Source organism: Ranitomeya variabilis, chromosome 6, assembly GCF_051348905.1.
Source record: "Ranitomeya variabilis isolate aRanVar5 chromosome 6, aRanVar5.hap1, whole genome shotgun sequence".
Lineage (NCBI taxonomy): Eukaryota > Metazoa > Chordata > Amphibia > Anura > Dendrobatidae > Ranitomeya > Ranitomeya variabilis.
The window spans coordinates 519,869,262-519,941,350 of NC_135237.1; the positions used below are offsets into that span (position 1 = coordinate 519,869,262).

The 72,089-nt window shown below is 45.8% G+C and overlaps 1 long non-coding RNA gene across 1 annotated transcript; it reads left to right on the plus strand.

The window, feature by feature from the left end:
• The first annotated feature begins 11,615 nt into the window (after positions 1-11,615).
• LOC143781483 (uncharacterized) lies at positions 11,616-54,516 on the plus strand. The gene is made up of 3 exons (XR_013216736.1): positions 11,616-11,875; positions 16,586-16,802; positions 54,458-54,516. It is a non-coding gene; the product is annotated as an uncharacterized LOC143781483 (long non-coding RNA).
• The last annotated feature ends 17,573 nt before the right edge of the window (positions 54,517-72,089 follow it).

Consider the following 72,089-nt stretch of genomic DNA (forward strand, 5'->3'; position numbering starts at 1 on the left):
GGTTATGCTTCTATTGTGGTGACTCTGCTCATGTTATATCAGCATGCTCTAAACGTACAAGGAAGGTTGACAAGTCTATTTCAATTGGCACTTTACAGTCTAAATTTATTCTGTCTGTAACCTTGATTTGTTCATTATCAGTTATTACCGTGGATGCCTATGTGGACTCTGGCGCCGCTCTGAGTCTTATGGATTGGTCCTTTGCCAGGCGCTGTGGGTTTGATTTAGAGCCTCTGGAAATCCCTATACCTCTGAAAGGTATTGATTCTACGCCTTTGGCTTGTAATAAACCACAATTCTGGACGCAAGTGACTATGCGTATGACTCCAGACCATCAGGAGGTGATTCGCTTCCTTGTGTTGTACAATTTGCATGATGTTTTGGTGCTTGGATTACCATGGTTACAATCTCATAACCCAGTCCTTGACTGGAAAACAATGTCTGTGTTAAACTGGGGATGTCGGGGGGCTCATGGGGACATACCTTTGGTTTCCATTTCGTCATCTATTCCCTCTGAGATTCTGGCATTTTTGTCTGATTATCGTGATATTTTTGAGGAGCCTAAAATTGGTTCACTCCCTCCCCACAGAGATTGTGATTGCGCCATAGATCTGATTCCTGGCAGTAAATTTCCAAAGGGTCGTTTGTTTAACTTATCTGTACCTGAACATGTTGCTATGCGAGAGTATATTAAGGAGTCCCTGGAAAAGGGACATATTCGTCCTTCTTCATCTCCTTTAGGAGCTGGTTTTTTCTTTGTATCTAAAAAGGATGGCTCTCTGAGGCCTTGTATTGATTATCGACTCCTGAATAAAATTACAGTCAAATATCAGTATCCGTTGCCTTTGCTGACTGATTTGTTTGCTCGCATAAGGGGGGCTAAGTGGTTCTCTAAGATTGATCTTCTTGGGGCATATAATTTGGTGCGAATTAAGCAGGGGGATGAGTGGAAAACCGCATTTAATACGCCTGAGGGCCATTTTGAGTATTTAGTAATGCCTTTCGGCCTTTCTAATGCACCTTCAGTCTTTCAGTCCTTAATGCATGATATCTTCCGTGAATATTTGGATAAATTTATGATTGTGTATTTGGATGATATTTTGATTTTTTCTGATGACTGGGAGTCTCATGTTCAACAGGTCAGGAGGGTTTTTCAGGTTTTGCGGGAGAATTCTTTGTGTGTAAAGGGTTCAAAGTGTGTTTTTGGGGTTCAAAAGATTTCCTTTTTGGGGTACATTTTTTCCCCTTCTTCTATTGAGATGGACCCTGTCAAGGTTCGGGCTATTTGTGACTGGACGCAGCCTACTTCTCTTAAGAGTCTTCAGAAATTCTTGGGCTTTGCTAATTTTTATCGTCGATTTATAACTGGTTTTTCTGGCGTTGCTAAACCTCTGACGGATTTGACCAAAAAGGGTGCTGATGTTGCCAATTGGTCCCCTGCTGCTGTGGAGGCCTTTCGGGAGCTTAAGCGCCGCTTTTTGTCTGCCCCTGTGTTGCGCCAGCCTGATGTTTCTCTTCCCTTTCAGGTTGAGGTCGATGCTTCCGAGATCGGAGCGGGGGCGGTTTTGTCGCAGAAAAATTCCGACTGCTCAGTGATGAGACCTTGTGTGTTCTTTTCTCGAAAATTTTCGGCCGCCGAGCGAAACTATGATGTTGGTAATCGGGAGCTTTTGGCCATGAAGTGGGCATTTGAGGAGTGGCGTCATTGGCTTGAGGGTGCCAGACATCAGGTGGTAGTTTTGACTGATCACAAGAATCTGATTTATCTAGAGTCTGCCAGGCGCCTGAATCCTAGACAGGCACGATGGTCGTTGTTTTTTTCTCGGTTTAATTTTGTGGTTTCATACTTACCGGGTTCTAAAAATGTTAAGGCAGATGCTCTTTCTAGGAGTTTTGAGCCTGACTCTCCTGGGGATTCTGAACCTGCTGGTGTCCTTAAGGATGGGGTGGTTTTGTCTGCTGTCTCCCCAGATCTGCGACGTGCTTTGCAAGAATTTCAGGCGGATAGACCTGATCGTTGTCCGCCTGGTAGACTGTTTGTTCCTGATGATTGGACCAGTAGAGTCATCTCGGAAGTTCATTCTTCTTCGCTGGCAGGTCATCCTGGAATTTTTGGTACCAGAGATTTGGTGGCTAGATCCTTCTGGTGGCCTTCCCTGTCTCGGGATGTGCGTGTTTTTGTGCAGTCTTGTGATGTGTGTGCTCGGGCCAAGCCTTGTTGTTCTAGGGCTAGTGGGTTATTGTTGCCCTTGCCTGTTCCGAAGAGGCCTTGGACGCACATCTCTATGGACTTTATTTCTGATCTCCCTGTTTCTCAGAAGATGTCTGTTATCTGGGTGGTGTGTGACCGTTTTTCTAAAATGGTTCATTTGGTACCATTGCCTAAGTTGCCTTCCTCATCTGAGTTGGTCCCTCTATTTTTTCAAAATGTGGTTCGCTTGCATGGTATTCCGGAAAACATCGTTTCTGACAGGGGAACCCAGTTCGTGTCTAGATTTTGGCGGGCATTCTGTGCCAGGTTGGGCATTGATTTGTCTTTTTCATCTGCATTCCATCCTCAGACTAATGGCCAGACGGAGCGAACTAATCAAACTTTGGAGACTTATTTGAGGTGTTTTGTGTCTGCGGATGTGTCTGTTTTGTGTCAGCAACGCTACATCCCTTCCCTCACTGTAAACCCACCATTTCCCGCACCACCTGCAGTATCTGTGCAGCTTTCGTCGCCAGGCCAAAGCAGTCAGGGAATCACCAGGTTTGCAGTAGGAAACACTGCATGTAGGGCACCGGCAAGAATACCATCTCCAACCCTCTCTCAGTCACCCATGTCCACCGGCACCACCGCTAGTTCCACGATCTCCACCTCTCCAGTCCAGCTCACCCTACATGAGACTCTTGTTAGGAAAAGGAAGTACTCATCCTCGCATCCGCGTACACAGGGTTTGAACGCCCACATTGCTAGACTAATCTCATTAGAGATGATGCCCTACCGGTTAGTTGAAAGCGAAGCTTTTAAAGCGCTGATGGACTACGCTGTACCACGCTACGAGCTACCCAGTCGACACTTCTTTTCTAGAAAAGCCATCCCAGCCCTCCAACAGCATGTTAAAGACCACATCGTCCATGCACTCAGGCAGTCTGTGACTACAAAGGTGCACCTGACAACAGATGCATGGACCAGTAGGCATGGCCAGGGATGTTACGTGTCCATCACGGCACACTGGGTGAATGTGGTGGATGCAGGGTCCACAGGGGACAGCAATATTGGGACAGTTCTGCCTAGCCCACGGTCAAGGAAAGAGTTGGCTGTAGGCGTTCGCACCCCCTCCTCCTCTTCCTCCTCCTCCTGCAGAAGCGAGAGCTCGTCCACAGACCGCAGTCGCACATCCACTCCATCCGCAGCTGCCACTGTTGCACACCAGGTGTGCCATTATGGGACAGCTAGTGGCAAGCGTCAGCAGGCTGTATTGGCAATGAAGTGTTTGGGCGACAACAGACACACCGCGGAAGTTCTGTCCGAGTTCTTGCAGAAAGAAACTCAGTCATGGCTGGGCACTGCACATCTTGAGGCAGGCAAGGTAGTGAGTGATAACGGAAGGAATTTCATGGCTGCCATAGCCCTTTCCCAACTGAAACACATTCCTTGCCTGGCTCACACCTTAAACCTGGTGGTGCAGTGCTTCCTGAAAAGTTATCCGGGGTTACCCGACCTGCTCCTCAAAGTGCACAGACTTTGCTTGCATATCCGCCGTTAGCCCGTACACTCCAGCCGTATGCAGAACTATCAGCGGTCTTTGAACCTTCCTCAGCATCGCCTAATCATCGACGTTGCAACAAGGTGGAACTCCACACTGCACATGCTTCAGAGACTGTGCGAACAGAGGCGTGCTGTTATGTTTTTGTGGGAGGATACACATACACGGGCAGGCAGTTGGATGGCAGGCATGGAGTTGTCAGGTGTGCAGTGGCCAAAGCTACAAGACCTGTGTCAAGTCCTTCAGCGTTTTGAGGAATGCACATGGCTGGTTAGTGCAGACAACGCCATAATAAGCATGAGCATCCCCCTAATGCGTCTGCTGATGCAAAGTTTGACGCACATAAAGGAGCAGGCGTCTGCAGCCGAGGAAGAGGAAAGCCTTGATGACAGTCAGCCATTGTCTGGTCACGGCCGTGTAGAGGACGCGGTAGCGGGCGAAGAGGAGGAGGAGGACGAGGAGGATGATGGGGATGAGTACTTTTTTAATGAGGAAGCTTCTCCTGGGCCAACAGAAATTAGTGGCGTTGCAAGGCCGGGTTCTGTTTTTTTAAGGGAGACAAGTGATGTAGATTTGCCTGTAACTGCCCCTCAAACCAGCACAACCGCAGATTTGACAACTGGAACTTTGGCCCACATGGCGGATTATGCCTTACGTATCCTCAAAAGGGACCCACGCATTATTAAAATGATGAGCGATGACGATTACTGGTTGGCCTGCATCCTTGACCCTCGCTATAAAGGCAAATTGCAAAATATTATGCCACATGAGAACCTCGAACAAATATTAGCAACCAAACAAGCTACTCTTGTAGACCGTTTGATTCAGGCATTCCCAGCACACAGCGCCGGTGATGGTTCTCACACGAGCTGCAGGGGGCTACAGGGCAGAGGTGTTAGAGGTTCACAAATCAGAAGTGGCGTTGGAGAGAGGGGTTTTCTGACCAGGTTGTGGAGCGATTTCGCAATGACCGCAGACAGGACAGGTACTGCAGCATCTATTCAAAGTGACAGGAGACAACATTTGTCCAGTATGGTTACTAACTATTTTTCATCCCTTATCGATGTTCTCCCTCAACCGTCATTCCCATTTGATTACTGGGCCTCCAAATTAGACACCTGGCCTGAATTGGCAGAATATGCATTGCAGGAGCTTCCTTGCCCAGCAGCTAGTGTGCTATCAGAAAGCGTATTCAGTGCTGCTGGTTCAATATTAACCGAAAAAAGGACTCGTCTGGCTACCCAAAATGTGGATGATCTCACCTTCATTAAAATGAACCACTCCTGGATTTCAAATTATTTTGCCCCACCTTTCCCGGCTGACACCTAGCTTTCCTATAGAAAGGTCTTGCTTGTGGACTGGTCTTACTGAGTGTTCCAATCTCTTAATTTGCAGCAGCTGTTTGTCCAGCATACGACATGTTTACACCTCCCTCAATGGGAAAACTCCCCCCACGGGGCTGTGGTCTCGCCACTTGGCGCAAGCACCCGTTAGAGTGTTGTTTGTCTGAAGAGGTGGGTGTGCCCGCTTTTGGTCGACGGCACTGCCACTGGGTCCCTCATAGTACAATAAAGTGTCTCTGGCGGTGGTGGCGCGCACCCAACGTCAGACACACCGTTGTAACATGAGGGGCCCTGGGACGGTACCGCCGGCCACAAGAGAGTTCCCCCCCCCCCAGCTCAAACTGTGCTCTACCACGTGCAAAATTATCTCGCACAGCTCCACCAATGTTTAGTCTATGCGCTGACATCATTCAATGCCTGGCACTGACAATACCAATTTGTTGACATCTATGATGCTAGTTAAAGTAGTCTGGGTCAGTGTCCTATATTGACACCAGTAAATACTTACTGCCAAATTACTTTGTCAGAAACTCAGCAGATGAGCCCACCCCTGTACCTAAGTATGCCACACTTGTTTTTTTTGTTGTTTTGCGAGACATTAACATCTATTTATTTTTTGTGAGTACTAACTGTGTCAGACACTCCTTGCAATCCTTCTCCTCCGCTGACCACAATGCTGCCTGTGTATCCATGTAACCGATTTAAAACTGCCTTGAGCCTATTTTTTGTTATTTTAGGCCTTCGTTAGCCTGTCTGTGGTCCCTCCTAGCAATCCTCCTCCTCCGCTGACCACAATGCTGCCTGTGTATCCATATAACCGATTTAAAACTGTGTTGAGCCTATTTTAAGTGATTTTAGGCCTAGTACGCCTGTCTACGGTCCCTCCTTGCAATCCTCCTCCTCCGCTGACCACAATGCTGCCTGTGTATCCATATAACCGATTTAAAACTGCCTTGAGCCTATTTTAAGTGATTTTAGGCCTAGTACGCCTGTCTGCGGTCCCTCCTTGCAATCCTCCTCCTCCGCTGACCACAATGCTGCCTGTGTATCCATATAACTGATGTAAAACTGCCTTGAGCTTTTTTTTGTTATTTTAGGCCTTCGTTAGCCTGTCTGCGGTCCCTCCTTGCAATCCTCATCCACTGACCACAATGCTGCCTGTGTATCCATGTAACCGATTTAAAACTGCCTTGAGCCTATTTTTTGTTATTTTAGGCCTTCGTTAGCCTGTCTGCGGTCCCTCCTTGCAATCCTCATCCACTGACCACAATGCTGCCTGTGTATCCATGTAACCGATTTAAAACTGCCTTGAGCCTATTTTTTGTTATTTTAGGCCTTCGTTAGCCTGTCTGCGGTCCCTCCTTGCAATCCTCATCCACTGACCACAATGCTGCCTGTGTATCCATGTAACCGATTTAAAACTGCCTTGAGCCTATTTTTTGTTATTTTAGGCCTTCATTAGCCTGTCTGTGGTCCCTCCTTGCAATCCTCATCCACTGACCACAATGCTGCCTGTGTATCCATGTAACCGATTTAAAACTGCCTTGAGCCTATTTTTTGTTATTTTAGGCCTTCATTAGCCTGTCTGCGGTCCCTCCTTGCAATCCTCCTCCTCCGCTGACCACAATGCTGCCTGTGTATCCATATAACCGATTTAAAACTGCCTTGAGCCTATTTTAAGTGATTTTAGGCCTAGTACGCCTGTCTGCGGTCCCTCCTTGCAATCCTCCTCCTCCGCTGACCACAATGCTGCCTGTGTATCCATATAACCAATTTAAAACTGCCTTGAGCCTATTTTAAGTGATTTTAGGCCTAGTACGCCTGTCTGCGGTCCCTCCTTGCAATCCTCCTCCTCCGCTGACCACAATGCTGCCTGTGTATCCATATAACCGATTTAAAACTGCCTTGAGCCTATTCTAAGTGATTTTAGGCCTAGTACGCCTGTCTGCGGTCCCTCCTTGCAATCCTCCTCCTCCGCTGACCACAATGCTGCCTGTGTATCCATATAACCGATTTAAAACTGCCTTGAGCTTTTTTTTTGTTATTTTAGGCCTTCGTTAGCCTGTCTGCGGTCCCTCCTTGCAATCCTCATCCACTGACCACAATGCTGCCTGTGTATCCATGTAACCGATTTAAAACTGCCTTGAGCCTATTTTTTGTTATTTTAGGCCTTCGTTAGCCTGTCTGCGGTCCCTCCTTGCAATCCTCATCCACTGACCACAATGCTGCCTGTGTATCCATGTAACCGATTTAAAACTGCCTTGAGCCTATTTTTTGTTATTTTAGGCCTTCGTTAGCCTGTCTGCGGTCCCTCCTTGCAATCCTCATCCACTGACCACAATGCTGCCTGTGTATCCATGTAACCGATTTAAAACTGCATTCAGCCTATTTATATATTTTATTTAATATTAATAAAACCATGATGGACTACGCTGTACCACGCTACAAGCTAACCAGTCGACACTTCTTTTGCGAGAAAAGCCATCCCAACCCTCCACCAGCATGTAAAAGACCGCATTGTCCATACACTCTGGCAATCTGTGAGTACAAAGGTGCACCTGACAACAGACGCATGGACCTGTAGGCATGGCCACGGAAGGTTACGTGTCCATTACGGTGCAATGGGTTAATGTGGTGGATGCATGGTCCACAGGGGACAGCCTACTAAGTCTGTCTGCAGTCCCTAATTAAAATTGTCCTCCACTGTCTAAATCTGAGCTTCAACCTTCTGGCTCTCATTAAGTGCTGTTTTTTAAAAAACTTGGTGGTTACGGCCTACTAACGGTGTCTGCCGCTCCCTGGTGTGGTCCTCAACTGAATAAATCTGAGCTTCAACCTTCTGGCTCTCATTAAGTGCTGTTTTTTAAAAAACTTGGTGGTTACGGCCTACTAACGGTGTCTGACGCTCCCTGGTGTCGTCCTCAACTGAATAAATCTGAGCTTCAACCTTCTGGCTCTCATTAAGTGCTTTTTTAAAAAAAATTGGTGGTTGGGGCCTAATAACTCTGTTTGCCGCTCCCTGGTGTTGTCCTCAACTGTATAAAGCTGAGCTTCAGTCTTTAGGCTTTCGGCCTAAAGTATCAGATAATAAACTGCATTTGGCCTTCAACTTTGGTTACGGCCTACTAACCGTGTCTGCCGCTCCCTGGTGTTGTCCTCAACTGAATAAATCTGAGCTTCAACCTTCTGGCTCTCATTAAGTGCTGTTTTTTAAAAAACTTGGTGGTTACGGCCTACTAACGGTGTCTGCCGCTCCCTGGTGTTGTCCTCCACTGTATAAAGCTGAGCTTCAGTCTTTAGGCTTTTGGCCTATAGTAGCAGATATTAAACTGCATTTGGCCTACTAGTGTGGTTGGGCCCTTAAAACAGTGTCTGCTGCTCCTGGGTTTGCTACTCCACTGAACAAAGCAATGCCGCCTGTTTAGTCCTGTTACCAATTTTGAACTGCATTTAGCCTACTTTATTCTTTGGCCCTATATCTGTGTTTCCTCCTCATCCTGCCCATTGCCCAGCCACTGCTAGATGAGTCTGCTGGTACATTGACCTAGACCACTACATTCCCCTTGCACTCTACACAGCCAGAATCTGACCCTGCTGAAAGTAAGGTTCCACTTCCCGCATGTTATACCACCTTACACAGGGACAAAGAGGAAGGTGCAGATGAAAGTGCAGGTTCCTTCATCAGGTGGGGGGCATACTTGTTGGCGACATCACTGGCACAGGGCCCCTCAGAGTACGCAAAAGTGTCGCTGCCGGTGGGAGGCGCCCCCGCCGTGCAAACACACCACCGTACTTTGAGGGGCCCTGTGCCAGTGCCAATGCGAACGAGTGGGCCTCCCTGCTTGCTCAGGATCACAGCACTTGCAAAGTTGAAATACTTACCTCTCACTGCTCCACCGCCGTGACGTAGTCCACGTTTCCTGGGCCCAGTAAAACATTGAACCAGCCCTACCCCCCACAACTTTTGCCAAATGACCCCCAATTTCCAATGCCCAACTATTATTATAAAGTTAATTAAGATTGACAAGCTTCAGAAACAAGAATGGATGTTTTTGGCATTAAAATGGGCACTGTAGGTGTTTTCCTGGCCTCCACTCACTGCCGACTATGCTTCCCCATTGACTTGCATTGGGTTTCGTGTTTCGGTCGATCCCTGACTTTTAGCGATAATCGGCCGACTGCACTCGACTTGACTCTGGACAAAGTCGGGTTTCGCAAAACGCGACTCGATCTTAAAAAAATGAAAGTCGCTCAACCCTAATGTTGAGCCCTGCAGGTCAGGTGTCACAAATGTCTATGAACTCTGATGGTGTGAGTAGACAGCTCTTCAGCCATTTTTACAAGCACACATGTGTAAGCATACCTCCCAACCGTCCCGGATCCCGCGGGACTGTCCTGATTTTGACAGTCAGCCCCGGGATCCAGGGAGGGACATTAGTTGTCCCGCACTACGTGCCTTGGGCGGGGACAATGCAGGGGGCAGCACCTGTGTAACTTAGGTTTGTGGCTGTTTTTTTTTTTCATGTGTGTGATGCTGCGTGTGTGTGAGCTGCATGTGTGTGAGCTGCGTGCGTGTGTGAGCTGTGAGCTGTGTGTGTGCTGCGTGTGTGTGAGCCGTGTGTGTGAGCTGTGTGCATGTGTGTGAGCTGCGTGCCTGTGTGTGATGTTGTGAACTCTATTTTTGGGCTCCCTCTAGTGGTCACAAGCGGTACTGTGTAGTGTTGTCTTTCTGCAGGTTGCAGCATCAGCTGGTTCGTTATCCTTGGTTGGTTTCCTATTTAGCTCACCTGGATACTCAGTTCCTTGCCTGCTATCAATGTATTCAGTGCTCTTCAGATTCCTTGTGTCTACCTTGCTCCCAGTCTCTCCAAGACAAGCTAAGTTTTTGTTTGATCATTTTTTGATTATCAGTGTTCATTATATTTTTAGTCCAGCTCGCTAAAATGTGATTTCCTCGCTTTCTGGTTGCTCTAGGGGACTGAGGTTCTCCCCCCACACCGTTAGTTGGTGTGGGGGTTCTTGAAATCTCAGAGTGGATATTTTGTAAGGGTTTTTTACTGACCACATAGATTCCCTTTTCTATTTTCTGCTATCTAGTATTAGTGGGCCTCATTTGCTGAATCTGCTTTCACCCCTGTGTATGTGCCTTCCTCTTACCTCACCGTTATTATCTGTTGGGGGCTTCTATATCTTTGGGGATTATTTCTCTGGAGGCAAGAGAGGTCTTTTCTTTCTCTCTAGGGGTAGTTAGTTCCTCAGGCTGGCTCGAGATGTCTAGGATTTTTAGGCACGTTCACCAGCTACTTCTAGTGTGTTTGGATAGGTTCAGATTTGCGGTCAGTCCAGTTTGCCACCTCCCTAGAGCTTGTCCTATGTTTGTTACTTAGCTGGAGTAATTTGTGATCCTCAACCACTAAGGATCATAACAGTGTGAGCTGAATGCCTGTATGTCATTATATTGTATGGAGAACTGTGGTCATTATACAGTATGGAGCATCATGTGCAGTCATTATACAGTATGGAGCATCATGTGCAGTCATTATACAGTATGGAGCATCATGTGCAGTCATTATACAGTATGGAGCATCATGTGCAGTCATTATACAGTATGGAGCATCATGTGCAGCCAGTATACAGTATGGAGCATCATGTGCAGCCAGTATACAGTATGGAGCATCATGTGCAGCCAGTATACAGTATGGAGCATCATGTGCAGTCATTATACAATATGGAGCATCATGTGCAGCCAGTATACAGTATGGAGCATCATGTGCGGTCATAATACAGTATGCAGCATCATGTGTGGCCATTATACAGAATGGAGCACTGTGTGGCCATATTTTTTTGTTTATAATTATTGTATATGAAACAGTGTGATCGACAGTGCTAAATGGGTGTGGTTGGGACGTGGATATGGGTGTGACTAATTATGAATGGGTGTGGTCAGAGGCGCGGCCTAAAATTTGCCGCGGGGCGCGTTGCGCGCCGCAAACTTTGTCCCTCTTTCCCCTCTTCAAAAGTTGGGAGGTATGGTGTAAGGGCTGTTGTGAGGTGTGGCACACACATGGTTAAAATTGTTGGTACCCCTCAATGCATTACGGAAAAACTCACAATGGTCACAGAAATAACTTGAATCTGACAAAAGTATTAATAAATAAAAGATCTATGAAAATGAACAAATGAAAGCCAGACATTGCTTTTCAACCATGCTTCCACAGAATAAAAAAAATAAAACTCATGAAATAGGCCAGATTAAAGTTATTTCTGTGAATATTGTGGGTTTTTCTGTAATTAAACGAGGGGTACCAACAATTTTGACCACGTGTGTAGATAGCAGCCTCTATAGGAGAACTACCGATCCCAGGAGAAGCAACCCTGCACCCCTGGGATTTAGTGGTGCTGGAGATCAAGGCGGCCTGCCAGTGCCTTTGCTGTGGCATGGGGTACAGTGTCCCGCACGGTTGAAGAAGTGCCCAACAGCCAGACGACGTCAGTTAGGGATCAGAGGAGAGATGTCTTGATACAATTCTTAGTTGCCAATCGGTGGGAAGAGAGCTGAGGTATTTTTCTGTAAGCCTGAGGTGCCCTGGATGCCAAGATCCATGCCGAGGGGAGAAATTTTAGTGCACGTATAGTGCTATATGCAGCGGGCATAAGGAGAGCCACTACACATTGCCGGAAAAGAGTCGGGGTCATCATGCCATGAGGGGCTGTTGGCTCAGGATACTGAATAATTATGGAGAGCTGTAACCACCATCATCATCAACTGCTCTATTAAAAGTGAGTTTTTTTCCTGTTGCACCTGAGGGCCGGACATTGCTTATTGAGACGAGCTGATCCTGCATCCCTTCCACAACTTACCCCTTTTTATTCTGATGAAGATGGCCCACCAGCTGGTAAGATCATCGTGATCGTTGGCCACCATTACACCTTGATTCAGTGGAGGCCATCCCAGGCATATACTCACCTAATCCAAGAAACAAAGTCATCTTCTCCATTGTAGATACAGCAGGCAGGCAGAGGTGCCACAATGCAGTGATGTTGGTACCATCAACGCTGGGACACAATCCACAGGACCCAGCAGTGTGGCAGGGACCATAAAAATTACCTGCTCTAACACAGGATCCTATAGTACCATTGATGCTAGTAGAGTTGAAAATGGCCTTTACGCAGAGATCTGGAGCACCTGACCACAAGTCTTCAGATGCCATTGAAACTTTTTTTTTCACCATTGAAATTACACCCCTTTAAGAATTTTGTGCCCATGTGCCACCCAAGCAAAGCCACTGTATAATAGATATGCATATCTGTCAATTTAATAGCAAAATCATCTTTTCACTAACTAATTGCTAACAAATTTCATGGCTCCCTAATACTAGTGGGTTGTTAGAAATGCCTGATGCTCTAGGTGGGCTACATATTGGGCTGTTGGAGAAAAAGAAGCTCATATATACAGGATCCCTCAACTGTGTCCAGTCCTAAGCGAAGAACCTGCAGTGACATCATGATTATGTGATCACCCATGTGCAGGTCCAGCAATTAAATGGGAATCTAGTGACTTGAAATTAACAGAAAGGGAAGTAAAAGAGGAGCCTGGGGTGCTCTCCTGACACCCTCTGTCTCACCTGGAGCATCATCCAATCTGTGCTCTCTGTTGGGCCTTGGGGAATGCTGCTGCCAGTGGGGATGGGTGGTTAGAAGATAAATGCTGTCAGATGCAGACTACTGAGTAAAATACTGATGCAGTACACCAATGCAGGAGTGATGGGAAAGGGGATAATACTGTTGCTAGCTGGGCCAATTTTAAGCAAAGTGGGGCCCTGGGCAAAAGTTTGCTAGCATATTGCACATCACACAGAAGCATTTTGGTTGCATTTACAGTCCAGGCCACTAAACGAGTATGATCGACAACATTGAAGTCATTCAACACTTATTTCCCAGCCTCTTTGCACCGGTTAAAGAACAATGATGGGGACAGAATGATTACTAGTTGATCAATTTGTCCCCGTACAGTATCATGTTATCAGCAGCATATCTGCAGTTTTCACTGGGCGATGTGCTGCTGAGAGCAATGATTTTTGTTCCAGCATAAACAATCCAATCACTCGATGAATAGACAGCATTTTGCTTGTTTAGTATAGTACACCCCATAGTCCTTCACACAGCATAATGGACCCCATAGTCATCCACATAGTATAATGCACTCCATAGTCCTCTATATAGTATAATGGCAACCACAGTCTTCCATATTGTATAATGCATGCCCCATAGTCTTCCATATAATATATTGTGCCCTATAGTCCTCCACATAGTATAATACACTCCCCATAATCCTGCATATAGTATAATACACTCTCCATAGTCCTCCATATATTGTAATACCCTCTCCATAGTCCTCCATACAGTATAATACACTCTCCATAGTCCTCCATATAGTATAATACACTCTCCATAGTCCTACATATAGTATAATACACTCGCTATAGTCCTCCATATAGTATAATACATTCCCCATAGTCCTTCATATAATATAATACACTCCTTATAGTCCTCCATATAGTATAGTACACTCTCCATAGTCCTCCATATAATACAATACACTCTGCATAGTCCTCCACATAGTATAATGCACCCCATAGTCCTCTATATAGTATAATATGCACCACGGTCCTCCATGTTGTATAATGCACAGCCCATAGTCCTCCATATAATATGATATGCCCCATAGTACTCCATATAGTATAATATAGTCTCCATATAGTATAGTAAACTCCCTATAGTCATCCATATAGTATAATACACTTCCCATAGTCCTCCATATAGTATAATACACTACTCATAGTCCTCCATATACTAAAATACACTCCTCAGTCCTCCATATAGTATAATACACTCCTCAGTCCTCCATATAGTGTAATACACTCTGCATAGTCCTCCATATAGTAAAATGCATCCCCATAGTCCTCTGTATAGCATAAAGCACCCCCATAGTTCTCCATATAGTATAATGCACCCCATAATTCTTCATATAGTACCGTGCATTCCTCATAGTTCACGATACAGTATAATGCAGGTCCCATATAGTACATATAGTATAATGCACTGCCCATAGTTCGATAGAGTATAATGCAACCCCATATACTATAATGCAGCCCCCCCAGAGTATAATGCAGCCCCCCACAAAGTTTAATGCAGCTCATAGAATATCTATGATGCCGATACAGGTGAATGCAGTGAGATGGGATGGAGCGGGCTCCCCTGATTCACGAACCCCATAGCGGCCGCGAGGTGTGCCACTGGGGGAGCGGGTGGCCTAGGCAGCTGCCTAGTCTGCCTGCCCCTAACGCTGACCTTGGAGGCTAATAAGGAGACGTGGAAAGAGAAATAGTGCTCCTGCCAGAGTTGAAATTTAGGACAATACTAGTAACAATAAACAAAGTTTTAAAAGGAAGACTAAGCTGCTGCCAGTGGGAGAAAGGTGGAAAGTAGAGCAAGGTGCAGTCAGGGAAAGAGGGTCAGAAAGGTAGTATTCTGCTGCCAAAGTTGTAAGAGTGGAAATTATGACTGTGCAGATGTAAGAAGAAGACAATCTGTCACCAAGTTTTTGGTATACCATCAGTGAGCAGCATGATATAGGGACAGAGACCTTGATTCTAATGATGCACTACTTTCTGGGCTGCTTGCTGCAGTTTTGATAAGATCACTGTTTTATTTGCTGCAGATATACCAGTTCTCTGAATGCTGAGATTTGTATAACCCCGCCCAGAGCACTAATTTGCCACTTTCTATGTACACTGTGCATAGGCAGAAAGCTGCCAATCACTGCTGTAGACGTAGTTGCACTATCGGGCAGCAAGTCAAATAGTCCTGTAGTGATAATCTCCTACTGATAAAATGGTGATTTTATAAAAGCTACAGCAATGAGTCCAGTAAGTAACACATCGATGAATACAAGGTCTCCGTCTCTATATTATGCTATTTTCAGATTAAGGAGCAAAAACCTGGTGACAGATTCCCTTTAAAGACAGGTAGAAAAAATAATCGTGCTACTATCAAAGCCAAAGCTCAGAAGGGGAAGAACGCTGTTGCCAGTGGTGGAGGGGTATGTAGAGAAACAATGCTGCTACTAGTAGGGCTGCTTTTTTCTTGTTCCCAGTAGATTTTATTTGTGCTGTAATGTAGAGAAGTTAGGTTGTGCTGCATTATGTTATATGTTGCTATTAGGGAACTATGTTGTCACCGTTGGCACTGCTGGGGATGTATGTGGTGCTATGTGGTGTATGAGATGCTAGACCTGGGGCCTCCCCCAACTGCTTGGTCTGCCTTTCCGCGCTACCGTGTGACATCCTGCCGACTACGCCAAGTGTAATAGGGTGCAGGGTAGAGTATGTCACCACGGAACAGACAGACCAACTGTTGAGGGGGATTTATTAACAGGAGTAAGATTCTCCTCGCATGGAGATAACAGTAGGAAATAAACTGATGATATAACCGTGCAAATATATGGGAAGCAGTATAAGTTCCCAGACAGTCAAACAGTATAACAGTAGTAAATGGAATTTCTTGAAAAAAAACTTATCAGTCTGATGAGGACTTGCTTGTAGGGTCGTCTTCTCCAACGTAGGCGCCAAGAAACAGCGGCACTTGTCGTCCCTCTGTTATCCGTGGGCTGTGTAGTCTCTAGGAACCCGCAACCTGGGTTTTAAGGGGTTACTGTGGTGGGCAGAGGGGATGCTAGGCAAACGGGGTCCTCTGTGCTCTGAGTCTTTTGCTTCAACAATACAGCCTATCCCGGGAGAACGATGTTCAGTCTATTATTGAGTCTCTCAACAGGAATCAGGGGCTCTGCACTATACCGTGGGTACCAGGGGCCACTGTCTCTGCTCTGTCTCCTGGGAACTGGAGACTCCGGGGTTAAATCTTTTGCAGCCTTTTCTTAGAGCGAAACTGGAAGCAGGAAGTAGGAAAGTCACACTGCTGCAGGAGTCTCTGCATGTTAGGCTGGCAGTCTCTCTGTAGTAGCGATGCTACACACACACAGGGCAGCTTACTTGTCACACTCAGGGAGTCTTGGCTTGTCACTGCGGTCACCGGGGCTGCGCGCTCAGGTCACTGTCTCTGCAATGTCAGGGGAAAAGTCTTCTCTGATTACGGAGGCTTCCGAGTCCACACCCTCACTTACGGCCTTCACTATGGTGGGTATCTCAGCCTCAGTGCCCTCATGGGGAGCACTCTCTTGTGGGGAGAGTGGCGCTGCAGCCTGCTTTCTCTCTGGTGCGCTGTCCCCTCTGTCCCGCGCGCTATGCTCTCCCGCTCTTTTCTGACCACACTCCTCTCTCTTCCTCTCCGCCCCCAGCAGTCACATGGTCTCCTCTGTCCAGAGAAGAAAGTCATCCCCACAACAACACAGCTGTCCAACTAAGTGGTTCCAGGTAAGGAGCAGGGAAAGCATCCTCCTTTGGGCTCATCTTCCTCTTGACCCCCTTACAGGCCCAAGGACCCAATCCACACCGTTCAATGCCTAGGGTTCCGACTACACCTCTCAAGGCCCGAATCCCAGACCAGCGCTGGTCGAAACTCAAAGCCCAGAAGACATCAGTCAAGAGTCAGAGCCCAGCCCTCATCCTTTTGGACCCGAGAGACACCCACCGATGGTCAAGCACCGAAGATTGGTGAGGACGCCTGCAGTGGTGATCAGACAGCACAAGTGAGTTAGGCTGTTGCTTCCAACACTTACTTATGATACAAGGGTTGGCCTGGGCTAGGACAGCAGAAAGGGTGGGGGTCAATTGAAGCAAAGGAGACCCAGCGTGCTTTGGTAGACTTTGTCAGGAGCACTTGCAGCCTAGCAGGAAGAACTGGTGACCGCCACTAGGACCATTGCTTTAGGAGGAGCCAGCAAAGTAGCTCCCACAGGAACAGGTGTATCACCCCTGTTAGAAGGGCATAAATATAATCCCTAAGAGACTTGCCTAAAATTAAAAATGATCTCTAAGACTCATCATATGTTCCGCATTGTATAATGTACTTGTTATTATTTTGTTTCATGCTTTTTAACTGTTTCCATAACTGTTGTAAGTTCTCCCCATATCAAAAGAAGTAAATAGTTAATTGGCTCTTCCTGCCTCATGTCCATCTACGTGTTGCATCCGGTCATCTGCTTTACAGCTGCATTAGTAATGTGGGCGCAGCATTTGTATGCTGGTAAGACCCTGGCATCATCATAAATTGGCTGGGTAAGGCTTGAGAAGATACAATCTGGAAAGCCCAGCGGTAGACAAACATCATCAATCAGAAGTTATTGTACCAGATAGCACATTGATGTTCATCATAGCACTTTTCCAAATGCATGGTATCTGAGGCTCTTTCTGTACATGTACTATATATGCTTATTTGATCTCCCATATAAATGCAGAATATTACTGATGAGCAGATCTTTTAAAATTCGAATTCACTAACATTGCCGAATTTCCCCCCCAAATATAATTAACTGCAAATAAATTAAGGCAAATTTCGATACTGAAAAGCATGTACAGTTGGGAAAAACTTATTTAGTCAGCCACCAATTGTGCAAGTTCTATCACTTAAAAAGATGAGAGAGACCTATAATTGACATTATAGGTAGACCACAACTATGAGAGTCAAAATGAGAAAATAAATCCAGAAAATCATCTTGTCTGATGTGGCAAGATTTATTTTGCAAATTATGGTAGAAAATAAGTATTTGGTCATTAACAGAAGTTCATCTCAATATTTTGTAATATATCCTTTGTTGGCAATGACAGAGGTCTAACGTTTTCTGTAAGTCTTCACAAGGTTGGCACACACTGTTGGTGGTATGTTGGCCCATTTCTCCATGCAGATCTCCTCTAGAGCAGTGATGTTTTGGGCCTGTCACTGGGCAACATGGACTTTCAACTCACTCCAAAGGTTTTCTATGGGGTTGAGATCTGGAGACTGGCTAGGCCACTCCAGGACCTTCATATGCCAGTTACAAAGCCACTCCTTCGTTGCCCTGGCAGTGTGCTTGGGATCATTATCATGCTGAAAGACCCATCCACGTTTCATTTTCAATGCCCTTGCTTATGGAAGGAGATTTGTACTCAAAATCTCACGATACATTACCCCATTCATTCTTTCATGTGCATGGATCAGTCACTCTGGTCTCTTTGCAGAGAAACAGCCCCAAAGCATGATATTGTCACCCCCATGCTTCACAGTAGGTGAGGTGTTCTTCAGATGCAACTCAACATTCTGTCTCCTCCAAACACGACCAGTTTTGTTTCTACCAAACAGTTCTATTTTGGATTCATCAGACCATATGACATTCTCCCAGTACTCTTCAGGATAATCTAATTGCTCTCTAGCAAACTTTGGTTGGGCCCAGGCATGTACTGGCTTAAGCATGGGGACACGTCTTGCACTGCAGGATCTGAGTCTCTGGTGGTGTAGTGTGTTACTGATGGTAGCCTTTGTTACGGTGGTCCCAGCTTTATGCAGGTCATTCACTAGGTCCCCCCGTGTGGTCCTTGGATTTTTTCCTCACCGTTCTTGTGATTATTTTGACCCCACAGGGTGAGACTTGCATGGATCCCCAGATCGAGGGAGATTATCAGTGGTCTTGTATGTCTTCCATTTTCTAATTACTTCTCCCATAGTTCGTTTCATCACACCAAGCTGCTTGCCTATTGCAGATTCAGTCTTCCCAGCCTGGTGCAGGTCTACAATTTTGTTTCTGTCTTCCTTCAACAGCTGTTTGGTCTTCATCATAGTGGAGTTTGGAGTGTGACTGTTTGAGGTTGTGGACAGGTGTCCTTTATACTGATAACAAGTTCAAACAGGTGCCATTACTACAGGTAAAGAAGAAGTTACAGGTCTGTGAGAGCCAGAAATCTTGCATGGTTTTAGGTGACCAAATACTTATTTTCCACAATATTTTGCAAAATAAATCTTGCCAAATCAGACAAGGTGATTTTCTGATTTGCTTTCTCATTTTGACTCTCATAGTTGTGGTCTACCTATGATGTCAATTACAGGCCTCTCTCATCTTTTTACGTGGGAGAACTTGCACAATTGGTGGCTGACTAAATACTTTTTTCCCCACTGAATTTGTTGGAAAAATACACGTGAGAGAGGGCCCCGCTAAGCGTAAGAGCTAAGACTCTACAGGAAAGAGAGAGGATCTCGCTGACCCTAAGAGCTTAAGGCCCCGTCTCACATAGCGAGATCGCTAGCGAGATCGCTGCTGAGTCACAAGTTTTGTGACGCAACAGCGACCTCCATAGCGATCTCGCTATGTGTGACACGTACCAGCGATCAGGCCCCTGCTGCGAGATCGCTGGTCGTGTCGGAATGGCCTGGACCTTTTTTTGGTCGTTGAGGCCCCGCTGACATTGCTGAATCGGTGTGTGTGACACCGATCCAGCGATGTCTTCACTGGTAACCAGGGTAAACATCGGGTTACTAAGCGCAGGGCCGCGCTTAGTAACCCGATGTTTACCCTGGTTACCAGCGTAAATGTAAAAAAAAACAAACAATACATACTCGCCTTCTGATGTCCGTCAGGTCCCTTGCCGTCTGCTTCCTGCTCTCACTGACTGCCGGCCGTACAGTGAGAAGTGAGAGCACAGCAGTGACGTCACCGCTGCGCTCTGCTCTCAGTGTACGGCGGCTCAGTCAGTCAGAGCAGGAAGCAGACGGCAAGGGACCTGGACACCGAAAGGCGAGTATGTACTGTTTGTTTTTTTTGGTAACCAGGGTAAACATCGGGTTACTAAGCGCGGCCCTGCGCTTAGTAACCCGATGTTTACCCTGGTTACCCGGGTGCTGCAGGGGGACTTCGGCATCGTTGAAGACAGTTTCAACGATGCCGAACTCGTTCCCCTGATCGTTGGTCGCTGGAGAGAGCGGTCTGTGTGACAGCTCCCCAGCGACCACACAGCGACTTACCAACGATCACGGCCAGGTCATATCGCTGGTCGTGATCGTTGGTAAATCGCTAAGTGAGACGGGGCCTTTACACTCTACAGGAGAGAAAGAACCCGCTGATCTTAAGAGCATATACTCTACATCAAAGCGAGATGACCCCACTGACCATAAGAGCTTATACTCTACGGGAGAGAGAGAGGACCCCACTGGTAATAAGAGCTTACACTCTACATGAGAGAGAGAGAGGACTCCACTGACCACAAGAGCTTATACTCTACAGGGGAGAGAAAGAGAGAGAGCACCCCACTGACCATAGAAGCTTACACTCTACCATTGAGAGATACAAGAACCCTGCTGCTCATAAAAGCTTACAATCTACAGAGGATGGAGAGGACCCCACTGTCCATAAGAGTTTACAATCTACAGGAGAGAAAAGAACCAGCTGATCATAGGAGCCTACACTATCAGAAGTGAGAAATAGAGGAAACCAAGACCCTGTTTTATACTCTACAGGAGAGACTTACCCAGTGACTATGGGGATGGAAAATGACTGTGCTGTACAAACTGTGCTCCTCTGGGAACCACTGATCTGTGATGGCCCCAGGTACCGACCACCACTGTTAGTCCATGAGCCGGGCCAGATATCGGTACCACCCGGAGTGACTAATTTTCTTTGGTATTTTTAGGTAGATGCATGTCTGTAGTTTATTTTTTGATATGATAGCCCTTACATATACGTAGCTTATTAACCCCTTCAGCCCTAGGCCTATTTGTACCCAAGTGCCTAAGCCAATCTGACCTGTGCCACTTCATGGGCTAATAACTTTGGAACGCTTTCACCTATCCAAGCCATTCTGAGATTGTTTTCTCGTGACATATTGTACTTCACGTCAGTGCTAAATGGGAGTCAATATATTTTACCTTTCTATATAAAAAAATGCTAAATATTCGGAAATTTTGGAAAAATCGGCAATTTTTTAACTTTGAAATTCTCTGCTTTTTACAAAAATACTGATACCCCCCATAATAGTTATTAATTTACACTCCCCACATGTTTACTTCATATTGGCATCATTTTGAAAATGAAACCTTATTGTTTTACGACGTAATAGGGCTTATAGTTTTATGCGCAATTTTTCACATTTACAGCAAAACCCACTTTTCAAAGGACCAAGTCACTTCTGAAGTCACTTTAAGGGGCTTACATAACAGAAACCACCCATAAATTACCCCATTTTGCAAACTACACCCCTCAAGCTGTTCAAAACTCATTTTTAAAAACTGTTAACCCTTTAGGTGTTCCACAGGAATTTTAGCAGAATGAAGGCGAAATTTCAAAATTTCATTTTTTTTCCAGATATTACATTGTAATCCAATTTTACCTGCAACCTAGCAAGGGTTAACGGCAAACCCAAACTTGGTTACCCTAATTCTGCAGTTTATAGAAACACCCCACATGTACTCGTAAACTAAAGTATGGGCACACAGCACAGCTCAACACGGAAGGAGCGCTATGTGGTTTTTGGGTGGCGGATTCACTGGAAGAAATCTAGGGGGCCATGTCACATTTGAAGGCTGCCTGAGGTACCCCCACAGTGGAAACCCCAAAAAGTGACCCTATTTTGGAAACTACACCCCCAAGGAATCTTTTAGGGGGTATAGTGACCACTTTGACCCAACCAGTGTTTCACAGTAGTTGGAAACACTTGGTTGAGAAAATGGAAAAAGTGCATTTTTTACATGAAGGTGTCATTTTAGGCTCATTTTTTTATTTTTAAGAGGTGTACCAGCAAAAAATGCACCCCACTATTTGTTCACCAATCTCTCCCGAACACAACAACACCCGATATGTTGTCGTACACTGCAGTATTGGGGAACGGCAGGCCTCGGAAGGGAAGGAGCGCCAAATGACTTTTGGAGTGCAAATTTTACTGGAAGAAATCTAGGGGGCTATGTCACATTTGAAGACACCCTGAGGTGCCCCAACACACGCACACACACTGACACATACACGTTCTGTGCTGAACAGGACTCTCCGGTCTTCTCTGCAGAGCTCCTATCTCCCTCTGTAGAGGCTGACACCTCCCAGGCTTGTGACTGATCACATGGCCGTGACATCACCACAGGTCCTGTAGTCCTGTACTGTGTGCTGCTGCTGGTAAGGAACTTGTGGAGAGAGGGGGAACAGTCACCTAGCACCAGCGCTCCCAGCTCTAAGAACGAGCGCCTCATGAAGGTGGGCCCCTGCCTCCTCCTTCCCTGCGCGGCGGCCTTTCCCCCCGGCGGCTGTATTCGGCGTATAAGACAACCGCCCTCTTGGAGCCATGTTTTTCATGGCTAAAAAGTCGTCTTATACGCCAGGAAATACGGTAAATAAAATTTTAATGTTTTTCTTTGTGTTTGCAGGTGTTTACTGACTATCTAACGGCATGATGGAAGTACCAGCAAGGAAGAAATCACGGATCGACTGTATCATACACTGCTCTAATGATGACAGCGATGATCTGGCGTCCCTTAAGGATTTGGACTCCTGGAAAACATTGCTTAGGGCTGCAGAGATCAGGCAGCATGAATCAGTCCTGGTAGCAGCTAAGGGCCTTGAAGAAGGAGAAATACCACACATACAATATCACCGTAAATGTCGTAGTATCTTTACAATGAAGAAGTCACTGGATTCTATCCTTGGCAAGGGTGTCAATGTCGAAACAGCAAGCAAAATCTCCATGAGGAAGCTACCGAGGGGTGCCCCCAGTGATAGCAGGGTGTATGCCAAAGTATGTATCTTCTGTGAGAAGTCAAGCAAGTACCTAAAAGGAAAACAAACAAGGGAGCCAATTGTCCAGTGTGTTGAGCTACGAGCAGATGAGACGATCCGCAGAGCAGCGATAAGGAAAGGCACACAGAGAATACTTGGTTTACTTAGCAGAGACCTTGTTGCTGCAGAGGGGCACTACCACAAGTCGTGCTACAAACTATTCACAAAAGATGATTCCCAAGTGGCCTGTAGGTCTAGTGCAGCTGAAAATCAGGTCGAAAGCGAGGAAGTACGCTACGAAGAGGCAGAGAAAGAGGCCCTTGAAGAACTCTTCTTGTATATAAGGACTAAATTGTTCCCAAACCCAGAAGTACTGCCTATGATAAACCTCACATCTAGGCTTGAGAGATTAATGATATCCCGTGGTATCATCCAACTGAAACCATCGACAAAGAAACATGTTCGACGAAAACTTGAAACAGAGATTGGGGAATCACTCCGCTTTCTCTCAGATGAGAAAGGTAAGCTTCTAGTCTATCCATGTAGCCTATCAATGGACGACCTTGTCCGGCAAGTACACAGCATGACAAAAGATCTGCAAGAAGCAAGAGCTGCTAACTCTGGAGATATCGTAACCAAAGCAGCAATGCAGCTAAGGAATGAGATCAAGAAGCAAGATGTGAGTCAGCCATGGCCTCCCAATACAGATCAGAATGTCGTTCCTGCATTAGTCACTCAATTCCTGCAAACCCTGCTTACAGGAGATTGTGAGTGCCAAACTACCTGTGAAAGAGCTCAACGTCTTGCCACATCCTTCGGCAGTGACTTGGTTTTTGCTGTTACCAATGGAAAGACAAAGCCACCAAAGCACGTACTGCTATCCTTTGCAGTTAAGTCTTTGACCGGCAATACAGAACTGATTCGAACTCTGAATCGTCTTGGCCACTGTGTGTCATATTCAATGGCTGAGGAGATCGATACAGCCCTTTGTATCCAGAAGTTGGAATGTTCAAAGGATGACATCCCAATGCCAGCAAGTATCTACCCAGGTGTGTTCACAACCCTGGCCTGGGATAACATTGACAGACTTGAGGAGACACTAAGTGGAGCAGGTACATCTCATAGAGTCAATGGCATTGCTGTTCAGTCCAATGTTGCATGCTCTGTGACAAAGAAAGTCCTGCCAGATGTAACCAAGTCGAAGAAAAGAAGCATAACTCTGACAGAATTAATGCTACCGATATACAATGTTGGGCAGCGGGGAGAGCCACCCAGGATTGAGACTTCGAATGTTAACACTACCAAGGAGGTCCAGGATTCAAAAACCAAAAACCATATCTGGCTTCTGGCTAGAATGTCAGACCATGAGGATCAGACCACCAGCAGTTGGACTGGGTTCAACATAAAAATCCGCAGCGACATTGTAGTGGCCCAGGACACTGTAAGCTACCTGCCCACTATCAATGCTCCTGCAACAGCCATGTCCACTGTGAATGAAGTCTTGGAGCAAACACATGCCATCATGCAGACCCTGAAGCTTAACAGAATTGTGTGTGTGTTTGATCAAGCACTCTATGCCAAAGCTGCCGAGGTTATCTGGAAACAGGAGAAGTTCAAGAACATTATAATTAGAATGGGTGTCTTCCACACAATCTGTAATCTCCTCTCTATCATAGGGAACAGATTTCAGGATGCAGGCCTTAGAGATCTGTGGTAGAGTCAAGTCAACTCCCTCCTTGCCAGGACTGCCTTTTCATGCATGCACTGCGTGCAAACTACCAGGCTGCGATCTGGAGGAGAAGTCTGCAGAGCCAGCCATGGGTTGCAAACCCAACAGACTGCGGTTGGATGATAGATAACGACGGAAAGCTTGTTGTCAAGTGGATGCAAGGGGCACCAGCACCAGAAGCTATTATACAGCTACTGTCCTGCAAGTGTGTGCGGTCATGTGAACTTCCTCAGTGTACTTGCCTCAGCAATGGCCTGAAGTGCACAGACATGTGCAGATTACAGACATGCCAGAACAAGGGTACTGAAGACGAGCCAGTAGAACAACAGTCAGATTCAGAGTCCGATGTTGAAGATATTATGGAGTAACATATATATATATATATATATATATATATATATATATATATATATATATATGCACATGACATGTTCAGTGTGTATTTACATAACTTGGATTAAATTTTGTTACAAATACTACATCTAGTCACTCCGGGTGGTACCGATATCGTCATATTTGGTTCTTGGCTCATGCTAAAATTCCTGTGGAACACCTAAAGGGTTAACAGTTTTTAAAAATGAGTTTTGAACAGCTTGAGGGGTGTAGTTTGCAAAATGGGGTAATTTATGGGTGGTTTCTGTTATGTAAGCCCCTTAAAGTGACTTCAGAAGTGACTTGGTCCTTTGAAAAGTGGGTTTTGCTGTAAATGTGAAAAATTGCGCATAAAACTATAAGCCCTATTACGTCGTAAAACAATAAGGTTTCATTTTCAAAATGATGCCAATATGAAGTAAACATGTGGGGAGTGTAAATTAATAACTATTATGGGGGGTATCAGTATTTTTGTAAAAAGCAGAGAATTTCAAAGTTAAAAAATTGCCGATTTTTCCAAAATTTCCGAATATTTAGCATTTTTTTATATAGAAAGGTAAAATATATTGACTCCCATTTAGCACTGACGTGAAGTACAATATGTCACGAGAAAACAATCTCAGAATGGCTTGGATAGGTGAAAGCGTTCCAAAGTTATTAGCCCATGAAGTGGCACAGGTCAGATTGGCTTAGGCACTTGGGTACAAATAGGCCTAGGGCTGAAGGGGTTAATAAGCTACGTATATGTAAGGGCTATCATATCAAAAAATAAACTACAGACATGCATCTACCTAAAAATACCAAAGAGAATTAGTCACTCCGCTTGGTACCGATATCGTCAAATTTGGTTCTTGGCTCATGGACTATGTACAAGGTACGATAATACAGTAGATCTCATAGCTGCAGGACATTATGGGGAGACCTGTGTAGCAGTGCAAAATTACGTTAGCCTGTTCTCTGTTGCTTCAGCAGTGTGGGAAATGGACAAGATTTTTGTTTTTAATTTCAAAATGTTTGAATTTTGTGTGAAACCATGAATTTCAGGAAATTGCGTCTAAAACTTCATCCTCTGCGGTTCAATCCTCTCATCTCTACAGTGTATATGTAGCGCCCCCACTGCCGCAGGGCCGAGGGGTACCCGGTACCAGGCCTCTGAGTTTCTGCTCTGGGTTTGTCACGGTGGCTAGGCCCGGTCCGTGACCCTGCTGAGGGGCGTACAGTGATAGGTATGATGGATGGTGGTGGTGGTGCGGTGCAATAAATAACGAGGACACCAGGTTGCAGTCTCTTTACCTCTTTACTGAAGATCTCTGGGTCCTCAGTCCGGAGTCCAGATCACCAGGCTGCGCAAGTCCGGCCGGTCCAATGGCACCTCCAGAGTTCCCTTAACAGGTGGAAATCTGCGCCTACCTCCTAGCGCTGTGTGTTGCGGTCCTTCCCTGCTGTGCTTACGGAAAGTCCCCACAACTGTTGTGTCCGTTTCTTAAGTTCCCTCACAACTCGATTAGATGATGTTCTGCTAATCCTCCGTCCCTCCCTGATGTTACGGTTGGAACGGCACCCGTATGACGGGTAGGCTCGGAGCTCTTCCGGGACCCTAGAGTCGCCCCTCTCCACAAGTTGCCCCCCAAGACTGCATAGGTGATTTAAGTGAGACAGCCCGCCTTAGACTGACTGTCCTGCCGCTGTTTAGAGTATTGCTTGAAGCTGAATATTGTAATACTCCCTCGGCGTTCCGGCCGCCGGTTGTGCGCCTCAGTAGGATGTTGCCTCGGTCTTACAGCACGACCCCTACTGGTATTCTCCTTGTTGCTTTGATCTCGTTTCTCACTCAGCACAATCTATCTCGCTTTCAATCCTTCCTTGGGTACCGCCGCTATACTGAGCAGGCACGGTCCCGTTACGTTCGCTCAAGTTGCCAAGCCTCTGTCAGGATCCCACCCCTGACAGAGACCCTACCGAATCTTCTCCCGCAACACCCTCTGCCACCAGGTGTTGCCTGGTTCCAACCCAGTCAGCTTTCTGTCTAACTTCCTGCCTGACCCCCAGTTTTACCAGTGTGTGGAGAGTGGCCTAATGAATAGAACCCTTAGCTCCCCCTGGAGGCTGTCATGATCTCTGCAGGCAGAGATCATAGCAAGCCTATAGAGGGACAAGCTCTCGGAAGATGGAACTATACTGACCATGAACTAAGCCTGCCGCGCAACTAGAAATAGCCAGGTAGCATTTCCTATTTATCGCTAGATGCCCAGCTCTGGCCTAAGACCTAAATAGCTAGCAGAGGGAAATATAAGACCTGGCTCACCTCTAGAGAAATATTCCAAAGAAGACAGTAGCCCCCCACATATAATGACGGTGAGTTCAGATGAAACTACAAACGCAGCAGGAAAATAGTCTTAGCAAATTTGAGGTCCGCTTACTAGATAGCAGAAGACAGATAGTATACTTTCATGGTCAGCAGAAAAACACTAACAAAACACCATCCAGAGATTACCTTAAACTCTGGCATTAACTCATAACGCCAGAGTAGCAATCCCTGATCAACGAGAGCTTTCCAGACACAGTAACAAAACTTCAGCTGTGAACTGGAACAAATAGGCAAAACAAAACATGGACAAAAGTCCAACTTAACTAGTAGTTGTCTAGAAGCAGGAACAAGCACTGAGAGGCATCAGATAACATTGTTGACCGGCAAGAAACCACCAGAGAAATGAGCTTAAATAGCGACACCCACTACTGATGGAACCAGGTGAAACAGGAAAGAGGATGACAAGTCCAATTCCACAAGCGGCCACCGGGGGAGCCCAGAATCCAAATTCACAACAGTACCCCCCCCTCAAGGAGGGGGCACCGAACCCTCACCAGATCCACCAGGGCGACCAGGATGAGCCCTATGGAAGGCACGAACAAGATCAGAAGCATGAACATCAGATGCATTGACCCAAGAATTATCCTCCTGGCCGTAACCCTTCCAGTTGACCAGATACTGGAGTTTCCGTCTGGAAACACGAGAGTCCAAAATTTTCTCAACAACGTACTCCAACTCACCCTCAACCAACACCGGAGCAGGAGGCTCAACTGAAGGTACAACAGGTACCTCATACCTGCGCAATAACGACCGATGAAAAACGTTATGAATGGAAAAGGACGCAGGGAGGTCCAAACGGAAAGAAACAGGATTAAGAATCTCCAATATTCTATAAGGGCCGATGAACCGAGGTTTAAACTTAGGAGACGAGACCCTCATAGGGACAAAACGAGAAGACAACCACACTAAATCTCCAACACAAAGCCGAGAACCAACACGACGATGACGGTTGGCAAAACGCTGAGTCTTCTCCTGGGACAACTTCAAATTGTCCATAACCTGCCCCCAGATGTGATGCAATCTCTCCACCACCGCATCCACTCCAGGACAATCCGAGGATTCCACCTGACCGGAGGAAAATCGAGGGTGAAACCCCGAATTACAGAAAAACGGGGACACCAAGGTGGAAGAACTGGCCCGATTATTGAGGGCGAACTCTGCCAATGGCAAAAAAGCAACCCAATCATCCTGGTCAGCAGAGACAAAACACCTCAGATATGTCTCAAGGGTCTGATTAGTCCGCTCGGTCCTGGACAGAATTCTATCACACTGCATACTTTCTGGCGTCTTTTCCATAGACACCGCCAGATGGTGCACCGGTTTGCGCTCCCGCAGACGCCTATCAATCTGAATAGCCATTGTCATGGACTCACTCAGACCTGCAGGCAAAGGGAACCCCACCATAACATCCTTAACGGCATCAGAGAGACCTTCTCTGAAAGTTGCCGCCAAAGCGCACTCATTCCACTGAGTAAGCACAGACCATTTACGGAATTTTTGGCAGAAAACTTCAGCTTCGTCTTGCCCCTGAGATAGTGCCATCAAAGTTTTTTCTGCCTGAAGTTCCAAATGAGGTTCCTCATAAAGCAAGCCCAAGGCCAGAAAAAACGCATCCACATCGCGTAACGCAGGATCCCCTGCTGGCAATGAGAAGGCCCAATCTTGAGGGTCACCCCTGAGCAAGGAAATCACAATCCTAACCTGCTGAGCAGGGTCTCCAGCTGAACGAGACTTCAGGGACAAATAAAGCTTACAATTATTTCGGAAATTCTGGAAGCTAGCTCTATTCCCTGTGAAGAACTCCGGCAAAGGAATTCTCGGCTCAGATACCGGAGCATGTACCACAAAATCTTGTAAATTTTGTACTTTCGTGATGAGATTATTCAAACCCGCAGTTACACTCTGGAGATCCATTATTGTCAGGTGCACACAGAGCATACAGAGATTAGGAGGAGAGAGAGAAAAAAGACTGCAGCAAGGCAGACTGGAGGAAAAAAAAAAAAAAAAAATTCCAGCAGACTTCTTATAACTCTCCTTTCTCAACCTGGGTCTTTAACACTTTAAGGGCCGGTCAAACTGTCATGATCTCTGCAGGCAGAGATCATAGCAAGCCTATAGAGGGACAAGCTCTCGGAAGATGGAACTATACTGACCATGAACTAAGCCTGCCGCGCAACTAGAAATAGCCAGGTAGCATTTCCTATTTATCGCTAGATGCCCAGCTCTGGCCTAAGACCTAAATAGCTAGCAGAGGGAAATATAAGACCTGGCTCACCTCTAGAGAAATATTCCAAAGAAGACAGTAGCCCCCCACATATAATGACGGTGAGTTCAGATGAAACTACAAACGCAGCAGGAAAATAGTCTTAGCAAATTTGAGGTCCGCTTACTAGATAGCAGAAGACAGATAGTATACTTTCATGGTCAGCAGAAAAACACTAACAAAACACCATCCAGAGATTACCTTAAACTCTGGCATTAACTCATAACGCCAGAGTAGCAATCCCTGATCAACGAGAGCTTTCCAGACACAGTAACAAAACTTCAGCTGTGAACTGGAACAAATAGGCAAAACAAAACATGGACAAAAGTCCAACTTAACTAGTAGTTGTCTAGAAGCAGGAACAAGCACTGAGAGGCATCAGATAACATTGTTGACCGGCAAGAAACCACCAGAGAAATGAGCTTAAATAGCGACACCCACTACTGATGGAACCAGGTGAAACAGGAAAGAGGATGACAAGTCCAATTCCACAAGCGGCCACCGGGGGAGCCCAGAATCCAAATTCACAACAGGAGGCCCGGCGGTGAAATGTATTGGTGTCTGTGATACCTGATCAGATGAACTCCTTCAGTGCCATCAGACGTACCATAGCTCCCCTTAGTGGCGGAGCCACAGTACTGCAACGACCAGGACTCTGGGGCGCTGCACTCCCCCCCGGTTAAATCCAGTACTCCGGGACTGGGAAGAAAACAACAATACAGGTTAGCAAAAAGACATACAATTTTGTTGAGTGCAATAACAATAAGTATACTTGAATAGAGCTTCCCTTTATGGGAGGTGAGGACACTTGAACGTTACAAACATGGTTAAATATCATAGCAACATGCTATAAGTAACTTTTCTTACCCAACCGGGTATTCTACTTAGTACAAATTCTTGAACAATAATTTAACATTGCCTTTAAGGACGTACACTCTGAATCCGCTAAAGACCTTCTTATAATCACATTATAAGGCATTCTAACTTTTACATTCTCCTTCTTTAAATCTGCAGGACCGCCTGTACTAACGGCACCAGACCTACTGCCTCTCCTTTCTTACAGGACCGCTCCTTTCAGCCCGAGCCTTCTGTCTTTTCAACTACTATACACAGTATAGAACATAACATTTCTTTCAGTTTAAGAGCACTGAGCCATCTCTATATGGCTCCTAAGAGGACTCAGGGTTCACCTTCTGTCCTCGTTGTCTATCAACATTATCGAACATTTTCTGTATAACATTAAACCTTCTCATTATTTTCTTACTGACATGTATGCTGGACACTACGTCTACCCCTACGGGCCCACTGCATCCTTCTTCTAGCTTTCACTTTCTTTTCAGGGAACATTATCAGCATTTCTTTACAATTAACTAGTTGGATACATATAACTTTCTTATACAAACATTATCATCACTTTCCTTCTGTCAAAACATTATTGCTACCTGTCTTAAAGCAATATCACCATTTAAGTGCAACAAATGAACATCCCCTTTAAGAGGGGACCAAGTCTCTATGAGGTAGCGTATCTTCTCAAACTACCAGTCCATACTCAGCAAAGGTTCCAGAGTGGTATCTTCACAAAGAGTCCTCTTTGAAGTAAAACCAGTAGGAAGCACCTTTAAGAAGGTGCAAACTATTTACAAAAAGTTTGTATCATGCACTGTTCATGATTGCGGCAGTTCTGGAAACTTTGTGCAAAACTTTGGAAAAATCAAACAAAACAATAGGGATCCCGGGTCAACAAAGGGATCCCTTTAAGAGTTAACCCTGAACGGGTTTAGCAGCAAACAGCAGAGAAACAGTTAACTATTTACATTAATAAAGCATTTATGCTCACTCAGTCTTCTTGTGCAGGGGACGGCCTTCTTCCAGGCCTCACCCGGCCAACGGGTCGCCTTGGGGTAGCAAGGGCCGGTCCTGGCTCCAGCAGCGACAGGATCCCACGCCGGGATGCCCTCCTTGCTTGTGGGCGAGCGCGACCCAGAGGCACGCGGTGGACCCGGACCTCCGGAGATTCCTCGGGGGCTGGTTCCGGCATCTTCTCTGCAGAAGGCCCATCCTCCAGCGTTCCAGTAGCAGCCTGCAGGGCGACGCACCGCTGGACGCCCCGCGCTATCCAGCCGGTTCCACCCGCTTCCTTCCTCCACCGGGTGTAGGTCACGGTGTCGCCAGGCTCCAGGTCGGAGTCATACCTCCCTCCACAGGGCTCGACTTCCTCGCGGTCAACACGGATCTGCAGTGGCTCCCCGATCTCCTGGATAACTCCCCTTCCGTGTCGGGAGTTAAAGGATACCACCACGCCCCAGTGCGACGGTGGGGTCTCTTCCACACTGGTTAGATCAATCTGGGCCGCAGGCTGAGGCCTGCTCCGCCAGGCTGCCATTAGGCGTCGCAGATGTTGTGTCTCTGGCATGATCCTCAGGCCCTGCGCCCGCAGCATACCTTCAGCCGCGGCCGGGTTGGGCGGAGCAGGGGACACCGGAGACAAGCGGACCTCCGTGGGCTGGCCCAGCCGAGCAAGCACGCGGGCATCAGCCTCCAAGCGGCGTGCTATCTGTCGGGCCTCGGCTGCAGCCGCACACTCCTCAGACAGTGGCAAGGGGGGTCGGCCCATCGGTGACTCTGCGAGGGTCAATCCCCGCAACGTTGGTGCCTCTGGGGCTGTGTCGGGTCGTGCAGCCTCAGACCGAATCGGGTCAGTCCCACGTGGTGTTCCCGGCGTCGCCATCTTCTCTTCTTCTCCAGCATCCTCTTCCCGCGGTCTCTTTCGTGGGCGGCCCCGTCTCCATGGTCTCCACCCTCCAAACAAGATCAGGAGGCGGACCTCGGCGGTTGACGGACACGTCCTGAGGACACAGAAATATTTAGACTGGGCGGCCATTGTCCTTCGCGCTCTCCAGCTTGCCTACGCCCACTCCACGCCCCTCTTCTCCTCCTGCGCTCTCCTCAGCGCTGTAATGGCGGCGGATTTTGGCGGTAAATGGCGCAGCACAGTCCTTGCAATAAAGTACAGTCCAAACACAATAAATCACAGTTCCAAGGCACACATGACCTGATTCTTCAGGCTTAAGTAGATCCTGTTCGTGACGCCAAGTTGTAGCGCCCCTTCTGCCGCAGGGCCGAGGGGTACCCGGTACCAGGCCTCTGAGTTTCTACTCTGGGGTTGTCACGGTGGCTAGGCCCGGTCCGTGACCCTGCTGAGGGGCGTACAGTGATAGGTATGATGGATGGTGGTGGTGGTGCGGTGCAATAAATAACGAGGACACCAGGTTGCAGTCTCTTTACCTCTTTACTGAAGATCTCTGGGTCCTCAGTCCGGAGTCCAGATCACCAGGCTGCGCAAGTCCGGCCGGTCCAATGGCACCTCCAGAGTTCCCTTAACAGGTGGAAATCTGCGCCTACCTCCTAGCGCTGTGTGTTGCGGTCCTTCCCTGCTGTGCTTACGGAAAGTCCCCACAACTGTTGTGTCCGTTTCTTAAGTTCCCTCACAACTCGATTAGATGATGTTCTGCTAATCCTCCGTCCCTCCCTGATGTTACGGTTGGAACGGCACCCGTATGACGGGTAGGCTCGGAGCTCTTCCGGGACCCTAGAGTCACCCCTCTCCACAAGTTGCCCCCCAAGACTGCATAGGTGATTTAAGTGAGACAGCCCGCCTTAGACTGACTGTCCTGCCGCTGTTTAGAGTATTGCTTGAAGCTGAATATTGTAATACTCCCTCGGCGTTCCGGCCGCCGGTTGTGCGCCTCAGTAGGATGATGCCTCGGTCTTACAGCACGACCCCTACTGGTATTCTCCTTGTTGCTTTGATCTCGTTTCTCACTCAGCACAATCTATCTCGCTTTCAATCCTTCCTTGGGTACCGCCGCTATACTGAGCAGGCACGGTCCCGTTACGTTCGCTCAAGTTGCCAAGCCTCTGTCAGGATCCCACCCCTGACAGAGACCCTACCGAATCTTCTCCCGCAACACCCTCTGCCACCAGGTGTTGCCTGGTTCCAACCCAGTCAGCTTTCTGTCTAACTTCCTGCCTGACCCCCAGTTTTACCAGTGTGTGGAGAGTGGCCTAATGAATAGAACCCTTAGCTCCCCCTGGAGGCCCGGCGGTGAAATGTATTGGTGTCTGTGATACCTGATCAGATGAACTCCTTCAGTGCCATCAGACGTACCATAGCTCCCCTTAGTGGCGGAGCCACAGTACTGCAACGACCAGGACTCTGGGGCGCTGCATATACATCTCCGTCTTGTGCAATTTTATCCCCTCTGGCCTCCATTTCTAAACAAAACAGTATTGAAAATTAGTAGACTGTGATTTTCATTACAGAAAAGAGGTATAAAACATACTATCCAAATATCCAACAAGAGGACATTTCTTGGAATACAATACATTCAACCTCTACATCAGGAGAGCTTACACAACTTTGGAATAGAGGAAGAAAGCTGTCATAATTTTCTAATCCTTGTCATTCCCTTTAAAAAAGTAATCAATTGACCGTTAGCATGTAAAAGGACCTTGGCACATAATTTTAACCAATCATTTTCAAATTTTTTGACCATTTTTTGCTGTCATGGGGTTAGTGACCCTCATTCAGTATATAATTTTTATATACTGTAAAAAGAAGTGGTTTTTAAACCTAGAGCTGTTTTTGAGCTCATGTAATTACAAGATTTTTTCATTTGTGTGATCTCATTTGCTTCCATCCTTTTCTATATAAAAAAGTATGAAAAAACTGTATCTAATAAAAGGTGGAATATGAAATGATAGGAGAATCCTGCCGAGTTTTATACATTTGTTGTAATTACGTGTCTACATCAGCATATATTATCTTGATTATTTTGCTGCATTTTTTTTCTTTCTCCATGGAATTACCCCATAATCACCACTGGTAAAAGATAATAAAATGGAAGATACAAAACATTGTTTAATAAATTAAAGTTGGCCATTAATTTAAACGCAGGTGGTCATTAACAGAGAAGACTATCTAAAAAGCAATTAAGGTGAAGCTTTCATTAAGGTCAGTATGAATAGGGAAATAAAATGCACCTATCTGAATCACAGGTGTAACAATAATTAATTCCCCAGTAATGTGACACAACATCGAGAACACTTTTTTTTTTGTTTCATCTATTTATAACATTTGCAACGAGAGGCACATACAATTTTTTAACAAATCGTTTCAACATTAAAAGCACTTACTTGAATTTTGAGAAGGAACATGTGAGGAGAGCATTTTTCCCCCATTCCTTAATATCTGAGTGTCTAATGATGCTAGGAAACCCAAAGCAGATAATGAGTCTCTAAGGCACAAGTTATAATGAGGACTGGAAAAAAAAGGAGCATTTTATGACAATTTTTTTTTTAGAAAAGTTTTCCAACCTAATGTCTTCTATTCCATCCTCTTTAACAAGTTAAAATAAATTGAACTCTGCTGAAAGAGGATCTCTCACTGTTAGGAGTCAAGTTCCCACCGCTGCACAGGGGGAATCTCAAACCATGTCTGCAGCAGTCTCCCATTCTGCATCAGCCGCAGTGGAGCCTGCTCGGCGGAGACGGCGGTTCCAGTGTCACTGAATCTGATACTGTGATTACTGCTGCCTCTCCAGGTTCTGCTATTGTACCCTGCACTGGTCTGCGTCGAGCAGGCTTTTCTGGGACTAAGTCCTGCTTTGCACACACTGAGCATGCCCAGGGTAAGATCTCTCAATGGAGATCAAGGGTCACATGCTCAGGTACTGCAGCAACTTCCATATGTCCTCCAGGAAGGCCCTGTACCTGATCAAGTTCTGTGGCAGTCTTCCATTGGTCCTTCAGGGAAGGTCCTGAAGTTGCTGCAGCTATAAAAGGTTCTCATGACCGCACGGCCATGCGCTAGTATCAATTTATGTATGAGCTCAGCGCCAGTGTGGTCGTGTTTGTATGCAGTCAGGGACCCGGCTGAAACAAGCCCATAGAATGCTGGCACCTCCGGCGAGGAGTTTCATGTGAGTGGATTCAGGGCTGTCGTACAGCCATAGAATTCTGGCTCCACCGGAGAGGAGCTGCGTGCTTGCATTTGACTGCATGACCACTACCTGCTCTACTAAGTACCTGTGTTCCTCTGTGAGCTAAACAGGGCACAGCGTTCTCTTTGCTAACAGACTCTGTGAAGTAACAGAGGTTGTTCATACTACTATTTTGTACCGCCATATCTAGCAGCAGGTTCTTTCCTGCACGGTGGATCCCAGGTTGCGAACACACCTACTATTTCTAATAAATATATATTCGGTGCATTCTGCCAACCCTAACAGTATACTAGCGCCAGGATCTGGATAAGTAATGGTGCATGAACAGCGATTGCAGGGGTACACCCAGCTGCTGGAGGGCCGGTTGGCGTCTCTCGAGCGAGCAACCTCGGCGGTGGATGTTACCGCAATAGCTGTTCAGGCTGCTAGCGTGGCTGCAGCAGCTTTACCCACTGCCACCTCTGTTCCGACCTTATCTCACCTCCCGTTGCCTGAAAAATACTCTGGGGACAGTAAGTCCTGTAGGGGTTTCGTAAACCAGTGTGGTATACATCTCGAGCTCCTGGCTGCACATTTTCCCACAGAGCGGGCAAAGGTCGGATTCATAATCTCTCTCCTGTCGGACAGAGCTTTGGAGTAGGCTACGCCGCTGTGGGAGCGCAACGATCATGTGGTGCAGAGTGTTCCTCGGTTTCTGGGCACTCTGAAACAGGTCTTTGTAGGACCTCAAGTCACCCATGATACGGCGCTCCAACTGCTGGTATTGACTCAGGGTTCGACCATGGTCAGCCAATTTGCCGTCCACTTCCATACATTAGCGTCTGAGTTGGAGTGGCCAGATAAAACCCTCATCCCTGTATTTTGGAGGGGGCTGGCTGACCATGTGAAGGACGCTTTGGCCACTAGGGAGATTCCCGCCACACTGGAGGAGCTCATAGCTGTATCAACTCGCATAGACCTTCATTTTCACGAGCGAAGGTTGGAGCGAGCCCAGTGTAGGCAGAGGTTTTGGCTGGCTCCCACCTTCGCCAGACCTTTGGAATCTCTGGTCTGGGCACCTGAGTCACATGAGGTCATAGAGGGGTCACGAGCGGGGTCCAAGTCCCGGTCTGCTCGTGCACTTAAGGTCTGTCATGTTTGCCGGCTGTCAGGACATCTTGCCTCCAAGTGTCCTCAGCGGTCAGGGAAACGTCAGCATCTAGTGGCAGTTGGAGGAGGTACACTAGACACGGCGACGTTTGCCTCTAAGTTGTCCTTCAATGGGACAATTACCATAGGCCCATCCACTCTTATGGTAGAGCTATGCATGGACTCTGGGGCGGAGGGTAATTTTATGTCATCCGCTTTCGCCCTGCGACACGCAATACCCCTGGTGATGCTCGCCAAACCAGTAACCGTTCGAGTGGTAAATGGGTCGACACTACCCTCACAGATTACACACCAAACCATTCCTTTCACTCTTTCTGTGTCTCCATCACATCAGGAGATTATCTCTCTATTAGTCCTTCCTGAGGGAGTTGATGAGGTCCTGTTGGGGATACCATGGCTACGCTATCATTCTCCTCATATAGAGTGGTCCTCAGGGAGAATTTTGGGATGGAGTAAATCCTGTGAGGGTAGATGTCAGAGGGAGTGCGTTCAGGTTGCTACAACAGAGGTATCCGCAGATCCTTCCTCTCTCCCCAAGCACTATTGGCCCTATGCGGACGTGTTCTTCAAAAGGGCTGCGGAGACCCTTCCGCCTCATCGCCCCTATGACTGTCTTATCGACCTCTTGCCTGGTGCTGAGCCTCCCCGGGGTCGAGTCTATCCATTATCTCTCCTGGAGATGGAGGCAATGTCTCAGTACATCCAAGAGAATCTGGCAAGAGGATTCATTAGGAAGTCAGTGTCACCTGCAGGGGCTGGGTTCTTCTTTGTGCAGAAGAAGAGTGGTGAATTTCGTCCATGCATAGACTACAGGGGTCTTAACGCCATCACCATTAAAAACAAGTACCCACTACCCCTGATATCTGAGCTCTTTGATAGGCTACGGGGAGCTAGGGTATTTACTAAATTAGATCTGCGGGGTGCTTACAACCTGATTCGCATCTGTGAGGGGGACGAATGGAAGACGGCTTTTAACACCAGGGATGGGCACTATGAATATCTGGTGATGCCCTTCGGGCTCTGCAATGCCCCAGCTGTTTTCCAAGACTTTGTGCACAACATCTTCCGGGATATGCTCACCACCTCGGTCGTAGTCTATCTGGATGATATTCTCATCTACTCTCCAGATATTGACTCCCATCGGAGAGATGTTCGCAAAGTCTTCGACCTCTTATGGGCAAACTCCCTCTACACCAAGTTGGAGAAGTGTGTGTTTGAGCAGGAGTCCTTGCCTTTCCTTGGTTATATCATATCTGCCCAGGGTTTGGCTATGGATCCTGCCAAGCTACAGGCTGTGATGGACTGGCAGGATCCCCATTCACTTAAAGCGGTGCAGCGCTTTATGGGGTTCATTAATTACTATCGCCAGTTCATTCCACACTTCTCAACTTTGGTAGCTCCCTTGGTTGCCCTCACCAAGAAGGTAGCAAATCCCAATTTGTGGTCAGAGGATGTCTCCAAGGCCTTTCTCTCGATTAAGTCACACTTTGCTAGCGCTCCCATTCTACATTGCCCTGATGTAGATAAGCCATTTATTATGGAGGTGGATGCCTCATTCGTTTGTGCTGGAGCAGTCCTTTTCCAAAAGGATGCTCAAGGTCGGAAGCATCCTTGCTTCTTCTCCAAGACCTTCACACCGGCGGAGAGGAATTATTCCATCGGGGACAGGGAGTTGCTAGCCATGAAGTTGGCTTTCTCAGAGTGGAGACACTTCTTGGAGGGAGCTCGCTTTCCCTTCCAGGTATTCACTGACCACAAGAACTTGGTATATCTACAGACAACCCAGCGGCTGAATTCTTGCCAGGCTAGATGGTCCCTGTTCTTCTCCCGGTTTCATTTTACTCTCCATTTTCTCCGGGGAGAAGAACATTTGTGCCGACGCTCTCTCCCACTCCGTAGTGTCATCTGAGGAGGAGGAGGAGGAGCCTCAGCTTATTGTCCCTTCCAAGAGCTTGAGAACTGTGGCTCCGGTTTCGCTAGAGTCTGTGCACCCGAGCAAGACTTTCGTGACAGCAAATTTGCGACCGGAGGTTCTCTCTTGGGCTCATTCGTCCAGAGTGGGTGGGCATTTTGGGACCAAAAGGACATCTGAGCTATTGGCGGCCGCATATGGCCTGTGACGTCGGGGACTATATTCGGGCGTGCGTTTCCTGCACCCAGAATCGGTCTCCTCGGCAATGGCCTGGTGGCTTGCTTTACCCCCTGCCGGTGGCAGACAGGCCCTGGGAGATGGTCGGGATGGACTTCGTGGTGGGCTTACCAAAGTCTTGTATCTGCACCCGTTATCTGGGTTGTCACCGATCATTTCTCTAAGATGGTGCACTTGGTGCCGCTTCCACAGTTACCTTCTGCACGGGCCTTGGCGGCGTTATTCATAAAGCATATTTTCCGTTTACATGGAATGCCTGATAAAATTGTCAGCGACCGAGGTCCCCAGTTCGCGTATCGGTTTTGGAGAGAGCTCTGCCGTTTACTCAGCATAGAGTTGAATCTCTCCTCTGCATATCATCCCGAAACGAATGGGTTGGTAGAGAGGACCAACCAGAATTTATCACTCCTTACTGACATATGCTCTCACCACTACCGGAGCTACAGCCTCAACCAACACCGGAGCTTCTGCAACACTCAACCTACTGTCTCCTTCCCCACCATCCTCTAGAATGTAAGCCTGCAATGGCAGGGTCCTCGCCCCTCTGTATCAGTCTGTAATTGTTAGTTTGCATACTGTAAGTGATATCTGTAATTTGTATGTAACCCCTTCCAATGTACAGCACCATGGAATCAATGGTGCTATATAAATAAATAATAATATGTCATACAGTTACATCTTATGCTGGCTCCCTAACTTTGATGAGGCTTGCAACCCGCGTATCTTTCCTGGCAGATGATTGCTGTGAAATTCAGCCATCATCTTCCTCTAACAGCTGCAGGTGGATCAGAGCTTCACCTGCAGATGCATAATCTGTCACCTTACAAACAAACAGTGTCCCAGTCTATATGTGTTGTGCTGTGAAGTTTTCCTTGCACTCACTTGTAGGCCGGAAGCTTCTGCTGCATTCACATCCTTGGTTCCAGGATCAGCTGCCCAGACACCAGGGGACACCCGGTTTGTTTTAACAAGATCAACTTTACTGGACAGTTCAAGTGTCACAGTTTCATAACTGACTGTGGCTTAGTGACGCTGTGAGTGACAGTTCAGCCTCCATATAGAATCTGGAGTGTGCTGGACTGTCAGTTTTTTTGTGTGACAGTGTGATACACCAGGTTCCTGGTTGTCACAGTGGCATTGCTTTTCTCATGGGGAGAGTGATGTCACGCTTGGAAGCGAGGAAGGATTCCTTTTATTAGGTATCACAAGCATGCAACATGTTCATACTCCAGGCCAGAAGTGGGAGCTCTGATCCAGCTTGTGATTGGCTCCCCTATATATATTCTGGTCTGGAGGGAAAAAAGTGGAGTGAATGCCAGACAGCAGACTGGAGCGGTCTGAGGCAGAGAGTGTTAGGAGTCGAGTTCCCGCCGCAGCACAGGGGGAATCTCGAACCAGGTCTGCTGTGGTCTCTCATTCTGCATCAGCCGCAGTGGAGCCTGCTCAGTGGATATGTCGGTCCCAGCGTCTTGCTCAGTCTGATTCTGTGCAAAGGGTTACTGCTGCCTTTCCAGGCTCTGCCATTGTAGCCTGTACTGATCAGCGGCGAGCAGACATCTCTGGGACCAAGTCCTGCTTTTCCTCTTCTGAGCATGCCCAAAGGAAAACCTCTCAATGGAGGTCTGGGGGTCACATGCTCAGGTACTGCAGTAGCTCCTATTGGTCCTCTAGGAAGGTCCTAAAGTTGCTCAGTTACTGTAGCAGTTCTCATTGGTCCTCTAGGAAGGTCCTGAACTTGCTGCAGCTATAAAAGGTTTGCATGGCCGCATGGCCATGCACTAGTATACACTTTACGTTTACGTGTGTGTGTTGTGAGTGAAAGTTGCTTTTGAATCTTCCCCTCCCTTGTGTTTGAATGCTTGCGTAAGGAGGATTATTGTAATCTAGCGCCCGACTTGTTACCAACACAAGTACACAAACAGCGTCTATTGCTGTGACCGCCAGTACGGCGCCGTGCGCTATCACCGTGCTTTCCAAACCCATGTCTGGGTGGTTAGTGGCATCCGCCAGTGTGGCACCGCATGCACTCTCGTGCTACTTTACTATTTCTGTTACGTGCGGTACTGCGGCCCTGTGATTCAACAGGGTTTGCTTCTTTCACACAGGGTGAAGCTAACCCGTGTGTGTATCCTCATTGTACCGCCATATAGTCCGTCATTGCTTAACAGCAGGTTCCATCTCTGCACGGTGGACCCCGGGCTGCGAACACACCTTATTCCTTTTCTCTAATTATTTGGTGCGTTTTCGCTAGCCCTAACAGAGAGTCTGAGTGAGGGGCCGTGCAGCCACGAGGGTGCTTCAGCTCCTGGAAGGAGAAAGAACAGAAAGCTGAGCAGGCAGTAGAGAGCATGGAGGGGAAAAGAAGCACAGGATAGAGAAGAACTAGGGGGGTTAGCTGCAACTGAGCTGCCGCCCTACTGAGCACAGATACCGGTAGCCGGAAGACCGAGGTTGTGAAGCACTCCACGGCTCACAGCAGGACAGCTGGATTACATGTCACCTGTCCGCGATTGAAACCTGAGGACACAGTAGCGCATAGAGCCCGGGTCGTGATAGTGACCCTGAAAAAAGGCTCGAGCTACCTGTAATATAGGTAGTGTCCTACCTGCAAGGAGGACAGAGAGAGAATACATGAGGACCTTGTGAGAGGCCTAAGGCAGCAAGGAACTACACCACAGCACTTGAAGGAAGGCTTCTAACTCCACCTAGTAAGGGGGACTCCCAACTCGCTTCCAAGCAGGTAGGACCACACCTGCATCCGTGATCTGGTAACCTGGACTGTGGCTGCTTGAATTCATCAGTAAGGCTGGTTTCACATTTGCGGTTGTGTTCGCAGCATTTTGGATGCATACATCCGCATGCGTCGTGTATTCCTATCTTTAACATTAGGGACGCAGATGCCTGCGATAGGTTGCGTTTTGCCGCGTTTGACGACGCATGCGTCGTTTCGTTGTCTGCGGCGTGGTGCGGTAAACGCTACATGTAGTAATTTCAGAGGCGTCAATTTGCCACCTCGAAACGTATGTGATTGTTAGCGGAAGGAATGCGTCAAAAAAACGCATTACAGTCTATGTGAAAGCTGGCGTTCGCAAGCACAAGCATTTCTTTGCGTTTGTGAACGCATGCGTTTTACCACAGGAAAACCTGCCTAGACACTGATTAGCCACCCCCCACATACAACCTGCTAAAAAGAGGGAGTGGGCATTTGCAGGTCACTACTCAGCAGACTGGGAACAGGAGAACAAGCTCTGAAGCTGTGAGGAAACTACACTCTGAACAATGTGAGTATCAAAGCCAATGTCTTTATTTTCTTTTTTCTGTCTCTATATGTAATATATATAATTTCTGTCTTTTTTTTTGCTGCATGCATCAGAATGTTTTCTTCTTCTGAGGAGCAACATCTTGGCCCTGCACAAGGTGGAAATGAAAGTGAAGTGAGTACTCACCTCTTCAGATTGGTAAGTACTGTATCCTCTGTCACATCTACACATGTGACAATTTTTTTTTTCTTTTAATTTTCAGAACAGTTCTTCAACTGCGGCAGAGGCCGAGCAGGAGCAGCGTGGACACGGTCGTGTGGCAAGGCGGCGTGTAAGTATACCTGACTGATTGTCCTCTGTTTAAGGTATCTTGACTTTGCTATTCTTCACTGTTCATTTCTTTACTTTGCTTTTTTCTTTACCTTTTTCTTCTTGACTCCTTTTTTTGCTTCTTGACTTTGAACATTCTTGCCTGTTTTCTGTCTCTGTTGTTTTCTTTCTTTTCCTTATGTTAATGTCTCAAACATTAATGTTTTAATTATTTTATAGGTTCCAGAACGGGATGAGAACCTCATTGACCATGATATCCTCATCTCCCTGGTCCATCACTCGGACAACGTGACGATCCGGCGGCTATGGAATGAGGTGGCCCAAGCGATGTGGGATGGCTGGGAAAACGCCCCGACTCGGGTCCACAATGCATTTCGTAAGTATTGCAATGCAGTGTGATGCAGCAGTGAACTTGGCCGGGATCACACAACTGTGTGTGATGAGAGAAACTCCTGAGAGATACTCTCATCAGACACAGTTGTGTGATCACGGTCAAAAGTGCATTGTCTAACCATAATTTTATTTTTCAACAGTGCTCAAAGTCAAAACCCGTTGGCGCTCGATGAAGGATCGCTTCAACAAGGACCTTCGTCAAGAGAGCCTGGTTCCTAGTGGTTCTGGAGCAAGGATCCGAAAATATAAATATCACCGCATCCTGGCATTTTTGAGACCGGTCTTTGCCCAGAGAACGTAAGTATTTTTTGTGGTGTATTGGGTTGTGTTGTATTGCCTAATCTGTATTTTTCTATTCCACAGGAGTTGGCGCTTTTACTATTGTAAATGTTTGGTACTAATGTTTTGGTTTTTTTCACAGCACATGGAGCAGCACTCTTGACCCTGGTTCTGGAGCGGTCCTTTATCAAACAGCCACGGATCCGTCCCAGCCATCCAGCAGCGCTGCAGCAAGTGGGCCTCCAACACAGACTGGAGACCAGAAAGCTGGTCCATCAGGTATTCCCCTGTCCCAGTCCTCTGCCTCTTTTTTTGGGGCTCTTCCCGGCAGCGTCAGAGGGCCTCGGACAGGTCACTCATGCCCGAGTTTCTGCACTTGAGCTCGGTCTTTCATGATGGACTCAAGGCGGAGGGTGACCGACTGGATAGTGCCATAAACCATATGAATACACTTATCCAGGATGTCACCAGAAGCCTTGACCAAGTGAAAGCCGACCTCCAGAGGCCAGCACATAATTTTTTCAATCAAATAGAGAAGGGCATGTCGGAACACCTTACTCCTGATCTCCAGCTTAGTGTCATGCAGGCCTGCAATGCTGCTTACGTGCAGGCTATGCAGCAGAGTCGGTATTTTCAGCAGCCAGTGGTGGCATTTCCACCTGTGCCAACACTGTCACTCTTGACCTCAATGCCGAGCTCTGGTGCATACCACTGCACGGCCATCACCATTCCAAACACTGCCGGACACAACTACATCGCCACCACCATGCCGAGTGCTGTTGGACAGCCCACCGCCACCACCATGCCAACTGCTGCTCCTGCTTGGACATCCTCCACTGCCACCACCATGCAGCAGCAGCAACAGCAGCACCCGGACCCTAGCATGGCCTTCCGCACAACCATGTAGCAGCAGCTGGACCCTAGCACGGCCTTACCCACCACCACCATGCAGCAGCAGGACGCTGTCATGGCCTTTCGCACCACCATGCAGCAGCATGACCCTGGCATGGCCTTCCGCACCCCCATGCAGCAGCAGCCGGACCCTGGCATGGCCTTCCTCACCACCATGCAGCAGCAGGACCCTGGCATGGCCTTCCGCACCACCATGCAGCAGCAGTCGGACCCTATCACAGCCTTCCCCACCACCCCAACTATGCAGCAGCAGGACCCTGGCATGGCCTTCCGCATCACCATGCAGCAGCAGCCAGACCCTGGCACGGCCTTCCCCACCACCACAACCATGCAGCAGCAGCAGCAGCACACGGACCCTGACAGGTCGGCCACACCACAAGAAATGAGCCCACTGAGGCTCCCCAGACCGCAGCACCGATCCCAAAAAGGGAAAAAAATAAAAGCAGCAGACTATCTGTATTCCTCCCCCCTCAACTCCCAATGTCTCTGTGATGTCAGGTTTGTCTCACCCTTCCAGTATGTCTCTGCCTTGTCCTCATGTGTTTAGCACCGTCCCGAACTCCCAGACCCCACTACTTTAATTGTCCCTTCTCCTGCAACCCCTGCATCGTCGACAGTTAGCCAGGCCTCACAGCTACAACCCCCCAGTTCCGTCACTCTACCCCAAGCAGGCGCAGTTAATTTTTTTTATTGTTTATAAATAAATGTTAATGTTTTTGCCCCCAATACTGTTTGGTTATTTGTGTATTTCGCCACCGACAACACACACCATGCGCCGAATAAACAAACTGCGCCGTACACTTTTTTTGCCACCTCACAGCTCCAGTAGTTATTAAGTACAACACTGCAGCTTTGTGTGTTTGGTATGGAGCTATGAGTTGTCAAAAAATATTACTTTTATTTTCTCCATAATCCCTTCAGTCTGCTTAATCTGTGTTGCAGACTGAAGAGACAATGGCGGTAATACAAAGCAGAACTATACTCAACAGGTCATGTGTCAAAAAACTCATTATTTATTACACCTGACCTGGTGAGTAGAGAACTGCTTTGTATAACCACCATTTTCGCTTCAGTCTACGTAATCTATTTCACACAAACTGAAGAGACAATGGATGTCATACAAAGCATATCTATACTCACCTGGACAGTTGTCAGAAATAGTGAATTCACGAGGCTGGGTTTTGTGCTCATGAAGTCATTATTTCTCACACATGACTTGGTGAGTATAGATCTGCTTTGTATTATACCTCCATCGTCTCTACAGTCTGTGTCCAATAGATGCTGCAGAACAGAATCAGGATGTAATGACGTCAACTACCTTACCACTATAAACCTAAGTGGTTTTTAGAGGAAATACATATGAGACTCGGTACAGATATCAAAACATGTTGTTTAACAACAAAAAATATTAGTAACATTTAAAACATAACTGATACAGACCCAAACCCAACAGCACATTTTACACAATATTATCTTGCCATGCCACACATCCAATGTCAGAAACAAAATGGGCAGCAAATTGGTCCGCATGTGGCCAACTTCAACAGTTGACCACAGCGGATGATGCTGGTAATCTGGCAATGGGTTTGCAACTGGTTCATCCAGTTCAATGTTGGGTCGCTCCTTAGCCATTATGTAATCGTGGAGAACCACACAGGCTTTGACCACCTCATCGACTGTCTCCATTTTTAGAATAATGGCTGTCCCAAGAATGCGCCATTTTGAGACAAGAATCCCAAAGGTACACTCCACTGTTCTTTGGGCCCTGGTCAGTCTGTAGTTATAAATCCTTTTAGTGTGGTTCAAGTCCCAACTGGAATATGGCTTCAGTAGGTGTTCACACATCTGAAAGGCCTCATCCCTAACCATACGTGTGCCATACACACGTCGGCCCATATCCGAGTTCTTGAAAGTCTGGAAGTCATTGCCACGGCCAAAAGCTCCAATGTCCACGGCGATAAAGTGTCAGTCCGCATCTGCTATTGCCATGAGCACTACAGAAAATATTTTTTTTGTAGTTGAAGTACTCAGATCCAGTTCTGGTGGGTTTGGTAATGCGTATGTGCTTTCCATCCACCGCTCCCAAACAGTTGGGGAAATCACACACACTCCAGAATTTTTTGGCAATTTCCATCCATATGTCCGCGTTGGGTATGGGGATAAATTCACCCCGGAGAACGTTCCACAAAGCCCGGCAGGTGTCTGCAACTATTCCAGACAAGGTGGAAATTCCAAGCCGGTACTGAAAGAGGAGCGATGATAAGCTCTCTCCGGTAGCCAGGAATCTGAAATAAAATAAAAACAAAAAATTACAAACAATTATATTTATCGTGGTGTTTAGCTAAAAGCAAAAAGGAAAATTCAAATAATACATGGCAGACCAACAATAATTATGACTGGCATTTGTTTAGAATTATTACGTACCTTAATGTGACCAAGAGACGTTCCTCTGCAGGAGTTGGTCTATGGAGCTGGGTGTTCTGTCTCCGGATGGCTCCTTGGACACGACCAAGCAAATCCCTAAAAGACTCTTGAGACATCCTGGAATTTGTCCGAGTTGGCATTAAGCTCGCCATATAGCATGTGGTAGGCTCCACTGCTCTCCCGGAGTTCAATAATGGGGTGTCTCCAAAAACGCCTACGCCGTGTCCTTCTCTGTTGTTCCCTATTTCTTTGTTGCTCCCAAGCAAATGCACAGGCAAGAAACAGCTTGATACTTAAATCCAGGTTGAAATAAAAGCTCTCCATGCGAAGATCCATCATGACACAGGATACAGTAGCAAACTGTGAAGATTTCAGCAGTACAAGGGTCTATATAAAGATATCCCATAATACACGCCCACTGTAGTCCCATTGGCGGTGTCTGTTTATCTAGATTTTTCTCCTGTTAAATTTTCCACCATGCGCACAGAAAATGCAAACGCATGCAAACCACATGAAAAAGCGTGCAAACGCAGCGTCTTTTTCCCGCATGCGTTACCTTATGCTTCTAAAAACCGCTGCGTTTGTACGCGTTTGCATGCGGTTTATGGTGCATTTCAGTTTGTGGATTAAACGCTGCTGATTCCACCGCAAATGTGAAACTAGCCTAAACTAGGTAAAAAGACTGCAAACCTGTGTCCTCCGTTTCTTGCTACACCACCCACCATCGTTATCACTACATCGGGAGCCCTGGGGAGCCAGCTTCACCTGTGGGAAGCTATACCATCCCTGCTGCCACAATATCACCCCAGAGGACCCCATTAAGCATTGACGGTCACCTCTGACCGAATACCACAGGTAGCATCATGAACACATTTTATTCACATAACCCCTTTAAAGGCTTTTCCCTTTTACATGGGCACCCAGGGCCACGGACTTGGTTGCCGCTGCCGTGACACATCCCTTTAAGTACTGGACCCCGTACCGAGTGTTCCCTAGGCCCTGGCGGGTGTTCCAATTGTCCACTCATCCAATCTGATCCTGGGGCATGCTTGGCAGCATTTTGATTGGCAGCCCATCTGCTTAATCTGGTCTAGTTTGCGGACGTTTCTCCAGGTGCCTCCCATACTTAAGCTCTTATGGTCATCAGGGTCCTCTCTCTACTGTAGAGTGTAAGCTCTTATGGTCATCAGGGTCCTCTCTCTACTGTAGAATGTAAGCTCTTATGGTCAGCGGTTTTCTCGCTCACCAGTAGAGTATAGGTTCTTATGGTCAGCGGGGTCCTCTCTCTCCTGTAGATTGTAAACTTTTATGGTCAGCCGGGTTCTCTTTCTTCTGTAGAGTGTAAGCTCTTACAAACAACATTGTCATTTCTGCATATTTATGCTGCATATCAAATTTTGGGGGAAAATTCAGCTAAGTTGGCAAATTTGAATTTCAAAAGATCTGATGCTCATCACTACTCAGTGAAGTCCTTCATATAGTAATGGTATATACCTTTTTACGATTACACCTCAAAGTCCTCTTAGCCTAAAGGCTTATGACAATTTATTAGCTATTAACCTCAAACCAAATACTCAATCGTGGTCTAGAGGAACAAAGAAGAAATAAACATCTGAGGGAATATTCACGATAAAGACAAACGTATTGGAGAACCTCCGCATTACACCTACAGCTGCTTTTATGATCCCCCATTCTAAATTCATAGGCATAAATATAGAGTTGGTCTCCCATTTGCAACTATAATGGCTTCCACTCTTCTGTAAAGGATTTCTACAAAATGTTGGCTTTTGTCTAGAGAAATTTTACCCGTTCATCGAGAAAAGGTTTGTTGAGGTTAGACACTCATGTTGAAGGAGAAGACCGAGCTCACAATCTTCTGTCTTGTTCGTGCCAAAGATGTTGGATGGAGTTGTGGTCCATGTTCAAGTTCTTCCTAGAACCAAGCCTTTATGGACCTTTCCCTACCTTTATGGGCACAGTCATGGGGAGTAGAAAAGGACCTTCCGCAAACTGTTCCCACAAAGTTGGAATCTACAGTTGTTCAAAATGTCTTGTGCTGAAGCATTAAGATTTCCTCTCACTTGAATTAAGTGTGTAAGCCGACCCCTGAAAAACAAGCCCATAGCTTTGTGATTTACATACATACAGAACTGCTCTAGATTAGAAGCCTCATCTTACCAGACTTACTGCAAATCGACTGATTTCAATATTTTTAAGTGAAGGGCAACATTTTATTTAAGTGTAAAATTAGCTGCAAAAAGATATCAGAGAAGGAGAAATTTCAAGGAAAGGAAAGTTTTGGTCAAATAGGATTTGTCTGAGGTTGGAAATGAGAAGAGAAAGCGACTGTGTGATGAATGCGGAATGGCCAAGGCAAAGATATCATAAAGCAGAGTGTGAAGAAAGTGAGAGTGAAGAGGAAAAGCTGCAATGTGCATAGTTCTCCCATAATAAATATCCTGTGAGTGACTCTTCTCAGCCGAGCGTTTTGATGTATTTAGCTGGGGATATTGCTCGTCAGGTTTATGTTATAAGTAGTGTTGAGCGATACCGTCCGATACTTGAAAGTATCGGTATCGGAAAGTATCGGCCGATACCGGCAAAGTATCGGATCCAATCCGATACCGATACCCGATACCAATACAAGTCAATGGGACTCATGTATCGGACGGTATCCCTGATGGTTCCCAGGGTCTGAAGGAGAGGAAACTCTCCTTCAGGCCCTGGGAACCATATTAATGTGTAAAATAAAGAATTAAAATAAAAAATATTGCTATACTCACCTCACCGAGGGAACCGGCAGCGTTGTTTGCTTAAAATGCGCGCTTTTCCTTCCTTCCGTGACGTCACGGCTTCTGATTGGTCGCGTGCCGCCCATGTGGCCGCGACGCGACCAATCACAGCAAGCCGTGACGTAATTTTCAGGTCCTTCTAGGCATTCAGCATTTTAAAATTACGTTCCGGCTTTGTGATTGGTCGCGTCGCGGTCACATGGGCGACGCGACCAATCAGAAGCCGTGACGTCACGGAAGGAAGGAAAAGCGCGCATTTTAAGCAAACAACGCTGCCGGTTCCCTCGGTGAGGTCCAGGCTGCGTCGGAGAGGTGAGTATAGCAATATTTTTTATTTTAATTCTTTCTTTTACACATTAATGTTGTTTCGATACTGATACCCGATACCACAAAAGTATCGGATCTCGGTATCGGAATTCCGATACAGCAAATATCGGCCGATACCCGATACTTGCGGTATCGGAATGCTCAACACTAGTTATAAGTATTGCACAAATCTAATTAAAGCTGTTTGTAGTTGTAAATGATGAAATCATCAATTTCTGGTTTGTTTGCTAAAGGTTACATTGCAAGGTTTAGTTGGAATAAATTGGAAGATTGTATATTAATGTGTACCTTTTTCTCTATGGCAACATCAAAGAAAAATATATGTGCTTTTCTTTATCTTTATGTGTTTTTATGGCCCGAGACCATAGACTAGTAGTATGGGAAATGTACTAGTATGTATGGGGGGATGATCCGTCACTGCAGGATGGGGTGCAGCTTATAGGATACAGGAGCCAGCGGTGTACCCTAGGAACCCTACTTACACGAAATATGGTTATCATTGCTACGCATTTTGCAACATATTAGAAGAGGTGTTCAGTACCTGTCATAGAAGTCAAAGGTGGGGTTCACGCATATACAATTTGCAACCATTTTCTATAGTTTCAAAAATAAAGAATAAGGCAACTTTGCAAGTACTCCTTCTGCTTTGTTTATGCAGCTCTTATCCAGAGTTATGTGTTTCCAGCTATAAAGGTCTATATTGTTGCATTAGGCCCTCAAAGCCTAGAGATCTGCTTCTTCCCTAGACCATGTCTATCTGTGGTTACTAAGGCCCAAAAATATTCCGTCAGGTGAATATTACAGTATCACTGTCCTTGCTACCAGATCAGGTCCTGTTTGTCATGACTCTGGACGGGGTGGTTTTGGCTCTGTCCTGGTCAGGTCAGGGTCAAGGTAGTTCGCCTCTCTTTGGTTCTGGGGCGGCTATTTAATGCTTGTAGTTTCTGGGTCCAGTGTCGGTGATACTTCCGTTTACTCGGCTAGGGATTTCTGACCCAGGTTACTGTAATTGTTGTGCCTCTGTGCGTGTGAGCTTTTCTGTGTATGACCCCGTTTGTCCCCTGACTTCTGCTTCTGTGTTCTGCTCTGTACTGCCCTGTCCTTTCTGGTTCTCTGACCCCTTGGCTCATCTTGGTTCTCTCGCTGTCTCATCCCTAGGTACCTCTCTCTCGCTTGGCTTTGACCCTTGGCTCTCCATTTGACTACGTTACGTTTTGTGCCCCGTATCCATCGCTCGCTGCTGCTTCCCCATCCTCACACATGGTAGCTCTGCCCCTGCAGTCACGTGACTGTTTAGTGTCAGGTCCTGCGCACACTGTGTGATTTAGCTCTCACACTCCCTGCGCTCGATTCCGGGCTCCCTGCAAGCGCCCCACTAAGCTCCTCTGGTGACACACCATGTGTCATTACATTGTTTAGCTCCACTGTCCCACTAAATCCTGACCACCTTCAGTATCTCTGTATGTGACATCTTTAAAGTTTACTATCATCTACAGTGGGGGAAATAAGTATTTGATCCCTTGCTGATTTTGTAAGTTTGCCCACTGACAAATACATAAACAGTCTATAATTTTAAGGGTATGTAACATTGAGCGATAGAATATCAAAAATAAAATTCAGAAAATCACATTGTATAATTTAAACTTGTTAATGATCTCAAGGCAGCTGAGACCACAGTCACCAAGAAAACCATTGGAAACACATTACGCCGTAAAGGTTTGAAATCCTGCAGTGCCAGAAAGGTCCCCCTGCTCAAAAAGGCACATGTGCAGGTCCATCTGAAGTTTGCCAATGAACACCTGGATGATTCTGTGAGTGATTGGGAGAAGATGCTGTGGTCAGATGAGACAAAAATTTAGGTCTTTGGTATTATAATTATACAATTATAATTTATACAATGTGATTTTCTGGATTTTATTTTGTATATAGTTTTAGATGCTGCACATCTCGTCTCGTAAGGCAATTGTCTATGCTGTGAAGATACGAGATGTGCAGCATCTGAAACAATGGATACTGGAAGCCTGTGCTAGCATTTCTTCTGCAGTGTTGCTATCAGTGTGTCAAGAGTGGGAGAAGAGGGTTGCATTGACAATCCAACACAATGAACAGCACTTTGAACACATTTTATAAGTGGTCATAAACTTGTAAATAACAAATGAAAGAATAAAGTTACATTAAAACCAAGCACTCCATTGTTTTTCTTGTGAAATTCTCAATAAGTTTGATGTTTCACATGACCCTCTTCCCATTGGAAAAAATAAAGTTGGATCCAAAATGGCCAACTTCAAAATGGCCGCCATGGTCACCACCCATCTTGAAAAGTTTCCCCCCTCCCATATACTAATGTGCCACAAACAGGAAGTTGATATCACAAACCATTCCCATTTTATTTAGGTGTATCCATATAAATGGCCCACCCTGTATTATCTATCTATCTATCTATCTATCTATCTATCTATCTATCTACCTATCTATTATCTATCTGTTATCTATCTATTGTGAGGCAGTGACAGGTATTATATGCATCCCCCAGGATGTGCATAAAAGCGTTTTGAGGCCGCGGAAGTGCATTTGAGTCACAGATATAGCTGTGGTTGGAATGCAGAATAAAAGTAAGTGTGGTCTTGGACAAGCTATTTGCCCAAGGCAGATTTAAGAAAACCCGGCATGGGCATTTATTTTTGGAGCGAACTACAGGATGGTAGTGGGACAGTTTTCTCCCTCCAGGCCGGGTCTTACAAGTGGCCCATGACCACACATTCCATTTAAAAACCGTGCAGTAAAGGGTTTGGGTATGTCCGTCTTGGTTTGCAAACTGCAGAGAAGGTGGCTCTGCAAAGTTCAGCCTGTATGAAGTAACATGGAGCCAAGTGAAATCAAAAGGTCTTACACCCCTCAGCGTGACACGGTGGTGCAGCCGCCCACCGCAATCGGTCTCGGATGTGGACTGTCTTGACTCCCAGGTGCGATCCAGAGGATATCATTTGTTTTCCATTTGTGAGTTACGTTGGACATTAAAGATAATTTGTTTTGAACCTTCCTGTGGTCACTGCCTATCTGTCACACTGCACCAACCCACTGCACAACACTATCTATTATCTATCTATCATCTATCTATCATCTATATATCTATTATCTATCTATTATCTATCTATCTATTATCTATATATCTGTTATCTATCGAGCTATCTATTATCTATCTACCGTATATACTCGTGTATAAGCTGAGTTTTGCAGCACATTTTTTGTGCTGAAAACTCCTCCCTTGGCTTATACCCTTAGTCCCAGAAATCGGCGGGGGAGGGGGAGCGGCAGAGCGGCGGGTGACAGAGGCAGGAGCCGGTGTCTGTGGCTAAAGCCTGTGTCGCTGCTGTAATAGCACACAGTGCCAGCCATCGGCTTCCAGCACACATCCTACTCACCTACCGGCGTGCCCTCGCTGGCACTGCATCTCCTTCGTTCTGGCGCCAGCAGCTCTTCCTGTGCCGAGTGATCATGTGGCCCCGCTCATTAAGGTAATGCATATGCACGTATCTCCACTCCCATAGGCGTGGAGTGCATATTCATTACCTTAATGAAAGGGGTCACATGATCGCTCGGCCGGTAGACAGAGCTGCTGGCGCCAGAACGAGATGCATCAGGGCGCGCAGGAAGGTGAGTAGGATGTTTGTTTTTTTTAACGTGAAACATGCATACAAGGACATGGACCAGGGAGCCATGCATACAACGATAGGGACCGGGGAGCCATGCATATAAGGACAGGGATGGGGGAGCCACGCATACAACGACAGGGATGAGGGAGCCATGCATACAATGACAGGGATGAGGAGACATGCATACAATGACAGGGAAGGGGGAGCCTTGTATACAATGACAGGGACGGGGAGCCATGCATACAAGGACAGGGACGGGGTAGCCATGCATACCAGGATGGGGATGTTGGGACAATGCATACCCAGCTTATACTTGAGTCAATAAGCTTACCCAGTATTTCGTGGCAAAATTAGGTGCCTCGGCTTATTCTCGAGTCAGCTTATACTCGAGAATATATGGTATATATCTATTATCTATACATCTATCTATCTATCTATCTATTATCTATTTATATATCTATCTGTTCAAAAAATGAAGGCAGCACTCCAAGGTCCAATTTTAATGGTGGTTTATTGACCCATGGTCATAATGGTGACGTTTCATTCCAAGTATGGAACTTTCTGTCTTTGATAAAGTTCCACACTTGGAACGAAAAGTCGCCATTATGACCATGGGTCAATAGACCACTATTAAAATTGTAAACCTTGGAGTGCTGCCTTCATTTTTTGAATATATATTCTGAGGTTTGGTTTTGCCTGGGAGACTTTGCATCCGCTGTTTTTCAGCTTAGACCACTGTTGTCCCTACATTTTTGTAGTTATAATTCTTCTACCTACTTCCAGAGATTGGATGCAGCACACCATTCAGAGCGAAAAAAACTTCAGTTTAATGGACCATCATGACAACGTTTCTCAAGGCTTGAGAAAGGTTCTCACTAGGGAACCGAAATGTCACCATGAATGGGGTGCTGCCTCCAATCTCTGGAAGTATATTGAAGGTTTGGTGGATCCCTGGGGGGCTTGGAACCCAAATAGAATATACTAGTGCTCTTGCTTTTTCTATCTATCTATCTATCTATCTATCTATCTATCTATCTATCTATCTATCTATCTATCTATCTATCTATCTACACATAAACACATAAATGTAACAATTTCCTTTTAAAAAGCAGATAATCTTTATTACAATTCCATTACTGCCACCTCTATAAGGTAATGTTAAAAAAAAAATGTATATTTTTTTACAATTACATGGTCATTATTTATTTACATGAGCGGAGTAATTACTCGCAACCCAAAAGCTGCATCTTTTCAATATTCATCAAATCTCTCTCCAGACAGGCACGGCGAGAGGGAGAAAGAATAGACGCGTGTTCTGCAGTTTACAAGATACAGATATTATCTCCAATAAAGAAAAGGAAACAGGAGAGATGTAAATACGATTCTCTGAATAGGAAAAACATAGAAATAACACAAGCGGTCTAATCAATGTTTTCCAGAACTGGCAAGTGACACTGCTTTGTTTTTCTGGAAAATAACAGGAGAACATCACAATATAAAGCGCTATCTCCGCAGGCAAGGTAGATTTGGAAACGTAGTAATGTGTACACTTCCTGCCGGCACATAGATCAGTAGGTGGAGATCTAAAGTCATGCAAATCGTATAGTAAATGCAGACAAACCAATTTCTAATTACAGCGTATCAGCAGATTGGGGTGGAATATAATTTATTTAAAAGAGCGCAGTTTATGATCACCAGACCCCGTCTATAACTGTTTAGGATTTCAATACAGCTTGATCTAATCACAAAATCAAAATATTCATGAAATACAATGATATCTCTCTTAAGCAGCCAGCAACCATTAATTTCAAAATTCGGGTTATTAACATTTATCTGTAGACGCTACTACGACTGAGCGTAAGCAATAAGGTGAGAAGCGAAAAAAAAGCAATTTTTTTTTAACACTGATTCGGAATGATTTATAAGAGGTTTCTTTAATTTAGGTCAGAAATTCAATTAAAATGTAGGTGTAGTTTTGTTTCAAGATCTGTAGTTAAAAATTCTATTAAAATTCTTATTTCCTATTTCCATTAAAAGAATCTGATATCTGAGAATTCCAACACTTATCCCCAAGGCACCATCAATTCATTCAAGATTCATTTGTGTTCAATAATTCAATGCCGGGGCTTGTAATCAGAAAATATTTCACAGATATAAAGGTACATCTAATTGCAATATACACTGCTTCGTTTGGCTAGGACATGTCCAATTTAAAAGAAGCAGAGATAATTTGAAAAGTGCAGGGTAGTCACTTGGTCAGAATTGATTGACCAAAACGGAAAGTCTACCTTTTATCATAGGTTTGTTATGCCAGCACATCTACTTGCTTGTATTTTTGTAGGTGGAGGAGCACTTAGAGGGGCATCTTTTAACACCATTTGCTTTTATCTTCAAAGATCCAAAATTATGTATTGATCAATTTCACAATATATCTTTGGAGCTCCACATCCTTGGCGACCCTCCACCCTACATGGCAAATATGAATATTAGAGATGAACAAATCTGTTACGATTTTTCCAAAAGATTTGTGATTCTGGAGAATCCAACATTTTTGGCACTCGATTTGCACAAATGCAGTTTGACACCATTTTGCTGTCTTCTTTTCTGGGCTAGGAAGGGGTTAAAATAGCAAAGTCTTCATTTGAGTGGTGCTTCCTCACACGCATGACTCACACGCGAAACATCAGTCACATTGTCACCACAAACTCTGTTTGGAATCACAAAATAAAGCTTATTTAACACGCAATGGTGAGAGCCCCATTTTCTCCTTACAATGTGAAATGGACTTTTTGCTGCACCATCAAGACGGTTTATTAGCTGCTGTATTTACACAAATTTTTCATTGCTGTTTAATGCATATAATGTGTATGGAAGCAGTACCAGGTCACTGTTTTCTACCTTTAATGGACTTAAAATAATAAAATCCATTATTCTCACCTGTCCTAGCTACTCACCTGTCATTATGCTGCCACTTCAGCTCCAAAATCATCAGTTTGGCCTCTGAGGTCAATCACATGGGGGAGGCAAATAACCTGACTGTGTATGGTGAATCCATGGGCTCTGCACTGGAAATGAGCACTGGAACAACCGAAGATCGTATAGAGGGCCATGAGAGTTGAGGGCCAAACAAGTACCCCTTCCTTGCCCTCTATTTATTATGCTATGGGATCTGACAAGACCTCATAGCATATTAAACATCTGTTCATTGTAATCGAGGCATTTTCAATTCGGACCAAGTTTATTGGGACCAAATTGAATCTGTCGGCCAAATAGAGCAAATTTGACCAAAGCGAATTGGGGAAGTCACGCTCATCACTCTTGATTATGCATTTCTTTCCGTAAATGAGGTGTGGCTCAGACTTACCACAATGCTCCCCATACTTCTGAAGCAGCCATTTTGGCCACGAAGTGAATAGCACTCCAAAAGAAAGAGAAGCAACACAGTATAGGCTATATTAGCTATAGTGACTGTACATTAGAATGTCAAATCACATGTATTATGGGAGAAGAAGGATATTTTTATTTGTCCAATTGGAAGACCCATTTCCGCCCAAGCTTTACCTTCCTGGCTGATGTCTTGAGATGTTGCTTCAGCATTGCCACATAATCTTATTTTCTCATGATGCCATCTATTTTGTGAAGCGTACCAGTCCCTCCTGCAGCAAAACAACACCACAGCATGATGCTGCCACCCCTGTGTTTCACGGTTCGGATGATGTTCTTAGGCTTCCATGCTTCTCCCTTTTTCCTCCAAATGTAACGATTGTCTTTATGCCCAAAAAGTTCAATTTAGGTTCATCCGACCGCATGACATGTCTCTGAAAAATAAGGTTTTTGTTCCTGTGTGCATTTACAAACATTAATCAGGCTTTTTTTGGAGTGTAGGTTTCTTTTGGAGTAATGGCTTCTTCCTGACAAAGTGACCTTTCAGCCCATGTTGATAAAGTACTTGTTTCACTGTGGATATTGACTAGTCAATCAAATTGGAGTACTCGGGTACTCGGCCAGAACAACGAGCCCAATGTAAGTCTATGGGAGACCCGAGTATTTTTACCGCGATCCCCTCTGGGGGTCCTTTTAAGGTCTAAAAACATCTGAAAATGATGAAAACACTGCTCAAATGACACAGGGACATCATGGGGATCGCCCCTGGAAGCATTCCTGACTCCTAGTTCACAGCTTTTTTATGGGATTCATGCCATTTTTCCCGGTGCTACAAAAACACATGAAAACGAAACCAAAACAGGTTTTGCTTGGAAATATGTCAAGGTACATCCTTTGCAGGTTAATGACTTGCCTGTATGGCCAAATATTTAACCCCAGACCGAAAATTTCCTCTCCCACAGACGCAGCTTTTTGAAGCGTTTTTCAACTTTAACATTGCTTTCAACCACTACAAATGCATTCACTGGGAAATGTCATTGTAACATTTAACAACCCTAGCTGGCCATGTGGTGTGTGACACATAAGCAGACCCATCTTGTTACATTTACGAAGGAGGGACTCTTAAAGTCACAGAGCCTATTTTTACTGGTGCATCAGGCAGCATTAATCTTCTTAAAGGGCCATTATGAAACAGAGGGTCTCCTAAGCTGTTGTAGCCTATGCTGTGAGTGGATGGGCTCCCAAGAATTACGACGCACCACAATACCCCTGTCATAAGTTGTCCAGGGGGGACTCCTGAAAAATAGTTGCATTGAATTCAAGGCCTGCCCTGCTACCAATTCCTATGCACCCCAAAAAGCCTTTGAACCCACATAGTGGATGGGCCCATGAAAATCCAGTTCACAATATGCATTTTGTGCTCCATACTCCTTTGTTTTATACATTGGCAGGAAGGCCAGCCCTGCTGCATAGTCAGTCATATGCACCCCATTAGGCCTTGGAACCCACATACTGGATGCACCCAGGAAAATTCACTCGTATTTTTTAATGGTATGATGGTTCCCTCTTGGCACAATTATTTACAGGAGAATGTGGCAATTTTATTTGACACGTTTTTAACACTAAAAACTTTTTGGTTAATACTTGCAACACAAGGCAATTTTATTGCAAACTACAAAATTCAAGGAATAGTATGATTGAATAGTGTGAGTGTGTACACTTTTGTATGTGTTAACATACACAGGCTAATAAGTACATATAAGGATAGTGATTACGTATATATGAAGATTAACTATATACAGTATAGTTAGATCATCACCAAGAGGCTTTTAAGCATCATCCGTCTGGAATATCAGAGAAGCAACACCAAGACAGAGAACACCTGGGAGATTACCTACACTACATGGGCGTCCCCAATTATGCAGGTATCAGCACACAGTACATGTACAGGTACCCCAGTTTTGGCATCTGTCTTAGTCACATCTTCAAGTGGCCACTTTTCAAGGTTGGATGAAACAGAGATATCATGGAGTCATCAGACGAGGGGCCATAAACCCCAAGAAAATAAAAGCCACAAGGATTTAGATCAAACCAACTCCGGCATAGTTTCAGTAAACCTTAATGTTTTACAATGAGAAACAGCAAACATATATTTTGGCCCAATGTAATGTAATGCCCAATTCCCCAATGTGGGGTCCTGTTTTTACAAAATGAAATAGTGACTTCACAGACCCCGTGCCCAAAAATCAGCGGCCTATAACAGTACTGAGCATGTGCACCCTGGTCATCTAGTGGCAGTTAAAGGACACATTGCAGGAGACAGACTTAAGAAGTAGGCCCAATGTAATGTAATGCCCAATTCCCCAATGTGGGGTCCTGTTTTTACAAAATGAAATAGTGCCTTCACGGCCCCCGTACTGAAAAATCACCGGCCTATAACAGTATTGAGCACGTGCACCCTGGTCATGTCGTCGGAGATAAGGAAGAGACATTGCACGAGACAAAGTTAAGAATTAGGGCCAATGTAGTGGTGTGGCTCTCTGAGACTTTTAATGCAGTGCATGATCTGCCAAACATTTCCCCAATGGGGTTACTTTTTTAAAAAAATACACTAGTGCCATCGCATGCCCCTAGCCCAAACTTAATCGGCCTATAACAGTACTGAGCACGTTCACCCTGGTGATCTACTGGCAGGTACATTTTAGATTGCAGGAGACCGAGTTAAGAAGTCGGCCCAATGGATGTCATGCCCAATTCCCCAATGTGGAGTCCATTTTTAAAAAAAATAAAAGTGTCATCACAGCCCCCTTGCCCAAAATGCACCGTACAGAGCACGTTAACCCTGGTGATCTAGTGGCAGTTAAAGGACACATTGCAGGAGACAGAATGAAGAAGTAGGCCCAATGTAAAGTCATGCCCAATTCCCCAATGTGGGATCCATTTTTAAAAAAATAAAACAGTGCCATCACAGCCCCCTTGCCCAAAATTCACTGGCCTATAACAGTACAGAGCACGTTCACCCTGGTGATCTACTGGCAGGTACTGGCAGGTACATTTTAGATTGCAGGAGACCGAGTTAAGAAGTTGGCCCAATGTAATGTCATGCCCAATTCCCCAATGTAAAATCCTTTTTCTTTAAAAATAAAAGAGTGCCATCACAGGCCCCTTGGCCAACATGCACTGTACAGAGCACATTCACCCTGGTGATCTACTGGTAGGTACAGGACAGATTGCAGGAGACAGAGTTAAGAAGTAAGACCAATGTAATGCCATGCCCAATTCCCCAATGTGTTGTCCTTCTTTTAAAAAATAAAAGAGTGTCATCACAGCACCCTTGGCCAAAATGCACTGTACAGACCACGTTCACCCTGGGGATATAGTAGTTCTGGATGAGGAGGATGAGGTAAGGAGGAGGATAAAAACAACAGACCAAATTTGGAAGTGAATACCCATGTGTGGTTGTGTAGAGGTGCATGAGAATACACCTCCCCAAAAGAGAGAATGTATTTGAGGTTATGTTTCACTGTTTTCACTTTTTGGTGTACAGAAGTCTTTCCCAATCCAGGCCTTGTTCATTTTTATAAGAGTCAGCCAGTCAGCATTTTTAGTTGACAGGAGGATGCGCTTATCTGTTATAATTCCACCAGCGGCACTAAAAACCCTCTCTGACAGAACGCTAGCAGCAGGGCAGGCCAGGACCTCCAAGGCATAGAGAGCCAGTTCATGCCACGTGTCCAGCTTGGATACCAAATAATTAAAAGGCACAGAGGAATCACGGAGGACGTTTGTACGATCTGCAAGGTACTTCCTCACCATCTTCCCAAACATTGCACTTCTTGTGACAGCACCCCTTGCCTCTGTGCCGCCACGATGGGAGGGTCTGAGAAAACTGTCCCAGAACTTCGCCATTGTTCCCCTGCCTGAGCTGGATTGTACTTCTGTCTCTCTCGCATGGAGTCCATGGTTGTACAACAAACTCTGATTTCTGCTGCCAACATCCTCACATGGGAATTTTCTAAGTAATTCTGCTACAAGGGCTTTGTGGTACTGCAACATTTTTGTACTCCTCTCTGCCTCAGGCAGAAGACATTGAAAGTTGTCTTTGTAGCGTGGGTCTAGAAGTGTCACCTATCAGTATTGAGTGTCACCCAAAATTTTGATAATCCGAGGGTCACGTGAAATGCAGTTCAGCATAAAGTCAGCCATGCATGCCAGACTGCTAACAGGCAAGACTTCCGTGTCCTCACCAACAGGACGACTGATCATGCTGTTCTCCTCCTCCTCATTCTCCTCCTCCCTGTCCTCAGGCCATCACCGCTGAACAGAAGCTATTACAGATGTGTTTGTAGTACCGTTTATAGTGCATGAAAGTAGCTCCTGTTCCTCCTCCTCCTCCTCATTGCCTATCAATCCACGTTGAGAAGACATGAGGCAGGGCTGAGTGTAGTCCCTCTGTATGTTTCCTTGCTCCATGTCCTCGTGCTCCGCCTGCAATGCATCCTCTTTGATTGTGAGCAGAGAGTTTTTCAGAATGCTGAGAAGTGGGATGGTGATGCTAATTATGACATCATCGCCACTCACCATCTTGGTGCAGTCCTCAAAGCTTTGGAGGATGTTACATATGTCTTATGTGTGGAGTCTGACCTGAAATTCGACGGCCTTGTTGATGTTTGTAGTCAACAACGGCCCTCTTCTGCTCACAAATCCTTTCCAACATATGCAGAGTAGAGTTCCAGCGAGTGGGGACATCACACAACAGTCGGTGTGCTGGAAGCTGAAATCGCTGCTGAAGCATGGCAAGGGTGGCTGAAGCTGTAGCTGACTTTCTAAAATGGGCAGACAGACGGCGTACTTTCACTAGCAGATTCAGCAGCTCCGGGTAGCTTTTCAGAAAACGTTGAACCACGAGGTTAAGCATATGGGCTAAGCAAAGTACGTGTGTGAGCTCACTTTGCCTCAGAGCTGCCACCAGGTTACAGCCACCAGGTTACGGCCATTGTCACACATGACCTTGCCTGGCTGTAGGTTCAGCGGTGTCATCCAAACATCTGACTGCTCTTTCAGCGCTGTCCACAACTCTTCTGCATTGTGCGGTTTGTCACTTATGCAGATTAGCTTCAGCATAGCCTGTTGCCACTTGGCTGAGGCAGTGCTGCAGTGCTTCCAGCTTCTGACTGATGTGTTGATTTCAGAGGAGGATGAAGAAGAGGAGGAGGTGCAGGAGCAGTAGACTGTGGGGGCAAACCTGATTGACTTAGGGCCAGCAATCCTCGGCGTGGGGAGGATGTGTTCCATCCCAAGGTCCTACTGGGTCACGGCTTCCACTATGTTAACCCAGTGTGCCATCATTGAGATGTACCGTCCCGGCCCACAAGCACTTGTCCATGTGTCCGTGGTTAGGTGGACTTTCCCAGTAACAGCATTGTTGAGGGCATGGGTAATGTTGTGGGACACATGCTGGTGTAATGCCGGTACGGCACACAGGGAGAAATAGTGGCGACTGGGGACCGAGTATCTTGGGATGGCCACCGCCATCAGGTTGTGGAAAGCTTCCATCTCAACAAGCCTAAAAGACAGCATTTCTAGCGCTATTAGAATTGAGGACTGTGGCCTGTGGGGCGTTGGCTGGGTATTTCCGCTTGCGTTCCAAAGACTGGGTTATAGACAATGCTGTGCTGGGACAAGGACGTGGACATGCTTGCTAATGGTGCTGCTTGACTGTGGGCCACAACAGGTGCAGGGCTAGAGGCATCTTCACATGCACAGTGTACTGGGGATTGGCTTCTACGCAAAACAGTGGAAGAAGCAGTGGTGTGACCAGCAGGCTGTGGTCCTGGATCCTAGGGTTCAGCCCACAAAGTCGGATGCTTTGCTTGCATGTGCCTGATCATGCTGGTGGTGGTCAGGCTGGTTGGTTTGCTACCCCTGCTGATGCGGGCATGGCAGGTGCTGCAAATGGCCTGTTTGGGGTTATCGGCAGAGTCTTTAAAAAATAGCCAGACTCAGGAAGTTCTCACAGGTGGAATGGCAACTTCACTCATGTTGGTGATACGAGGAACGGATGCACGCCTTCCGTCTGTGGCCACCACACTGCTTCTTCCTGCCTGTTGGGGGAATATGCCTCCATCCCCATTTGTGCTGCTGTCGTCGCTATGCATGTCGTCCTGCCAGGTTGGGTCAGTCACTACCTCCTCTTCCACATCCGCACCCTGCTCCTCCTCCTGACTTTCTGGCAATTTTATCTCATCATCGTCCACCTCTTGTGACACTTTCCCACCATCGCCTTCATGTGACCGGGGCTGGTCAAAGCTTTGGGCAGCTCTACATGCGATCTCATCTTTCCCCACTTCAAGTTGACCGGCAGAGATTTCTGAATCTTGAAATGGAATACTGAACAGCTCTTCAGAGTGTGGGATCAGTTGTCTCAGGGTACTCGGCATGGTGGGAGGAAGGAGGATCAGGGTGAGGAATATCCTGGCCACATTCACGACTACTCTGACTTGACCATGTGAAAGACAAGGTGGTGGTGGTGGCTAAGTGACTGGAAGCATTATCCGCTATCCAACCAACAACCATTTCACACTGGCTTCAATAGTGGTGTGCTGCAGTCCCCCAGAAACTGGGACAGGAAGGTCGAGCGAGAAGATGTGGGTCTTTGTTGTTGCCCATTTTCACCTTGCCCACGGCCTCGTCCTCTGGATGCACCATCAGCATCACATCCACTTCCATTTCCCTTGCCTTAACCTTTTTAAATGGACTACTGCACTACTTCAAATGCTCAACACAAATGTCTATTAGTAGCTAAATAATATGTGATCAGTGTGCCTGCAAATCTACGATTTTTCAAACCCAAACACCAGGCAGGCCTCAGCCTGTCCTACCAGACTGTATTCAATTTTTTTTTAAAGTTAATTTATGCTAAATAAAGCTGTATAGAACTTAAGTATCACACAGCCACAAAATAAGTACACCGGCCTCCAATGTCCAAACTTAGAGCACAGAGATATATGACGCTGTAACGGAAATACCACACTGACAAATCTGTGGCCTTTCAATTTCTTTTTATGCTAAATAGCGCTGAATAGAACTTGAGTATCACACAGCCACAAAATAAGTACACCGGCCTCCAATGCCCAAACTTAGAGCACAGAGATATATGACGGCTGTAACGGAAATACCACACTGGCAAATCTGTGGCCTTTCAATTTTTTTATGCTAAATAGCGCTGTATAGAATTTGAGTATCACACAGCCACAAAATAAGTACATCGGCCTCCAATGTCCAAACTTAGAGCACAGAGATATATGACGGCTGTAACGGAAATACCACACTGGCAAATCTGTGGCCTTTCAATTTTTTTATGCTAAATAGCGCTGTATAGAATTTGAGTATCACACAGCCAAAAAATAAGTACACCGGCCTCCAATGACCAAACTTGGAGCACGCAGGTATATGAGGTCTTTTTCGGTGAATTTAAAACACCAAAAAAAAAAAAAAAAGCGGCACGAGGGTAACACACACAACTATGCTACGTATGCCTGACAAACTATCACTTTTCAACAGGCCTCAGTGAGTCAGAACAGACTGTATTTTTTTTTTTTTTTTTTTGGGGGGGGATTTGTGGAAAAAAAGAAAAAAAAAGGTATACAGACAGTAAATAAGGTGCAACAGCAGCAGCAGACAGTTATGGAGCTTTGGGAACGATGCAGTGGGACCAATGTACGCACATACAGTGCCTGCAGGCCTTGCACTGATGTGGATATGCTGTGCCCTGCCTACCTAGCGCTGCAATATCGGGACCTACGAATTAGCCCTAAAAAAGACTGTTGGTTTCTCAACAGTTGTGGATGTAAGAGTTGCAGACCTACACTAACTCTAAAACCACGATTCTGACCCTATCTCGGCATCAGCTCTCCCTACTCTCGCTGAAACAGGAACAGAATGTGGCGAGCAGGGCGACGCCTGGTCTCTTATACTCGGGATGATGCTGTACGGCCCAGCCAATCACTGCACGACCACAACAAAGATGGCTGCGGCATTTCATGGCCTGGCAGACAATCCCTGCACCATGGTTGGGTCTCTAAAGTCTGCCAAAAACATGGGGTGGAGACTGCAGTTACCGCCGAATAATCCCGGAAATGCTCGCTGCTCGGCAAGTACCCCGAGTACCCCGATATTCGAGCGAGTAACGAGTAGTGGCGAGCACGTTCCCTCATCACCAATATTGACACAATCTTACCAGCTTCCGACATCATCTTCACAAGGTCTTTTGCTTTTGTTCTTGGGTTAATATGCACATGTCGGACCAAAACAAGTTCATCTCTAGGACGCAAAACTCATCTCCTTCCTGAGCGGTATGATGGCTGGACATTCCCATCTTGTTTGTACTTGCATATAATTGTTTGTGCAGATGAATGATGCACCTTCTGGTATTTTGAAATTGTACCCAAGGATGAGCCAGACTTGTGCAAGTCCACAATTCTCTTCCTGATATATTGGCTGATTTCTTTAGACTTTCCCATGATGCTACACAAAGAAGCAGTGTGTTTCAGGTGTGCATTAAAATACATCCACAGGTGTGTCTCTAATTAACTCAGATGTTGCAAAAAAAGAATCAGAAGCTTCCAAACACATGACATCATCATATGGGCAGTCCAGAATTGTTTAAAAGCATAGTAATCTTAGTGTATGTAAACGTTTGGCTTTGCATTAATAAAAATGCCTTAAAACATTCTCTTTCTCTCATTATTCTGGCATTTGGCAAATAGTAATAATTATGGTAATCCTATTTGATTTCATGTCAGATATTGAGAAAAACATGCATATGTGTCTTTTTATAAAGTGTATGTAAACTTCTGGTTTTAACTGTATATATATAAGACTACAAAAGCAAATCCAGCTTTTCGGGTCAACTATCCTCTTCTAAGTAAAAGAATACATGACAATACAACTACTCTTTTTTATGTGATTTTTGTAAACATGTTTATTTTATATATATATATATATACACTCACCGGCCACTTTATTAGGTACACCATGCTAGTAACGGGTTGGACCCCCTTTTGCCTTCAGAACTGCCTCAATTCTTCGTGGCATAGATTCAACAAGGTGCTGGAAGCATTCCTCAGAGATTTTGGTCCATATTGACATGATGGCATCACACAGTTGCCGCAGATTTGTCGGCTGCACATCCCAAAGATGCTCCATACAAGGCAGGATGGATCCATGCTTTCATGTTGTTTACGCCAAATTCTGACCCTACCATCCGAATGTCGCAGCAGAAATCGAGACTCATCAGACCAAGCAACGTTTTTCCAATCTTCTACTGTCCAATTTCGATGAGCTTGTACAAATTGTAGCCTCAGTTTCCTGTTCTTAGCTGAAAGGAGTGGTACCCGGTGTGGTCTTCTGCTGCTGTAGCCCATCTGCCTCAAAGTTCGACGCACTGTGCGTTCAGAGATGCTCTTAGGCCTACCTTGGTTGTAACGGGTGGCGATTTGAGTCACTGTTGCCTTTCTATCAGCTCGAACCAGTCTGACCATTCTCCTCTGACCTCTGGCATCAACAAGGCATTTCCGCCCACAGAACTGCCGCTCACTGGATTTTTTTTCTTTTTCGGACCATTCTCTGTAAACCCTAGAGATGGTTGTGCGTGAAAATCCCAGTAGATCAGCAGTTTCTGAAATACTCAAACCAGCCCTTCTGGTACCAACAACCATGCCACGTTCAAAGGCACTCAAATCACCTTTCTTCCCCATACTGATGCTCGGTTTGAACTGCAGGAGATTGTCTTGACCATGTCTACATGCCTAAATGCACTGAGTTGCCGCCATGTGATTGGCTGATTAGAAATTAAGTGTTAACAAGAAGTTGGACAGGTGTACCTAATAAAGTGGCCGGTGAGTGTATATATATATATATATATATATATATATATATATATATATATATATATATATATACACATATATATATATGTATTTTTTTTTAAGAGCTATAGCAGTAGTAGAAATATTAAACTAAAGAACAGCTCTTTCCATCATGTCACTTACTTAATTTTTCTTCTCCAAAAATTGCCCACCAAAGCCATCTCATTAATAACAGGTCAGATGAATAGTGTGTTCTGCGCAGAGATTAACGGTGGATGACAAAATATCAACTTCCTAGTGCTCAATTGCATGCGGTATCTACACAACTGGTAATTACTTTTAATTTAATTAGGTCCCCTGGTATTGTTTCTATCTCATAGATTGCATTATAACATGTGATATGTTAAAGCTACAAGCTACAAACAGGAGCAAAGAATAGAAGAGGTTTTTTTCCATCTCCAATTAATTAAATGGAACACTGATTTGGTTCTGTGAAACTTTTTCATGTGAATATTCTTCTATAGCCATGTGATTACTCTGTCACAGTAGTTCAATCCTCATATCTTCCTGTTCTAGTTTCTGCAAAAAAACTAAATAGTTTGACACCCTATTTTTAGATACCTTATTATTTCATATAGATGCAATAATGAAGGGGTCCCCTACTCTAGACCCTCTTCTATAAGCCAGACCAGAGAGCTGCTAAAAGCATTTGATTTCTCAGTGACAGAAATGACCATGTATTACATTTTAAAGTGAACCTGTCACCAGGTTTGACCGATATGAGATAACACCACCACCTTTCAGGACTGATATACAGCATTCTATAATGCTTTCCCCAACCCGACCTGCAAGACAAGAAAAAGACCTGTCATTAAACTCACCTTTGGGGCAGTCCGGTCTGATGGGTCTTGGTCTGGTGCCTTCCATCTTCTTGCGATGCCTTCCTCCTTCTGTGCTTCGTATGGATGATGCGTACTATTCCGTCCATGTGGGGTGGGCACTACTTCCCAAGGACGGAATAGTACGTCCAGCACGATCAGCCGCGCTCACGGGGGGAGCGCGGCCGGGTGTCAGCTGACTATCGTAGCTGACATCCGGCACTATGTGCCAGGAGCAGTCACGAACCGCCCCCGGCACATTAACCCCAGCATACTGCGATCAAACATGATCGCAGTGTTCCGGCTGTACAGGGAAGCATCGCGCAGGGAGGGGGCTCCCTGCGTGCTTCCCTGAGATGATCGGTACAAGGCGATGTGCTCACCTTGTACCGAGCGTCTCCTCCCTGCAGGCCCCGGATCCAAAATGGCTGTGGGGCTGCATCCGGGTCCTGCAGAGAGGTGGCTTCACAGCGCCTGCTCAGAGCAGGCGCCGGTAAGCCTCCCTGCTGTGCATGTCAGATCGCTGATCTGACACAGTGCACAGCAAAGTGTCAGATCAGCGATCTGTCACTTTACTGTGATGCCCCCCCACCTGGGGCAAAGTAAAAGTGTAAAAAAACATGTGTAAAAAGAAAAAAAGTCCTAAATAAATAATAATAATAAAAAAATATTGTTCCAATAAATACATTCCTTTAGCTAAATAAAAAAAAAACAATAAAAGTACCAATATTTAGTATCGCCGCCTCCGTAACGACCTGACCTATAAAACTGTCCCACTAGTTAACCCCTTCAGTGAACACCGTAAAAAAAGAGGCAAAAAACAACGCTTTATTATCATACCGCCGAACAAAAAGTGGAATAACATGCGATCAAAAAGACAGAAATAAATAACCATGGTACCGCTGAAAACATCATCTTGTCCTGCAAAAAACGAGCTGCCATACAGCATCATCAGTGAAAAAATAAAAAAGTTATAGTCCTCAGAATAAAGCGATGCAAAAATAATTATTTTTTCTATAAAATAGTTTTTATCGTAAAAAAGCGGCAAAACATAAAAAATGATATAAATGAGGTATCGCTGTAATCATACTGACCCGAAGAATAAAACTGCTTTACCATTTTACAAAACGCGGAACGGTATAAACGCCCCCGAAAAAAGAAATTCATGAAAAGCTGGTTTTTGGTCATTCTGCCTCACAAAAATTGGAATAAAAAGTGATCAAAAAATGTCACGTGCCCGAAAATGTTACCAATAAAACTGTCAACTCGTCCCGCAAAAAACAAGACCTCATATGATTCTGTGGACCAAAATATGGAAAAATTATAGCTCTCAAAATGTGGTAACGCAAAAACAGTTTTTGCAATAAAAAGCGTCTTTTAGTGTGTGACAGCTGCCAATCAAAAGTCCGCTAGAAAACGTGCTATAAATAGTAAATCAAACCCCCTTCATCACCCCCTTAGTTACGAAAAATTGAAAAATAAAAAAAAATGTATTTCCATTTTCCCATTAGGGTTAGGGCTAGGGTTAGGGTTAGGGCTAGGGTTAGGGCTAGGGTTAGGGTTAGGGCTAAGGTTAGGGCTAGGGTTAGGGCTAGGGTTAGGACTAGGGTAAAGGTTAGGGCTAAGGTTAGGGTTAGGGCTAGGGTTAGGGCTAGAGTTAGGGTTGGGGCTAGGGTTAGGGCTACAGTTAGGGTTAGGGTTGGGGCTAAAGTTAGGGTTGGGGCTAAAGTTAGGGTTAGGGTTTGGATTACATTTACGGTTGGGAATAGGGTTGGGATTAGGGTTAGGGGTGTCTCAGGTTTAGGGGTGTGGTTGGGGTTACAGTTGAGATTAGGGTTAGGGGTGTGTTTGGATTAGGGTTTCAGTTATAATTGGGGGGTTTCCACTGTTTAGGCACATCAGGGGCTCTCCAAACGCGACATGGCGTCCGATCTCAATTCCAGCCAATTCTGCACTGAAAAAGTAAAGCAGTGCTCCTTCCCTTCCGAGCTCTCCCGTGGGCACAAACAGGAGTTTACCCCGACATATGGGGTATCAGCGTACTCAGGACACATTGGACAACAACTTTTGGGGTCCAATTTCTCCTGTTACCCTTGGGAAAATACAAAACTGGGGGCTAAAAAATAATTTTTGTGTGAAAAAAAGAATTTTTATTTTCACGGCTTTGCGTTGTAAACTGTAGTGAAACACTTGGGGGTTCAAAGCTCTCACAACACATCTAGATGAGTTCCTTAGGGGGTCTACTTTCCAAAATGGTGTCACTTGTAGAGGGTTTCAATGTTTAGGCACATCAGTGGCTCTCCAAACGCAACATGGCATCCCATCTCAATTCCAGTCAATTTTGCATTGAAAAGTCAAATGGCGCTCCTTCCCTTCCGAGCTCTGCCATGCGCCCAAACAGTGGTTTACCCCCACATATGAGGTATCAGCGTACTCAGGACAAATTGGACAACAACTTTTGTGGTCCAATTTCTTCTCTTACCCTTGGGAAAATAAAAAATTGGGGGCGAAAAAATCATTTTTGTGAAAAAATATGATTTTTTATTTTTACGGCTCTGCATTATAAACTTCTGTGAAGCACTTGGTGGGTCGAAAAGTCAAATGGCGCTCCTTCGCTTCCGAGCTCTGCCCAAACAGTGGTTTACCCCCACATATGGGGTATCGGCGTACTCAGGACAAATTGTACAACAACTTTTGGGGTCCATTTTCTCCTGTTACCCCTTGGTAAAATAAAACAAATTAGAGCTGAATAAATTTTTTGTGCAAAAAAGTTAAATGTTCATTTTTATTTAAACATTCCAAAAATTCCTGTGAAACACCTGAAGGGTTAATAAACTTCTTGAATGTGGTTTTGAGCACCTTGAGGGGTGTAGTTTTTAGAATGGTGTCACACTTGGGTATTTTCTATCATACAGACCCCTCAAAATGACTTCAAATGAGATGTGGTCCCTAAAAAAAAATGGTGTTGTAAAAATGAGAAATTGCTGGTCAACTTTTAACCCTTATAACTCCCTAACAAAAAAAAATTTTGGTTCCAAAATTGTGCTGATGTAAAGTAGACATGTTACTTATTTAGTATTTTGTGTGACATATCTCTGTGATTTAATTGTCTAAAAATTAAAAGTTGGAAAATTGCGAAATTTTCAAAATTTTTACAAATTTTCATTTTTTTCTCAAATAAACGCAGGTAATATCAAAGAAATTTTACCACTATCATGAAGTACAATATGTCACGAGAAAACAATGTCAGAATCACTGGAATCCGTTGAAGCATTCCAGAGTTATAACCTCATAAAAGGACAGTGGTCAGAATTGTAAAAATTGGCCCGGTCATTAACGTTCAAACCACCCTTGGGGAAAAGGGGTTAAATGTTGTTTTTTTCCTTTTAGTCCAGCAAGAGTTAATGTCTGTCTCTTGGTGATGTTGGCTGGTAACCACTCTCACCTTCCTTTAAATAGTCACATGACCCATCAGTTAATTGTCGTTAATAGTGTTTTTCTGTGCAGACCAGCTAGGGGTGAGGAGCTCTCCTGTGTCGGTAGTGTTGCTGCTCTGAGAGTTCAGATTCCTGGTGCCGTTTTCTATGTTGGTGTGGGGCTTAGCAGCAGAGCCTGAAGCTGAATATTTCTTTCTTTCTTTCTCTTTGTCTGTCCCATGTTTGTCTCTTCCCCTGTGTGTTACCATCTGCAGCGGTGTGGCTAGCGTCCTTGCTGGCCAGTGCACTAGCCAGTGTGCATTGAGGTGGCAATCACTAGGTACATGATGGTGGCTGGGGGAATGACTAAGTTAGGGGAGCTTAGGGACATTCACAGGTTGATGTCAAGAGTTGTCCCATCATTCACTCACTACTAGTGTTGAGCGATACCGTCCGATACTTGAAAGTATCGGTATCGGAAAGTATCGGCCGATACCGGCAAAGTATCGGATCCAATCCGATACCGATACCCGATACCAATACAAGTCAATGGGACTCAAGTATCGGACGGTATTCCTGATGGTTCCCAGGGTCTGAAGGAGAGGAAACTCTCCTTCAGGCCCTGGGATCCATATAAATGTGTAAAAGAAAGAATTAAAATAAAAAATATCGCTATACTCACCTCTCCGACGCAGCCTGGACCTCAGCGAGGGAACCGGCAGCGTTGTTTGTTTAAAATTCGCGCTTTTACTTGGTTACGTGAAGTCCCGGCTTGTGATTGGTCAGGGCGGCCATGTTGCCGGGACGCGGACCAATCACAGCAAGCCGTGAAGAAATTACGTCACGGCTTGCTGTGATTGGTCCGCGTCCCGGCAACATGGCCGCCATTAACCAATCACAAGCCGGGACGTCATGGGAGGCTGAACACGCGCCCATTTTAAAAAGCGCGCGTGTCCAGCCTCCAGTGATGTCCCGGCTTATGATTGGTCACGGCGCCATGTTGCCGGGACGCGGACCAATCACAGCAAGCCGTGACGAAATTACGTCACGGCTTGCTGTGATTGGTCCGCGTCCCGGCAACATGGCCGCCATTAACCAATCACAAGCCGTGACGTCACGGGAGGCTGGACACGCGCGCTTTTTAAAATGGGCGCGTGTCCAGCCTCCCGTGACGTCCCGGCTTGTGATTGGTTGCGCCGCGGTCAACCAATCACAAGCCGGGAGGCTGGACACGCGCGCATTTTAAAATTTTAAAATGGGCGCGTGTCCAGCCTCCCGGCTTGTGATTGGTTGACCGCGGCGCAACCAATCACAAGCCGGGACGTCACGGGAGGCTGGACACGCGCCCATTTTAAAATGCGC